The following is a 72,089-nucleotide window of genomic DNA, read 5'->3' as shown; positions in this document are numbered from 1 at the left end:
TATTTTAAGATAATTCATCTCTTACAAATACACCTCGAAATTGTTTTAGTTTTAGTTTTTTTGCTGCTTTGATCAATTGAAAATTTGTTAGGGGCTCATTTGGTAAAATTATTCCTTCAACATTGATAAGTTTATGATAATTGTTATTAACCGTTTCCATTTTTTAATTATAAAGTGTTTTTTTCTTCTACAATAACTGTTTGACTTCTTTGCCTAACTGACTTCTTTGTCCTCTTAATTATATTTTTTTCTTTCAGTTTGTAGTGCCCATATGCTAATGTATGTATACCATCTTCTAACTTTTTTTATCGTCTGCTGCGCTTAATGCTGTTTTATTGACCTTTTCTGTGTAAATTTTCTGTGAATGTAAAAGAATGAATGAATGTGATCTTATTACATTCATTTTCCTAATATGATTCCTCTTACTTAATAAATAATCTTTGTAATTTTCCTGTGTTATATTTTTTTTAACAACATTTTTTTTTACTCCCTTACATTTTTTGTTATCTTTTCCGTGTACTTTGTAAAAATACAACTTTGATCTGAGTCCTACAAATTCTTCAATTTTTGCTCTTCCAGTCTCATCTTTAAACATTCCTATTACTTTCTTATTAACACCAACTATAAATTGACATTATTAATTGCTGGGTGCTTTGGGTCAAATTCACTTGTATCAAATTTGCTTTTAATATCTTTAGAAATATCTGCGTAAAAGTCTTCTGTTTTAATTTTGTATGCTAATGAATCTGTATCTGTGAATAATAGTTTTGCTCGACCAGAATATTTTTTCTTTATGTAATCGTAGTGAAATTCATACATAAGTGTTTTGCTCAAATCTAGTATACACATTCCTAAGTAAATTGGTTTAGCGTATTTTAATTTTGTTCTTTTCATATGTATTGCTATTAAGTTTTCATCAAATATTGTTCTACTTTCAAAGTTAGGTTTTAATGCTAATTTAATAGCTTCATTTCTTTCTGTTACTAATCTAATATCAACTCTGTTTTCAACATTCTCCATTGTTTTTCCAAATACTGAATTATTCATAACTTTAAAAAAGTCTTTTTCAAAATCATTAGTTGCTTTAGTTCTTAGATTTGTATTTAGTTCAATGTATTCATTTAGCCATTCTCTTTCTTCAAACTTTTATACCTCTATGAATTTTTATAATCTTTAATCCTAATCTTTCATACAATTTAATATTTTTCATAATATAATATATAATTTTTCTTATTATTCAAGTTAGGTACTAAGTTTTCAACATTATTACCAGTTATCCTTTCAGGTGCAAGTGGATAATCATTATGTTCATCATGTAGATATTCAGGGTAATCTAAATCAACTTCTAATATACATGGAATTGATTTCCAGTTCATCAACTTATTTCCATTTATCCATTTAAAACCATGTGTTGGAAGTGGCTTACTCATTGCCCACTCATATAAATTATTAGCATCTAGATATTGGATGAATGTGCGATGGTTTGCTTTGGTCATATTTATCACCCATATACTTATTATTAGATGTTCCTAATCTATTAGATATCATACTAATACCTCCTCGTATTCCTTTCTTTATCATCAGTATCATATCGTAATCACTTAGCAATTCTAATTTTATTTTTGTTTTCTTTAGTGCTGCATCCCATGCTAATCCTGGTGATCTGTAATACCAAGCGGGGTCTAATCACTTATATCTTCATTGTTTAATTTTGAAAAGAATGATTCTTTTGGTGATAGTTGTGTCTGATTAAATTTATTAATAGAATCAACTCAGTCATATGGGTACACACCTTTTCTTAGTAACAAATCTAACTTTTTACCTGAATATAGTTTTCCGATATTTTTACATTGGTCTTTTGTTAAATTCTTAAACTTCTTCTAAGTTAGAAGGCATAAATCTGAAGCTATCAATGAAACGTAGTTCTCGCCTAATTTCTTTACTCTTGGCATTTTTAATATACTCACCAAGTTTAATTTCTCTAGAAAAACTAATATGCTTTTCTTCATTGTTTTGTATTCACTTTAATTTTCCTCCTGATAATTTTATTATAAACAAGTGAGAATCATACCCAGATAAATTGTGAAATAGTACTAGAAAGAATTTTGGAATTTTATATTGTGAATTACAATAATTATGAGCAGCACCTCTATACTTTCCAGTAATATGACAGTGGTCATGTACTTCATCATTTTCAAGATCTTTTCCACAAATGTGACAAGCTGTTGCGCATTAAAATCATCATCGATTTCAGGAGTTTTTATCATCTTCTTTTTAAATTTAATCATGTTATAAATTTTCTTAATATCTTCTTCTAAGCTGTCAACAAAAATTTGTGCAACATCATCTGTTTCACTACTCGCAGTAAATGTGACTAATTTACCTTGATAAAAACTTTCATCAAAACATTTGATATAGTCACAGAATTAAAAGATAAAACTTGGAATATGTCTTGGATATTATTTAGCATAAGATTCATTCGGATATAGTTCACAAGTGTTAATTGGCTTGATAAAATTTTTAAAGTCGGCATACACTACAAATGGAACTCTCATAGATCTATTGTGATTAATAAATTGCATTGTTGAATTTGGTGGTGGAAGTTCAATACGTACTGAATCATGTGTTTCATAGCACAATTTATGACCAGCTTCAATGCTGGTCTATAACTACTAATAATTGATCTTTTCTAAAATTCTTTTCTACTACTTTCTTCATTTCAATGCTGATTTATTACAATTAATACTTGCTCTTTCTTAACTTTTTCTCAAATTAATATCACTATTCTATTCCCATCTCTCACTATTATAAAATTGCTATTTTTTAATATTGTTATTATTATTATTGATGCTATTGTTGTTATTATTACTATTAATATTATTGTTATTATTACTATTATTATTATTATTATTGTTGTTATTATTGTTATTATTATTATTACTAATATTATTAATAGAATTGTTATCTTTATCGTTTGTATTATTATTATTTTGATTATTATTACCAATAACTGGAGTTTTTATTATTACTGCCTATTATTATTACCGATACTTATATTACATTTTATACTTGTTTTACATTTTTTGTGTGTGTGTTCTTTTTTGTATTTTTTTTTTTTAGTTTGGTGTTTTAGTTTCTTATTATGGTGTTTACTTAATATTAGTACTTGTACTATATGTAAATATTCCATGAAATGTAAAATCTATTTCAGAATACATTTAATTTGATTTGATTAATTTGATTTGATTTGATTAGATAAAAAATTTTCAGAATTAAATCCTAATAAGCAATTCCTACAATAATACACTTTATGTTGATTCTTAGATGTTTGTGAAGAAAGTAATCTGCTTAAACTTTTTATCAAACAATAATGATTAGTAACACTATTTGAGATTAATAGTAAATCTATTAAATGTTTACGATCATTATCCTTTGACGCACGTAGAATATTGAGCTTTCATAACCAAATACATTAACACAGATATCTGTATTGTTCTTCGCAAATTGTGCGATTCGGTTTAATGATACTGGAAATTCTATTTTATCCCAATTTATTTTTTCTGCTTAATTTTTAAGCTCTTTATCTACTATTTCAGAATTTTTATCTTTAGGATTTAATGCCCTAGCAACACACCACTTAAAACATTGATTGTCTTCATTTTTTATATTAATTATTGCCTTTTTATTTGTCAACTTTTTATCAAATGGTATGTATATTTAGCTTTAATAGGATTATACTCAATAATATTTATATCCATAATTTCAACAGAAACAAATCTCCAACCTGATCCCGACTGCTGATAAAATGATAATGATTCTAAAAGTTTCTGCTTTGATATTTCAAAAAGCTCATCTAAATCTGTCGATTCTAATACCACTTGATTATTCCTTCTAAATACACCAGTTATGATTATAGTTTCTCCTGTTTGAATAGAAGTACGCTCCATTTCACAATAGAGAACTATATAAAGTTTTGAATTTTTATTTTCTTTTAGTACTTTAATAGCACTATCTTTAGCAGTATTTATGAAGGATAAAGCATCGTAACCTTCTATTCCTTTTGCTGTAAATTGTTTTATCACATTTTTAACAGATGATTTCTTTAATTTAAATTCTATTTGTTTTCTAATTCCAAATACAACTCTACAACTTTAGATTTTAATGCTTCAATCTTTTCATTAGCTGTTTTTTTAATTTTATCAGGAACATAAGACATAATCCAATCTGCAATAGAATTATTACTTGATTATTTTTGAGATATTGCTGTATTAGTTGCAATAAAAGGTGTAGGATTTAAAGATGTTGAAGATGATATATCCAGAATTTGTTCGTCTAAAATATTTATCTGTTCGACTGATGTAGATTGTAACGCTCTTATGAGATCACTTTTTCTCATTCTATAATAATATTTAATTTTTCGCATTTTTGCGATTTGTTTTAATTCTCTGACATTTTTGTCATTTTTATAAATTAAGATTATTTTTTTTAATTTTCATTTTCTTTAAATGATTTTTCAAAATAAAAAAAATCTTGCCGTTTTTATTATTATATCTTTATTCTGATTTTAATTTTTAAATACATCCCCGTCCTCGTATTCTATAATATTCAATTCTTCGATATTTTGCAATCTCCTGCTCTTTTGTAATTGTCAATGTTTTATATAGAAAAGGTGTAGGAGTTAAAATTTCTGAAGATGTTATATCTGGAATAGGTTCATCGAGTATATTTTGTTGTAATTCTATGACATTTTTGCTTTCCACTTTTTTATATGAAAAAATTTTTATTTATTTTATTAAAAATATTTACAGAGCACATGTAAATATTTAATAAACATCTTTTATTTTTTTAATTTTTCAGAATTTAATATTTGCGGTATATATAATGCGGTAGTAATGTAGTGGTAAAACGCTCGCTTCATAAGCGATAGGTTCCGAGGTCGATCCCCACCACGTCCCTGGTAGTACTGCGCTCAACTTGTTTCTCCACGCAGCGGCCTTGTTCTTCAAGGTTCAAGTTCTTTGTTTGTCAAGGTTCAAGTTCTTCAAAGTTCTTCCTTGTTCGTGTTTCGGAGTTAGAGAGTTGAGAGAGGGTTATAACCACTATTAAGTAGCCTCCTCATCTGTAGTGGCCTTCTTGGCCTTGAAAAGGTGAATAACAAAACAAAACAAAAAATTCAATCCTAATTCCAATATCAACTTTTCCATCACGTAGTTCAAGATATCTCCATCCGTGCCTAATTTCACGCATAGTACTATATAATGGTTTATATATTGTAATTTCTCCTGTTTCCATGTTAGTTAATTTAACAGTGACTGATTTTTTCTTTATTGTTTTTAATCTTTCATATTTTGGATCTATTTCTTTTTCTTCTTTTTAGCTTGTTTCACAACTTTTTCTAGGTCTACCAAATGGGTTCTTCTTATTTACTTCCCTCACGGGATGTATTCTAGGTCTACCATTTGGTCTTTTCTCATTTACTTCTTTCACTTCAGTCATAGTAGATTCTTTATATAATAATCCATTATCTATAGCAATCATTAGCAATGTAGCGAGATTGTCAGATGTTTTTGAAATATGGTTTTCTTTGAATAAATTTTTTAAACTTTTCTTTGTATATTTCATTCTTTTAATATATAAAGAAAAAAAGTTTAATTAATTTTCAAAAAAATTTTATTAAACAACAGTCATTTTAATTCCATCTGATTGAAATGTTAACAATCTATCAGATATTACAACAGCAAGTGCTTCAGTATCTGTTGGAACGGCCGCATTAAATGTTACTTTAATTTGTACATCTACTACTGATGATTTTAATCTTTCTGATTGTCTACTAACGTCAAAAAGCATAAGTGGGAATAAATCTTTATAGTCAGAAGGAGTTATGTTGCTTTGTATAATCAGTTCATTCATTCCATAATACTTTTCATTAAATACAGCTGCATCTCTATAAGATCAATCCTTTCTTTATCTGATGGGATCACATGTGGCATAAACAATGATATTTTATTAAGATCGACTTTTCCTGCAGCTGCAGCAGTAAGTCTAAAAATTGCATCATCATCACTTTTTCTTACAAGAGTTAGTGTATGTTTAAATCCATAAATAACTTTGTCGTAATCATCACAGAATCCAAAAATGTGCTTTAAAGGTATACAAAAAGAAAATGTTCCCTTTGTAGTTGGTTTCTGAATTATGTATGATTGTCTTACTGTAAACCCTGAGTTAACGGCAAGTTCTGCTGTTGTTGCAGAATCTTTATACAACAATTGATTTAATCCTTGTGCTAATTGAAAGTTGTTTTGATATTTAAGCATTTCTAACATAGTTGTTGCTTGACCTGGATAATAAACAGCTTTTACTTCTTGGTTTGATAATTGATATGATATGCGATTAAATAAGTGCATAATACCATTATTTGTAAGTGACACTACATCAGCATTAGCATAAGATTGTCCATCAGTTTTAAGAAGTCTTCCTTCAATCCAGAGAAAAACTTCAGATGGAAGTGTAAACAAATCATGTTGCTCAACGGTGATTCTTATTTCTCCAACTCTATTTAGATTTGTACGAGCCGCAGACTCATATTCATGGAATTCAAATCTTTTAATTCCATTATCCACAGTTGGTTCTCCTTTAATATTTAGTACTTCAGAAGTTGGCATTTTTGTCTTTTTATATGCAATATAAAGAAAAAAATTTTATTAGACAATTCTAAAAAACTAATAACTGTATAAAAAGTTACGCAAGTCGAAGACCGCGTCCTTTTTTAACTAAACTTATTTAATACTTTTTGCACTGATCTTATTGCAGACCCCATCATTATTTTATTTATATTTTTTGTTACTTCATCTCCATTATTTTTTAGATCTTTAGATCCATTATTTATTAGGTCTTTCAATAGACCTTTAGATCCAATCAAATTTGAAATTGTTTCTTCAATTTTTTTATTAGGAGTATTTAGTTGTGAAACTACTTTTGAAGATGCTTTATCAATTAATTGTTTTCCTTTTTCAACTGCAGCATTTCTAGCAGCAGTTATTGCTGATGTTGAAAGTTCTTTTCCTGCTGATTTAGCAGCAGTAATTGCAGTTTTTCCTAAATTACTTGCAGCCAACTGCTTCAACATAGCTGATGATACTCTTGTTGCTTTTATACGATTAAATAAATTTTTCATAGTATCAAATAATCCACTACCTCCAACAACATATTTTTTCGCATATCTCTCTATTATGTACAATTAGCATTTTTTATGTGCTATATATTTTTTTTATATGCATTGAGATATAATTATAAATTATTTTGTATTGCTTTATACTGTTCACTATTTATAACACCTTGCCGTAATAGCTCATCACAAATCGCAACAGCTTCATTTCTTGCTCCAGTGTTACCTGTTTTCAATGCAGCTATACGTAATTCAAACATTTTAGCTAGTGCGTTAGGATCACTAGGAAGGATTATAGTTTGTAATCCTGTTCCTTTTGATTCATGATTCAAATTTTTCTTTATATCTCTCCAAAGATGATTTTGGTTTTTATGGGTTTTCATTAGTAATTGCATCTGTTTGTATTAATATTTTTTTATCATTTTCAAGATCATCTTCAGTATATATCGCCTTATTAGGATTAAACTTTGTTATCAACTCCCAAAGACCAGGAGTACCATAATATGTTTTACTATCTATAGTTATATCATCATCATTAATAAATTTGTTTTTTTTCCAATGTATAACTTGTCATCCTTAGAATGTATTCCAAATGTGTTATCTGTAGACTTTTTACTATTCGTATACATTCTTAGATATTCTGTTGCAATATTTCCGAGCCTCAAATCCTTAGTTTCTTCATAGGAAGGCATTAGTTCTTTATATGCTTGATCAACCATTATTTCAGGATAATCATTTGAAAAAGTGAGTGCAAATTTATTAGCTTGATCATGCAATTTAGATATGTTTTCTTTTATTATATCTTGACTATCAACTAATGGCTTGTACAATTTTGTCAAGTCTAATTGTAAATTAGTTTTACCCATCTTTTCATTTAAATTATTCTGCACCTTCACATGCAATAACTACTGGTGCTGCAATTATTATTGCTAAAAAACCAATTCCAATAGTACCAAGTGTCATAGTGCTTGCTATTAATGCATTATTACTTACTGAAATTATTTTTACAGCTCTATGATACTTTTTACTTAACATAGCTCCCTTTTCTCTCTATTCTTTATTTCTTTTTGAATCTCATTAATTTTATTTAGGCGATATATATGTCCATTAATCACCTGATTTTCAGTAGGCGCAGACGCATCTAGAAGAGTTGGGTCAGGGTTAGGGTTAGAAGGGTTCTAGAAGGGTTTGGGCAACATTTACTGCGGCATTGTATTATAAATTCAGGACCCAACTAATTTATATATAAAATAAAATAAATAAAAAGCAAAAGGACTGACAGTTACTTAGAAATAAAGAAAAACAAAATAAATTACTCTAAGTCAAAAAAATATTTTTTTTTTCTAAGTTAGATATTCATACTTTAACAAAATTCTTTTGTAAATTCTGGTCCGGATTTTATAAAAAAAACGCAAATTTAAAATGTTGAAAATTTGTTTAATGGTTATATCAGGGGTCTTAAACTGTAATCCTGCGGCTCTTTTTTTAAAATTATTTAATGAATATTTATTTTAACTATTTAATGAAAAACCTCTCAACCTTAAATAGGTTGCCGACGCCTGGGTTATATAATAGAATATTTGTAAAATAGAAAACTATCTTAATTATTTCAGATAAGTTAAATTTATCCAATAAGTTAAATTTTAATAACGATTATTAAAAACCTTTGAAATAACTGTCAAAATTTTAAATTATATAAAAGATTCCATAAAAAAAATTGCATTCAGATCTTTTTATTTATTAAGAACCACGCGAGGTAATGACTAACTCAAAAATTATTATACATTTTTATTAAAGTTTAATTTTACATGTACAAGTAGCAATAAATTAGTTTTTAAATTAACAAAAAATATCATCATATGTCTCACCGTAATAACGTTTAGACATAAAACTCTTTCTATGCTTTTTGCTTAGAATTTTTGCTAAAATATGCTTATGACGTGCTTCCTTTCCAAAAACAGTACGAGAAGCCATGGAAACAAGTTGTACAGATCTCTCAACACTCTGTGAATGTGAAGGAAGACCTGGGAGGTCAATTTTTTCTCCAGATAATAACTTTTCTACTATCTCTTCATCAGTAATATCTTGAGTTGTTGCTGGTTCATCTATGTCTTCATCAAAAATGTTTATGAGCTCATACCATATATGAGCATCAATGTTAATTTCTGGAATTTTATTAATTCTGTTTATAACTTGGCCATCTTTTTTACGATTTCTAATATCAAGTAATCTCTGCATTGCTATTGATCTTATATATATTTCCTCTGACTTTAACATTGAGTACAAAATATTCTCAGGAAGTAGGCAAAAAGTATTGAACCTTAAGTTTGCTAAGCAAATATCTTGCACCTCTTTTCCTTGGAGCTTGATTTGGTTAATCATAAAATATATAATTGATGGAGCTTCGTGTAACTTATTGCTCTTTTTATGGAGGAACCATGTAGGAACATAGACTTGGACAATATAGGTTACCAAAATAGTTAATTTAGAATCAGGAACTAGTACTCGGACATATAAAGACATCAACCGTATTGCCAATGTTAACCAACGAGAATGATTAAGGGGACCAATTTTCCAACTTGAATATTTAACACCCATATTTCCAGTGGCAATTGCAATGCAATATTCATATAAAAGCCTCTGGTCACTACTTAAATCATCTAAAATTTCTTTTTCTAAAACAATAATTGGAGGCTTAATAACACCAAAATTAACAACTAAATTAAGCTCATTATTGATATTTGCCATTTTACCTAAAGGTCCAGCAAAATGGTTTGGTGAATTAGTTACTCCATCAATTTTTTTAGACAAAGATCTAAAGGAGGTAAAACTTTGTGAGTAAGATACTCCCCATTGTAAAGGTTAGGGAGAAGTTCTTTAGTCACAGTCATGTGATGTTCTTTCTCTGTTGATCTCTTTAACACAACCTCACCATCTTCTCTTTTTATTTCTCTTATAACTAAAGTTTCATTATCAATTTTACCATCAACACCAACGCAAACAAACTCTCTGTTATTTTCAAAGAATTTTAAGTCTGACAATATTTTAACTGACTTTTTTTGTCTGTCTATTTTGGATTTGTCTAAAACTAAACTTGATATAATTGCTGGATCATTAAACAGTCCTGATAGATCGAGCAAAAGAGCATTCCCTAATGCAGCTCCAATCGAACTTCCTATATCGTTTCTGATCAACTCAATAGCAAACTTTGGAAACTTCCAAAGATTGTAAATTCCTGATGGACTTCTTGCAGGCTCCCATATCTAAAAGAAAAGTTATAAAGTTAATTAACAAAAAAATTTTATATAAAAAAGTGATATGTTAAAAAAAAGAAAGTAAATTTAAAAAATGTAACAATGAACTAAATTTCGATTTATTAGTTAATTACCTCACTTGAGCTAGAAATAACAGATTCTGAATCAGATTCTGATAATACTATTTCTGGAAGTAAATTAAATGTTTCTTGCTTTAATGATTGTTCCATATTTTTATGTTCAGTTTTATGTTTCTTTAAAGATCCTTTTCTAGACCTTTCACAATCAACTGAGCCAAGTTGAAATGATCCTTTAGGACCTGACCTTTAGGAGGTTTTTTAAATATAACCTTTCTTCTACAGGAACCTAAATATTATTTGATAATATTTAGAAATTGCATACGAATTTCATAGTATTAAACTTTATCACTCTAGTAATATACTTGTGTTCATTTTATTTAAAAAAAACTTTTATTTTATTTATCTATTATTAAAAAATAACATAGTACTTTTTTATCTGGACTACATGTGCATAAAATATGAGTATTAGGACAATTATCTTTACTACGTTTGATATTTTTATCATTACAAAGTACAACTTTAAGGTCACATGTGCAGGAACTGATATCAAAAAGCCTATCCAATTTTTTAGAAGTGTTTTTTTCTGTTAATACTTTGCATTTTCTTCGGTTAATTAACCTGGATATGTTTAGAAGTACTCCAACTTTTTTTTCGACACAATATGTGGACATTAATGGTAGCCGAGTGTTAACTTTTTTCCAAATCATGATTACTTTTTCAGCTATCAGTTTTACAATTACGCTAAAGCAATAACTTGGATAAGTATTGTTAAGAAAATAAAAATCTTGAATAATCTGTCTGTTTGTGGGTGGTTCTGTATTTGCAAGAGGGTTAGGACTTCCACCAAACTTGCTTTTTGTGCAATTTCGTGTTTTACGCTTGTTTGAAAACATTATTTTTCGTCCACAAAACTTTCTTTTTCCCACACAATTATAACATTTGTTTATTTTGCGTAAGTGTGGCAATCTTTAATTTGTATAAAAATGTAAGTGATAAAGATGGCGTTGCAAAAAAATTTTTAATTAAATATACCAATATTTAAAATCATTTTAGCTCAACTTAAACTTCATTAAAACAAAAAAAATTTTACCTAGCACATTTTTTTCACCTATTAATCAAATCTCTTTATTACCAAACCCCTGATTCCAAAATCGACCTGCCCTAATATACAAACATACTTACACACATACATATATAAACATACTTACATATGTATCAGAAGTTAAAGCCATGCAATTTCATTTGTCGTTTAAAACAGGAAGTTATTTTCAAATCTTTTATATTGTTATTTTTAATTGATTCCATAATGACGGACCTTAGTTAATAATTGAGAATTTTGCGATTTTACTCTGCTTAATTGATAGTTATGGTTGCTATTTGACCGAAGATTGTATTTTTGTGAAAACGCCGATGTAAAAATATCAGAAAATACTTTTGGCAGCAAGTTATTTTTATATTTATACATAAATATTAATATTTGAAGCGAATTAAGTTTTGATATATTTAACACATTCATGTATTTCATTACAGTGTAAGAGTTTTCTAATCTTTTTAAATAGTTAACTGCTTTACATGCGTGGTTTTGTAGGCTCTGTAATCTTATTAATTTAGTTTTGTGTGTGTTAGCCCAAACAATATTAGCGTAGGAGAGATGACAATGAACAAGACTGAAGTAAAGCATTTTGCCTAATTTATAATCAAGAATTTATATAATACACTTATAGCAGAAGATATTTTTGCTTCAATAAGACTAATATGTTTTTTCCATGATAGGTTCTCATCAAATATTACTCCCGAAAACCTTGTATAATTTACTCAATTTATTTCATTTTCATTAATTGACAGTTTTGGCATCTTTAACGGAAGATTAGTTGATTCTCTTATTTTATGGAAAAGAGTAAAACTTGTTTTTTCACAATTTAATGATAACTTTTTTTTTTTACCTATAAAAAATAAATTACATTTTGATGTAAATATTTTACATAATTATAACCAAAATTACTTTTCAAAATAATTTCCTTTACACGATTTACCATTAAAAGTAAGTTACATTTACAAGTAAAAGTAAAAATGCAAATTACTTCACTTGTAAAATATGTTTCTTTTTCAAGTAACAGTTACTCATTTAAAAAACTAAACTTAAGTAATTAAGTTTTACATGTTATATAAATTATGTAAATAAAATTGAATTCCTTTTATATGTAAATTATATTTTATGAGCTATGTAGAAAAATTTACGTTAAAAAATAATTCGCGTTTTTACGTCAAAATAAGTAAAAAAGCCATCCCTAGTGTGTATATCTTCTGGTGTCCTTTTAGGTGTAATTAGGTTGTTAAACCCTGTCCAACTTGGAACGTATTCAGAAAAATAAAATTGCAACGTCCAAAAAAAGTACAACCTCACTGACACTACCAGTAACATTGTGTCTCTTGATATTATATTTGAGTGACGTAGGTGATATGGCTCTTCCCGATCATGCTTGACATACAGCGGCAACTGTTTTTTAATTGCTATAAATGATCTTTTTCTGTTTCTTGTAATTCTTTCATTTACACGATTTTTTTGTACTTAGTCAACTTGGTTTTGTAACTGAATAACAATGTTATTGGTACGTGCATAGAGGTTCCGTTTGATGTTTCGGGATTTATATCGTTGTTGTCTTAAACAAAGGTCACAAACCTTGAATCCTAGAGAACAGAAGGGTAAAAACTTTTTAAATTTTAATTTTGTATTGCATTTTGTGCAAGAGTTATCTCTAAATAGTTTACTTTATTATAAAAAATTCCATGTCCTTATTTATTTAACCATTTAACCAAATTTTTGATCCAGTTTTTTGTTCGGGACTTAAGCCGAGTAACACTAGTTTATAGCATCGATGATAGCTGTTTGTTATGAGATAAATTACATCTTCACAAAAAGAAGTCATTTTGACAAGTACTTTGTTGCTAACTTTAACAAAAAATAGAACTTTCGCAAAAGTTGACTCAAAAGAACCGTAATTTTAGTCCTGACACTTAGCAATTCGTCTTTTTTCGGAGAGCTTTCAAAGTATATTTTTTCCATAGATAAAACCTTATTGCGAAGCACTTGAGCAACTTGATCTATAAGCTGTTCAATTGGTTTTGGATTATTTTTTTCTTCTAAGTTTCCATTTTTCTTCAAAAAAAACTTTGATGATCTTTCCCTTTTCAACGGTATCGTTGTATAAAAATGATTAGCCGTATTTTAATGACCACGACTGAACAAACTCTTAAAATTCTGCAAAACAAAAAGGAAAAATCGGAGAAAGGAAAAGTCCTAGTAAGGAAAAATCCCCGAGCGTCCTTTTTTAGTGTCTGTGCAGTTTTCGACATAAAGTTCAATAAGTTTGCTTGTTTCTATAATTTCTAAATTATTTAAAATCTCACATAGTCAAAAGCATATTGCATAATACACGATTGCATATTCTGTAATAAAAAAAGAATTTCTTTGGATCTCGAGTAGTTAACGTAACAAGACCAATGGTAGTGTAACTCTATTAAGTTTTATATCTAAGTTAGGCTTTGTCATTCTGTGTCCCATACACTAGCCATGAGTCTTGGGGAATCAGATTTATTTATAGCGTTTACTTTTAACTTTTTTTGCAGCGCTTTCTGTTACGCATTTTGTTAGCGCTTCATATCCATTCCAGTATTTATTTCTCTTCTTGCGGTGGCAAATGCAGAATTCTTCATCTGCAAATATTTTTCCTAAAACTAGAGAGTTTTACCCTTAAAATAAGATAATACATATATCAATCTAAAACATGAAAATTGAGGGTAGCTTGTTTTGCTTTGTATTTCCCACAGAGGTTTTTAATTTACCTGATCTATCTTATTTCCAAGGTGAGGCGGATGTATCAACCACGCATACAATATCGTTGGCTGTTTCTGCCTTATCTTATATTTCGTTTATGTTGTATATTGTAGTTTTTTTTGTACGTATTTATCGTAACATCTTTGATGAAAAAAGAGAGTTGTTTGGCACGTATGATGAAACAAGAGAGTTGTTGAGCACGTATCAGCTAGGATAATTATGATTTTCAAGTCTTTTCGAATCTGACTATAATAAAAAAATGCTCAGTTATTACTTTCCGAACAATTATTTTTAATGACAGGTACAGGAATTTTTTATGCGAAGGGAGCGTGCAATATTGATAAAAAAAAAAGGATTTTTGCCTACTTAAAGTAAAAAAAAAAAAAATGGTTTCAAATTCTCTTACATTCAAAAACTTCCATATTCTAGTGAAGGTTGGAAAATACATACTATTTCATCTCCCCTACCAATACCTCACTAATTGCTTTAAAAATTTTATGAAGAGATTAATTAAGTTGCGCATTTAATAAAAGCGCAGCTTAATTAATCTTGCATTCTTCCCGCATTAATCACCTTGCGTTCTTCCCGCTCGAAATTTTCAGTAAATTCAAGTCAGGGGTGTGTCTAGGGGATGTCTGCTACGTCGTTGGATGTACTCAAAATAATTAAATGAAAGTTTTTCAACTTGATTGTATTGTTTATAAAAATTTCACTACGTATAACTATTAACACCAAACTACTGCAAAAACTAAACAGATTATGCACGGTCAAATATCTGAAACGGTTGGAAAGAAATTAAAAACAAGAAAATATAATAGTATTTCGGTTTCATAATTTAGCGATTATTAAAAAATAATAATTACAATATTTTGATGAAGGCTAAACTAGCTTTTGAGTTGTATAACTTAAATAGAAACTTGAATTGACATACCTTATTTTATTTCGTTTTAAAGAACTTTGATTTTAAATATTATCTTTCATTAGTTTAAAAAAAATCAAAATTATTATTTCAGTTGGAACAAATTTTGGACTTCCTTTTCTACATACTCCATAAGTAAAATTTTTACCAAGTTTTATTGCTTAACTATCATCTGGAAGCAAAATTAGTAGTAATGGAGGCAAAATTAGTAGTAATGGAGGCAAAATTAGTAGAAACAACAAGTATAAATCAAAATATTTCAATGGACATCCCCAGTTTTATTACACTAGACTGCGTATCATTTTAATAGCTTGAACTTTGAATGATAAATAAGGAGAGAAAGTTTATATAGCACTTCAAAGAAAAAGTTAGTCCGTTGGAAAAAAACATCATTTTCTTTAAATTTAGGCAAACAAATATTAGGATAATCAAGCATTTGTGGCAAAAAATTAAAATGTCTATATCCAGATTTTGAAATTATTAGGTAAAAATTATTATTTAGCCAAATTGTTTATCTTTGATGAAAATTGTTATGCCCTTCGTTTTCAAAAAGTCTTATTTCTTAAGTTATGTAAAAATTGTAATGGTTTTTCTGCCCTTTTTTGCACAATCATTACGTTTTTTTTAGAGCTAAAAATTCTAATATAGACACAAAGGAAAACTTGTTTATTTAGTGTTTTAATAAAAACTATTACTGACTTTTCTGGGGATGTTATGAATTGTGAAATCATGGCATGAATACTTTATAAAAAATTTTTTATTCCAGAGATTTTCTGTCGCAGATAGTGTCTTTAAATATCAATAGAACATTTAATTATACAACCTCTGCTACTGCTTCTTCTGAAGGTAATAACAAACTTTGATTTTATTGTTGCACAGTGTATTACAAGAAATGTGTTTAATATAACTTTTTTATTTACGCAATTGTATAAGCAAGTAGTAAATATATTTTATATAGTTTGAATCTTATACAAGCTTTTTAAGATTTTAACTCTATATTTAGAAATATTGTTTATCAACAGCATCAAATATGCTTTGAACAAGCCTAAAAATTGCATTTCAAATTATTTTAAATTGGTTACCACTGTTCCTTTGCTAGACCATCTGAGTACTGAGTTTAACACAATGTTTGATGATACAACTTTAAAGTGTTATGAAGCACATGTCTTTTAGTTTCTTCGTTCCACAATGGGCCAGTAGGTGGACAAAATGGGAAAAGTTTTAGTTGCCTAATCTTGAAAACTTATTTAATTATAGTATCTATATATATTAAGAGAAATTTATTAATAATTTATTTATATTAAATACCTTAGTTACCAGGACTCAGGAAAAATTTATAAATAAATAATTTCGGTGATATCAACGTTGTGTGATATTTCAATTACATCTACGTTTTTAAAACAAAAAATTAGTACATGTTAGTTTAGAGTATTTAGAGATAAGAAAAACCATTGTATGAAATTAATTTGTCATAGCACGTTATCTCAGTTATACTTTGAAAATCACAGATTAAAAAAAAAAATCTTTAAGAAATTTTTTTTTTGCCGCACTATAACTAATAATTCCCACAATTTGCTGTCTTATATTTATTTAAGCTGTATGATGCTTCAATCGAGTTTCCATTTATTGCTTGTCCCCTTAAAACCCCTTTTAGATTTTATATATGTTTTACTATGGTACTTAATTTTGCAACATCCTATTTTTATATTAACGTTGTTTTATTTGCGCTAACAGTATTTTATTTGCGCTAAGTACACATTATTTGGCTTATGTATTAAAATGAAATTCACAATTCTTATAAGGTTAATTTTTTTGGTTGCTATGGATATAATATTAAACTTTTAAATACAAAATATTTGTTATCATTTAAATATGATTTTATTAAACTTAGGAATTCATAATTTTCTCCAAAAGAACAATCTTAGTATTTCAAAGCAAAATATTACTGAAGAATTATTAAAATTTATTCAGCCAAAAAAATGCTGAATTTAAAGACTTTGATTTTAGGCATGCTGTTCAACGATTTGTTTACTTGTATAAAAAAAATGGAAATCTGCAAACTATACTGTCAAAAATTTTGAAAAGAAGTTTGTGAATTGGCTTAATGAATATTTAATTGTCAGAAAAAAAGACAATAAACCAACTGCAAGTAGACGTGGTCGAAACCAATTACATTTGATAGCTAAAATGAGCTATTCAGCTAAAGATAGCTGAAAAGATAACTTTTTTTATTAGCGAAAATCATATTTTCAGCTTTAGTAATCATTTTAGCGATGTTATAAGTCATTTAAAGAATTATTAAAACATTTTTATAATACACTCAATCCAGTCAAAACTGAAAAAAAAGGGAGGAGGGGGGGAATTTTTTTTCGGACTTACCCAAAAAATTTCCTCTACACGCCCCTGCGAGTAGCTTGTCAGCATTAATAAGATCTTGTCCTTAATGATGTATGCAAGTATTTTTAATATTTTTTTTAGCAACTAAACTAAGACTTTTATTTTCACTCGACGTTATTTATTTAGATAATATTACAATTTTTTACTTTTAACTTGTTATTTTGAAAAAAATTATGAATAAAAGTTTATTTAAAATAAGCTTTAGGAAGTATTAACTTCATCGGTTCAAATAATATATTTAAAACATTCTATTTTAACTCCCTGCGATTATATTGTAAAAACTGGAATAAATGCTTTGCGGCATTCGATTTTTAAATAACATGGCGGAGGTTTTCAGATGAAATCTCTTCGCTTAGTTTCTACAATTTTTGTCATTATATAAAGTTATTAGCAGTTTACAAGTAGCCCGTAAAGATTTTTGAACTTCCTAAAACATATATAAAACATACACAACTCTGACACGTCTCTACAAAAATTAGAATGTTAAGACAAATGTTTACTTTTCCTTTTTTTTTTTTTTTACATGTAGCTGACTAAACGACTCAAGGAGGAAAAACTTTTTATCTCCTTTCAAAATCTTTTTTGTTTGGTTTTTTAGTGAAGTTTAGTGTTGCGTAAATTATGGACGACTCGGTTTAGTTAAGGCGATTTACAAACTATTCGAATTCTTTTATTTGAAATTAGCATGATTTTATCAGCGTATTATGTCCAAACAAAAGCTTTAAATGTTATAACTTTTTTTTGCTTCAGGTTTTTTTAATATTTAACGAAACTTTTCTTTTTTATATACAACTTTTAAAACCTTTTTACTACCCTTAATTGTAAATCTAAAGAACTCCAAGTCTTTAGATCACTTTCGCTCATTGGCGTTAACATGAACTTAGTTAAAACCTTTCAAAAAAGTGCCTTAACCCATTATAGATCCTAGTTCTAATCGGTTCTGACGTATATTAGCTATATATAGTTGTCAAAATACAATATTTCTATCAATTTTCACAAAAAAATAGTAGAACTCTAACCAAGAAAGAACTTAGAATTAAGAAAAATTGATCAGAACAGATTATTAAACTATGATGCTCATTTTATCTAAAAAACGTATTTATTTAAAATCTTATTCAAATTTAGATGAGCGATTGTAATTTTAAGAAGATTTTTATTTAAAAAAAAAAATCTTCGGTCTGGGTTTTTTCGCTATAAACAATAATATCTTATGATATCGCAAAATTTATCATTTTAGTTTTTTTAGCCTCATTCCTTTAATTTCGTTTATTTACAGTGCCGTGGCTAGAGCTTAAAATCACTAGCCGCGGCACTACAAATACTATAATATGCGCAAATACTATAATATAATACTGTAATATACTGTTAATGTGTGTGGGTAAAAAGTATTATTCCGTCAACTGCTCGACTCGTTTGTATTGAATTTATCTTTATATCGACAAAAAACATCAAACAGATAAAAAGAGTTTTTGATCGTAAGTTTTCGAGTCAGATAAAAAGAGGTTTTGATCGTAAGTTTTTGATGTATTCAACAAAATAGAGTGCTCAATGTTCTGAAAATAACAGAGCTATAATAAATTAGTATAAAAAACACTTATCAAAACTTTATCATTTAACACTGTGTTTCATCAATAATTCCTGACGAGTCTTTATTGATGAAACACAGTGTTAAATGAAAAATTTTTGATAACTTTCATGTTAAATGAAAAAATTTTTATAAGATTTTATACTAACTCATATATATATATATATATATATATATATATATATATATATATATATATATATATATATATATATATATATATATATATATGTGTATATATATATATATATATATATATATATATATATATATATATATATATATATATATATATATATATATATATATATATATATATATATATATAGTATTATTTCATTATTTATAAATCCGTATTTATACAGCATACTTTATGTTTATAAATAAACGTATATGTAACTAAAAGTTCGTTTGTGCTTAAAAGTTCACGACAAAGCAGTCACCACAGCACCAAAAGTAAATTTGCAGGTAGCTATCCTCCTAGACAATATGACAAAACAACTAGAGGCAATCACCACACGAGTCATATCCGCTGAACGTCAAATAAACACCTAAAAGACCGAATTCATTTTTAATTTAATTTTTTAATTTGGTGCCCCAAGAAGACCTAACGATCTTGTCACTGAGCACTGCGGAAGTGCATTTAACTAGGAAGTTCACGCCTCCTTCCTTAGCGTGACGCGAAAATATGTCCAGAGTTCGTTTCGAACCTGGATCTCCTGCTTCTAAAGCAAGCGTTTTAACCACTGCACCACGGTCACCACATTAGCTAACATGAACTCTATTATAAACACCCAAGGCACAATAATCGCAAACTTGATAGCCAATATTGCACAATACGGCACTAACAGACAAGCTGGGGCAATATCAACAACCTCCCCGTGGAACTAGATTGTCAGCAAGGACTCAACTGCACCACATTCTTTCTTAACCCTGACCTGATGGCAATCGAAACGATCTTAGCATGGAAACTACGCATAGAATGCAAAAAACAAAAAGCATTTTTACATGCTGCATCAACGACAGTGTTTGTAATACGAAGCAAAAATATCAAAAGAATTACCTAGGGCACAAGTAAGAAAATAAATTAGAAAATAAGTAACATTTCAGCATAAGATTATATTTAAAAAATTTTTTACTTATAGAAATTTTTTCCGTTTTCTTGACAAAGTTTGTTGATTAGAGAATTCATATTTGATCTCAAAAAAATTTCGATCAATTTAAGTTTTGAAAAACTTCTTTTACCGCAACAATTTGTTATAATAAAGCATAAATAGATTCTCAACTGTCTCAAGATTTGGAAATGCAGTTTCTAAATTTTTTTATTTTATCAGCTTATTAAATAAATGAATGAGCTGTTTCTTGATATTTAGTTTTGATAAAGTTATGAAATTGCAAAATTTCACCAAAGACATATCACTATGTTCATGATCTTGCTCAACAATTTCTTCAACATTTTTCTTCAGCTTTGCTTTATCGATGTTTGCATTAATCAAAAATCCACAGGTTGTGTTAGATTATTGATATGCAGTCATCCTTTTGTTCAAATTTGAGTGAACTGCATTGACGACTTTGATAAAAATATCTTTCTAAAACCATTCTTTTGGACTTAATATTACACATTTTTCATGGTTTAAATCATCAAAGATTTTTTTTTGTTCAATGTTTTCTATATGAGTATTCTGTATTAGGAAGTAAAATTTTAGTTTCAGCTTCAAAATCGTCATAGTTATCTTTAAAATTCTGAATGAAACCTGCCAGCAAAAACAGAAGTAAACAACAGGTATCCAATGACAACAAGAAGTAAACAACATGTATCTAATGACAACAAGAAGTAAATAACATGTATCTAATGTTATTTTTAATGTTATCTTGTCAAACTTTTGACACTGAGTTTATTCTTTTTTTTAAATTGCATCCCAGAAAACTGTTTGTACTGCAAATTCAAATTTTGCATTTTTGATACAATATTCTTAGCTTTAGTTCTAGCAATTAAATCAAAATTTTAACCTTCCAAAATATCCGTGAATGAACTCAAAATACTTTCAAAACAGAGCTTGATTACATTCACTGAATCTGATCTTGCATTCCATCTTGTTCTTGAAAGTGGTTTGACCATATGGGGTGATTTTTTTTCAAGAAGACTCCATCTTTTTGTTGACGATAAAAAAAAATTGTAAATATGTTGACATCAGCTCCAGAAGATTCAACCAATGTTTAAAGAACGTCCAGCGCAAGGAAAATATTTTGCAAAATTTTTTTTTTTCTAAACTTTTTGCTTGCATTCCTTTATATTTTCCCGACATATTAGAAGTTTATCGTTCGGCTGAGATCTACAGTCTGAAAAGTTTTTTACTCTATTCTTTTTTTCTAATAACTCCCAACTTAATAGTGGTTGTTTGCAGCTTTGTTGGGAGTGAATCAGAATAATAAGAAAAGAAGTTTCATGTGGGCCACATGTAAAAAGCATATGTAAGCTGTATGCTTACCACTTTCCTTTATGCGATGACGCATTACATTTGTGGCTATAATGCTTAAATCACACTAAACACGAAAGAACACCGCACAATATTTTTGCGTGAAAATTTTATGGGGCACATGTGAGAAGCATATGTCAGCCATATATTTATCACTCTTTTTTGGTGCGGTCCGTGCTTAGCTATAATGGTTATACAACTCAAATTTGCACCCGCATAAGAATAATTATTTATTAATAATCTGAGTTGTCTGATAAATAACTATGAGTTGTCTAATAAATAACTATTCTTACACTAGTGCAGATGTATAACCACATATCAGTTAAAAAATTTAAAGAGAAAAGTATTATACTTTATCCATTTCTTTTTAATTTTATTTACAAGTACTTAAAAAAGTTATTCATAAAATTTCCAACTAATTTGTTCTTTAGTTGTTTTATACTCCACCATAACCTGACGAATTACGTAATAAAACGGCAATAATCTTTTTAACCTCTTTATTTAGTATTTTTACATTAACTAAAAACAGTAGCTAAAATTCATATAAAATCTAAGTATAAATAAAATAGAAGAGAAAAATCGACAACAATGAAAGTTTGCTTACATTGTCGGCCATTATAGAATCTTCTACCCGCTCTTTTTTATGTTGCTTTCTTATTCGGTGTATTAAAGGCATTTATAAAATATTTTAGCGCCTGTATGATATTTTGTTTATTGCGACATACATGCCTGTATGTAGTGTTCGGCACAAATTCAAATAGTTTGATCAAATATGCGTCAAATGTTTGAAATGGCCAAATTCAAATCTTCCTATTTTGAATTTAGATCAAATTCAAATCTTTCCAAGATTTGATGTATATTTGAACGTTATTTAACTTATTTCATTTATTAATTTTAGTTATCTGAATCTATAAATTTTATTCATATTGCAGCATTTGTTACTATTTCTCACACATTACAGCTTCTTTTATTCTTTTTAATCCAACCAAGACTTCAAGCACTGGCAAGCTTGAATGGTATCTGCAGAGAGAAGATTTCTTTTGTCAGTAATAAGATTTTTTCCTAATGAGAAGAGCCTTTCTGATGATACAGATGTAGCAGGAATGGCCAGGTAATCTCTGGCCATTCTGGATAGGTTTGGATATTTGTCAGATCGAGATTTCCACCAAAGTAATATGTTGCTATTATTGCCGCCATCTATCTTACTTGTATCATTACAATAGTTTTCAAACTCATTACATGGGTTTGATGAAACACGCGATTTGAACGGGGTATATTTTGAAACGTTTTGAATGCTTGTAGCAGTTGTACCATTGCTTGGGGCATAATTGATTTGATACTCACAATTGACTGTGTCCATAATCTTTGTATACGACTCGCTGTTTGCGCCCTTATCATTTTTGTAATATTCAATACCAAATCTTGGGTCCAGGACAGTGCAGATAGTAAAGCAGTCACTAGTCAAATTATAATATTTTGAAATTTTTGCGAGCGCTGCAACTGTAGAGCGGTGTAGATTATCTTCAGGGTTGGTTTTTGTGGTCATCCATTCAGTAATGTGATCCTAAAGAATATTGAAGAGAGGAACCACCAAATACAATGTGGAATATGAATCACCACTAATGAGCTGGGTAAATTCCTTGAATGGTTCAAGATACAAAACAATTGTTTCAAACCTGTTCCAAACATCTGCTGAAATTGATAGACAACAGTCTGGATTGTTTGCAGTTGAGTCAAAATCGCAAAAATACGCAATGAAACCAACTTTTAATTCCATTGCTCGTTTAAGCATATCAGCTGTTGAGTTCCATCTTGTAGGGACATCAAGTATTGGTTTTAAGGTGCAATTTGATTAATGGAAACCTTTGAACCTAGAATATGATTGAGGACTAGATCGGATTTTTTTAATTCCTGTTCTAAGTTTTACAAGATCATCTTTCAAAACATCCAAACCTGCTTGCGCGCCCAAATTCAGCTCATGAGCAAAACACCGGATATGCTCAAAGGTGGTTTTAATTTCGTACTTGGAATTTAAAATATCCATAAATGAATTATTATTGGAAGCATTATCTAAGGTAATGCCCATTCCTTTGCTTGTAAGACCGAATTCAATCAAAACTGACAAGAATGCATTAGATAAATTTGAACCTGAATGGGAATCAGGCAAGGATTTGAAATCAAGAGTTTTGGCATGTAGGTTCCAGTCTTTGTCAATGTAATGAGCCGTTATGCCCATAAAAGCAATGTTGTTGGGTGATGTCCAGCAGTCAGTGGTGAATGAAACTTTGAGTCAAGATTCAAAAAAAGGGTCTTTAGCAATTGTTTTTTGGTGTTGTAAGTGTCCATTATCTGGCGTTTTAATTGGCGCGCACTCATGATTGACAAATTTGGTTTCAGTAGAGTGAGTAGTTTACGAAAGTGGCTGGACTCTACCTCATTAAATGATTGATCATTCTTGACAATCCAGCTAACTAAGTATTCATTGAATAGATCTGGAGAATAAACGATTGTTGTCATTATCATGTCATCTAAACGTCGTTGCTTTGGTTCTCTGTCCCCAAGTAATTTGCTTTTGTGTTGAGAATTTAAATGGTTCATTAGATTTGTTGTCCCACCTTTATTGTAAGCATACTTGTTCTTGTGCTTTGGACAATGCTGGCATATGGCCTTGGTTTTGTCATGCTCATCAACTGTGAAATGATCCCATACAATTGATTGTGAACGTTTGGTGGTTTTTGTAACAGAAAAAGATTCGGGTTCTGGATTATCCGACATAATTAGGAATGTAATATATATTTCTGAAATAGATACATTTCAAGGTTGTTTACAAATAGTAAATATACTAATATTAAGTAAACACCTAATGAAAATGATTAAAATAATAATGGTTTAAATAATAAAAATAATATTAATAATAATGATAACAATAATAATAATTATATATAAGTCACTTATCTTTATAAATACAATAGCTACATAAACAAAGTTAGACAGTTACAAACAGTTAAAACTGATAAAACGTAAAAGTAAACAATGACATATAGCAACTATTATAATGAAAAACAAGGAAAAATAATTAATGAAAATAAGAATAACGAATATTAAAATAAATTTGAATTTGAATACACGACGGAAAATACAAACAATAGACAAACATACAAGACAATATACAAAAACGCACAGAAAATTAATAAAATTAAAAAAAAAAATTCTTTGCTTTCAAGCAAGCCATTATTATATTTTTTTATTATTTTCTTTTTTCGAATGATTGTTTCTTTCAATGAATGTTTTTCGATTCGTTATTGTTTTACTTTTTCCATTTTTATTGTGGTTAAATTGTATTTGCAATTTTTTCTTTTGATTTTTACATATATTTTTTTCTACGTTTTTTATAATAAACGATTGTTGTCATTATCATGTCATCTAAACGTCGTTGCTTTGGTTCTCTGTCCCCAAGTAATTTGCTTTTGTGTTGAGAATTTAAATGGTTCATTAGATTTGTTGTCCCACCTTTATTGTAAGCATACTTGTTCTTGTGCTTTGGACAATGCTGGCATATGGCCTTGGTTTTGTCATGCTCATCAACTGTGAAATGATCCCATACAATTGATTGTGAACGTTTGGTGGTTTTTGTAACAGAAAAAGATTCGGGTTCTGGATTTTTTCGAATGATTGTTTCTTTCAATGAATGTTTTTCGATTCGTTATTGTTTTACTTTTTCCATTTTTATTGTGGTTAAATTGTATTTGCAATTTTTTCTTTTGATTTTTACATATATTTTTTTCTACGTTTTTTATAATAAACGATTGTTGTCATTATCATGTCATCTAAACGTCGTTGCTTTGGTTCTCTGTCCCCAAGTAATTTGCTTTTGTGTTGAGAATTTAAATGGTTCATTAGATTTGTTGTCCCACCTTTATTGTAAGCATACTTGTTCTTGTGCTTTGGACAATGCTGGCATATGGCCTTGGTTTTGTCATGCTCATCAACTGTGAAATGATCCCATACAATTGATTGTGAACGTTTGGTGGTTTTTGTAACAGAAAAAGATTCGGGTTCTGGATTATCCGACATAATTAGGAATGTAATATATATTTCTGAAATAGATACATTTCAAGGTTGTTTACAAATAGTAAATATACTAATATTAAGTAAACACCTAATGAAAATGATTAAAATAATAATGGTTTAAATAATAAAAATAATATTAATAATAATGATAACAATAATAATAATTATATATAAGTCACTTATCTTTATAAATACAATAGCTACATAAACAAAGTTAGACAGTTACAAACAGTTAAAACTGATAAAACGTAAAAGTAAACAATGACATATAGCAACTATTATAATGAAAAACAAGGAAAAATAATTAATGAAAATAAGAATAACGAATATTAAAATAAATTTGAATTTGAATACACGACGGAAAATACAAACAATAGACAAACATACAAGACAATATACAAAAACGCACAGAAAATTAATAAAATTAAAAAAAAAAATTCTTTGCTTTCAAGCAAGCCATTATTATATTTTTTTATTATTTTCTTTTTTCGAATGATTGTTTCTTTCAATGAATGTTTTTCGATTCGTTATTGTTTTACTTTTTCCATTTTTATTGTGGTTAAATTGTATTTGCAATTTTTTCTTTTGATTTTTACATATATTTTTTTCTACGTTTTTTCTTTTAATCTTGTACTTTGTTTACATTTCTTTTCTTTTTTTTCTTTCTCTATGCTCTTTACTTTCTCTTTAATATTAACAAACTTTAATTAAAAACTCTTTTTTTTTTTTTTTTTTTTCCGTTATTGAAAGGCGACCGCCATTCCGGAAACCACTGCAAAGACCCCGGAATAAAGTGATATATATGTTTGCGGGCCTGTAAAATTTGGCGTTTTTTTTTTCAAACGCAAAAATTGAGAACAAAGTGAATATTTGAAAATCAAATCCAAATCCTCCAGATATTTGTCAAATCAAATTCAAATCTATCCCCTCAAAGAACAGTTCAAATTCAAATCTTTAAAGGTTTGACGTATATTTGATTTTGCCGAACACTACCTGTATGATATTTTGTTTATTGCGACATACATGTCTGTATGATATTTATTTTTATTACAACTTTTTTCCGCTAAATGATAAGGTCTGCGAATTATGAAAAAACGAAAAAAAATTTAAATGATAAAATTGCGGTATTATAAAATATAAATACTTGTAGCGACCAAAGATTTTTTTTTAAATAAAATCAAAATTGCTTGTCCAAATTTGAATAAGATTTTGAATAAACACGTTGTTTAGGTAAAATGAACGTCATTGTTTAATAATATGATTTGTTCTGATCGTTTATTGGCAATTTTTCTTAATTATTAGCTCTTTTTTGGTCAGAACTCTTGTATTTTTTGTGAAAATTAATAGAAATTTGTATTTTGACAACTATATTTAACTAAGATACGTCAGAACCGATTAAAACTTGGATCTATAGTAAATTAAGGCACTTTTTCAAAAGGTTTTAACTAAATTCATATTAACGCCAATGAGCGAAATTGATCTAAAGACTCCAAATTAGTGTTTTTTAGATTCACTATTAGGCGTAGTAAAAAGGATTTGAAAATTATATAAAAAAAGAAAAGTTTCTTTAAATATCAAAAAAACCTGAAGCAAAAAAAAATTATACTATCTAAAGCTCTTATTTGGACATAATACGTTGATAAAATCATGCTAATTTCAAATAAAAGAATTCGAATAATTTGTAAATCGCCTTAACTACACCGAGTAGTAGCAAACTCAATGTGTTAAAAATTTTTTTTCTCCGTTAAATAAAACTTTGATATTTACAAATTTTATCAAAAACTTATCCTGGACAACAACTCCAAAAAATATTCATTGCATAATCCGCTTCAACAGATTAAAAATAAATAATAAAAACTAATAAAATTGTTAACTGCGTGATCTATGATAACCAAATTTAGTTTTTTCACCTATTTAATTAAATACTATACCACATTGAGTGCCATAGTTATGTGAACCGCATTATGTGTTCAGAAACCAATCATTAAATTATAGATCAATCATATACTAGTTTAAAATTTCATTATTTTATTTCACTTATAAACACTATGTGTGCCACATATATTTTTCTTACCGATATGTGTACAGATTGAAATTAAAAGAGATTCTGTAACTAAATACCTGGGGGTTTTCATTGACGAGAACATCACACGGAAACATCATGCTAACTATGTCTGCTCGAAAGTTTTAAAAGTATCGGAATTTTAATAAGGCGCGTACTCATTTAGTTATAAATAATTTAACTAAACTTTATTACTCTTTTATTCATAGTTATATAAATTATGGAGTAATTGCCTGGGGTAGCACTGATCAAAGCAAGTTACAATGTCTCTATTGCCATCATAAACATGCGATTCGTTTAAATAATTCTGCGGATCGGTTCACACATTCCTCAATTTTCTTTAATCAAATGAAAATCCTCGATATATATAAACTAAACGTATATAAAAATTTATCTTTTGTTTATATGCGGAAGAATGACTTATCTCCTTTAAGTTTTTAGGACCTTTTTATTTTGAAACCATTAAGCAAGTTTAACATGAGGAATAATAATTATTTAAATTAACCATTCTGGAACAAAATTATTTTGCCTAACTTCGGCTTACCCCTAACTTATCCTTTAAAAATAAGTTAAAAGATTTAATTCTCTCTATTGAAAATATCTTAGAATATTTTTAATTTATCTTGTGATAAAAAATAACTTTTATTGTCATGTATGTTCAAGTTTTGTTTTATACTTGTCTACAATTTATTTTCATTTATCTAAGTACGATTTAATCTTTTTATATTATGATATATAATCAATATTTAAATGTAGATATCGATCTTTTTTATTTTATTTTATTTTAATTCTTTTGATTGCATTTAAAATTCTTGAGTAAGTTTTCGGCGTCACATCTATTTGAAAAATAATTAACAATAGCTGCAGAAATGCAAGAAAAAATTCTCTCATTTGCTTATTAACCCAGCAGGCACAGCAAAAATATTTCTTTATTCCAATAATTATGCTTTAAAGTTGCGAGCTTTTGAATTTATTTAAAGAAGAAAAATTCAAAATATGTCGATAGAAAATGTGGGACATACCTGGAATCATCTTATGATAAATTCTGATTAGACTATTTGTTTCCTTTGTTTTCCATCTTCTTATATTTGCACATGTTTAATACATTAACTCACTAGGTGCAAAGGTGACTTTAAATAGTTGGCCTACAAAGATGCCCATTAAGTTGCTCTAAACGACTAACTTACAAAGTTTTGAACTACATTAACTGTCATTTTAGAATGCTCACAAAAATTTTGAAAGAAAAATAAAGCAATTTGCAAATAATGTAATCGTTAACACATAACCACACAACATTTTAGCTGATATTTTATACAGGGTGCGTAAAAAGTTCGAGGCCGTTTTTCTATAACGTTTTAAATAAGGTAGACGAACTTTTTACGCACCCTATGCAGTTTTTCAGATTTTACAAAATGTAACCCATTTGTAAACAATGTTTGTATTGTTTTTTAGGAAAAATGTCTGAACTCAGACCCGCTATTATTCGTCTATTTGAGCAAGGAAAAGAGTGAAAGAAATTGTCCAACTTCTAAACATCACCAAACTGTATCCAGATTCATTAAGCGATATCAAGAAACTGGCTGCTATAAAGGCAGACGGAGAAGTGGACATCCTCGGACTGCCAACACTCCAGCTAACCGGAATAAGATCTTAGGTCGAATCAAAAGAAACCCACGAACACAGAAGAACTCAACAAGAAAAATGGCTAAAGCTGTTGGAATTTCTGAAGGATCAGTCCAAAATGTTCTGGAAGGAGCCGGATAAAAAGCCAGCAAACATGTTACAGCTCAATTACTTACAGAAGAGATGAAACAAAAACGTTTGAACCAATGCAGGAAGCTTCTGAAACTTGCTGAATATCGAGGGATACTTGAAGAAAATTTTTTGCCTTGGACCCAGCAGCATTTTGGAGATGAAGAATGGACGCTTCAACAGGACGGTGCTCCCTCTCACAAAGCTATACATACTCAAACTTGGCTAGAAAAGAACTTTCCCGATTTTATCCAAGTTGACATCAGCTCTTATCAGATTGGAGAATGGCCATCAAACTCACCAGATCTGAACCCGTTGAACTACTCGCTTTGGAGTATTCTAGAGACCAAAGCTTGCATGAAACCCTATCGATCGATTAAAGAAAAAAGACCTGATTAAAACCTGGAAAGAAATCCCAATGGAAACAATTGCTAAAGCTGTGGATGATATGTCTGACGAACTGTGTACATACATTCATAACCTGTTTCGCAAATGAAATATACTGTGTTTTTTAAATGAAATACTGTGTTTTGCGAAATGGCCCCGAACTTTTTACACCCCCTGTATCATAGAATTTCCTTCTCCTTGGTGATATTTTTACCTTGAGGCTCGTTTTGCTGCAGAAACCTTCACCTACCCCAAACTATATATAATTTATTAGGTATAGAACTAAAAGTATGTATAATAAAGTATTGTCAAATTAGGTCACTAATAAATACGTGTTCTGAAAATTCAACTCAGAATCTAGTTGCATACTCCAACAAGATATGGAGTAAATAAAATTCTTTTAACAGAGTGCTTTAGTATTTCTGCAAAGCCCAACAAAACAAAGTTCAAACTCTAAATCAGGTGTTGCAATTGACCAAAATTGAGTGAAACTTGGTTTAAACACTGAGAGATCATCTACATTAAAAGATAAATAAAATGCAGTTTGAATAGGAATAAAGAAAAAAAACAGATGTTCTGTGCGCTCACCATGCAAAAGATAAACTAAAATATTATTACTAGTTAAAATAATACATGCATACATAAATATGTTTACTCTGTTAATCGACTTTTAAATTTTTCTATAAAAATTACACATTAGGCATTTTTATGCTTAGTTTAAATAAAAGACCAGAATAGAGCTTAAAAATTTAATTTAATTTATTTAGCTTATTAGGCTACTGCCCCTACTAAAACCACAGTGGATGTATATTCCTTGCCTTTCCCTAATTAGTCAATGTATACTTTGCTGCATCTATCTCTAACCCTACCATCAGTAGATGTAAGTACACTTCCTGCATGCTCTCCCTAATCAGTTTAGTCTTCACCGTTTAGCTAGTGCTTTGGTGCAAGTCTTTTTGCTCTTGCCCACACGCCCGCAAAAACTTTGGCAAGCGCATAAAAAAGCGCCTGCCAAAAAATAAAAGTGTTTTGTTTTAAATTGCAACAAAAATTTTATTTGTTTATTTGTTCAACTTGCTGATTTTTACTAGTTTTTTTTTTTTTTTTAATAATTTTATCTAGTATTTATTCAAAGCATTCTTTTCGCTATTTTTATTTTAATTTAAATAGCAGAAAAAAATAAATTTGTTAAATCGGCCAGGCTAACTTAAAAAAGACCATCCTCTCAGCGCTTTTTCAAGCACTGCCATTAAATTTCAAATGGAGAAGACTGTCAGTCTATGTATGTACATTCATCTGCGCTGAAACACAAACAATAAAAATATAATATGAAATAAATAAAAATTAAATTTAACAAACAAGATTAAATTAAAAAAAATAATAAAAAAATAATAAAAAAAGTGTAAAAAAGTAAAAAAACATTCTGAATAGAAAAAACAAAAAAATTTTATGATTTTTGGCAAGTTTTATAAGAGTACATTTTGATTATATTTTTAAAAATTATTGAAATTTTTTAGTATTATAAAAAGACTTAACTTGGATCAACTTATGTGGCAAAGTTTCATCAAACAATCTTTTCACTTTGTTTTCCATCACCAAAAACAGTAATACTTTTATCTCGTTCACCTACTTTCTTTCATACATAAATCTATAAAATCTCTTGTCAATTCATCATACTTCTTCTTATTGAACAATTAACTTGAATCTGAAACGCTGCTTGTTTTGTTTTTCTTTTTTAATTTTACCTTTTATTGTTAATAAAACATTTTCAGTTTTAAACTGTTGAGCGTGATGTGAGTTTTAAATGAGTTTATCAATTTTAAAAAAGTTTTTAATGTCTTTACTTTCCAACTCTGACACTCTACTAAATAATGGAGTGTACTAAGTAGTAATAACGTTGTACTAAATGATTATTTTTTAGGCTGCTTAATAGAAACATATTTTTGTCTTCTAGAAACATATTTGGTGCCATACCAATGTATTGATTAGTTAAAAAAGATTTAATTATTAAACTTCTTTAAATGTTAAACTCCAGGTTTTTGAAACAAAAAAATGTCTGATATCTTTAATTGCTAGCGTGCTTCTATACCGTACAGTAATTTGTTTTTAAATTATTATAAAACTAAAATAAAAAATAATTACTAAAACAAATATAAAAAATATTTTAGCACATTACTAATCATAGGTTTTTATTGCGAATAAAGATAGTTCCAAATGTAGCTAAAAAATAATAAATCAAATCTTTAATAAGTATTATTTTCAATTATTGATTAGTTATCTTAAATAATTTTTTTTTCTACAAACCCTAAAGCTGATTAATCAGCTTCAAGAATTTATTGACAACGAAACATACTTTAAAAATTATTGAAATTTGTTATATTTTTTTGCATTAACTTGTTCATACATTAACTTACTAGGTACAAAGTTCACTGCCCACCAAGCGGCTTTAAATAGTTGATCTAGAAAATTGAATTACATTAACGGGTGATGCGGAAGTTATCGGACAAATCCTAATTTCATTATTTGAGCATAATAATTAGTTTTTGTGGTTTTATGCGTAGGCATAAACGTTCTATAAAACATAAACTTTATTATTTAAAACACAATTATTTAAAATGAGGTTAAATGCAGCTGAACGAGAATCTTTTCGAAAGCGACTAAAAATGTTTTTTGTAAATAAACCTAATATAAAAAAAAAAAAAAATCGTAAATCATTTAGAAAAGGAAGGATTTGCTCGAAGTACAATATATGATAACCTAAAAAGACTAGAAACTGTTCAATCGTTTTCTGATAGAAAGCACCCTGGTCGTCCGACATCCTGGACTAGAGAAAAGAAAGCCGAATTAACGAGACTTGTCAACAATCGAAAAGGGGTCAGTCAGAGAAAAATAGGTATTAAATTCGGTGTAAATCAATCGACAATTGGTCGTCAGTTAAAAAAAATGAATATTAAATGTAGAAAACGTGAAAAGACTCCAAAATACACTATAGAACAACAAATAAAGGCAAAGAAAAGAAGCAGGAAACTAGTTAACCAACTCTATAACACAAACTCGTTTCTAGTCATCGATGACGAAAAATACTTTTGTTTTGCAGGGGACAACATGCCTGGAAATTCTAGATACTACACAAGCAACAAAAAGACATGCCGAGAAAGTGTTCGTTTTATAGGAAAAGAGAAATTTCCAAAAAAATTATTAATGCGGGTAGCCATATCTGACCGTGGTATGTCCGAGCCATTGTTTCGCACTTCCAAGGCTGTAGCGATCAATTCATCAATCTATATTAATGAATGTGTAGAAAAACGACTTCTTTCATTTATTCACAAGTATCATGGAGACTTTAACTATTTATTTTGGCCAGATTTAGCAAGTTCTCATTATTCTAAAGATTCTCTAAATTGGATGGACCAATATGTCTGTTACGTTGATAAAGAATCCAATCCCCCAAATGTGCCTCAAGCACGACCAATTGAAAATTTTTGGGGACATTTGGCACAGAAGGTTTACGAGGGAGATTGGCAAGCTTCAACAGAGCAAGTTTTGATTGATCGCATTAAACTAAAACTACAAGAAATTGATTTAAACTTTTTACAGTCGCATATGAAAGGCGTCAGAGCAAAATTGAGATCAATTGCAGATGGTGGTGTTTTTTCATATAAAAAATAATATATTTTTATTAAAAGATTAATGTTTTATTTTAAAAAAATATAGTTTGTTTTTTTATTTATAAATAAGTTATTGACGTTTTTATTTTGTCCGATAACTTCCGCATCACCCGTTAGCTGTCATTTTTTTCAAATGCACACAAAAATATTGAAAGAAAAAAAAGTATATTTGCAAATTATGTAATCGCTATCGCGTACCCATAACAGATTTATTTGGCTGAGGAGCCTCAGTGTGATTCCTTAGTAGTGATAAAAGCATCTCACCTAGGAAAAGCAAAACTGATATAAAATCACCACTTTAATGTTGAAACTTGAAATTGTTTTTCTTAGATGTTGTGGGAATACTAAACCACCATTTGGCAAGAATTTCATTTTGTTCATATCTTGTTGGATTATGCAACTGGATTCTGAGTTATCTTACAGTAATTTATAAGATAACTACAGGAACGAGTAACCCTTCTTTAGTTGCTATATCGTACGCACTAAAAATCCATTGATCTTTTACAATTCTACCTCGGTTGTATTTCCTTCTTGAAAAAAGTGATTCATCTATTTCCACTATTGAACCTGGCCCTCCTAATTGCACACGGTTGTTAAGAAAATAAGTAACGGCAATGTCTCTACAAAATTGATTCCAATCAACTACAGTTTTATTGCTACCAATTTCTAAATCCTTTTGTATGTCTTCTACTGAAAGGTCACGACTTTTTCCAGCGCTACGAGTCCAATATAGGTAATACCTATTATTTGCCAAAGTTTCAGTTTAGATTTTTCAAAAAAACCTTCAACACGAATACTTATTTTCTTTTTGCATTGTTTTTGCATGCATCTCCAAATCTTTCCGTCGACATTATGACTATTTTGTTCGTTGCACTGGATGTTACATCGAGGACATATCATATTTATAGCAAGTAAACCAAACTCCCTGCACCACCGGATGCACTCGTTATTATTGTTTTAAACCTGCGACCGGTAAATTAAGGCTATCAATCTCGGTAAATTAAGGCTATCAATCTCGATAATAATCGGTCGTCTAACATTTGCCATTTTAATTTTAAAACAGAAACATTTCTTATAAAGTCTTTTATAACTACATTTTATTTTTTGCAAATTTTTTGTATCGGAATTTTCATGAGTATTTTAATTACTTTCAAATTACGGATACCAGGCGGCGTAATTAATTAGTGAAATTTTAAAGTGTTATAAAAAAAGATGGTGAATATTAGCGTTTTTGGTATATTTTTTTGACACTTTAACATCAAATTAGAAAACTTTCCTTTGGTTTTCAGGTCTATATTTTTATACGATTCTTAATCAGGATAAAATTCTCTAACATAATCAATAATAAAAATAAGGGGGTAGAGATGTAAATTAGCGCCTATAATATAATAATTATAAAATTAAAAGTATGTATAACAAAGGATCTATATCTGTTCAAGCCTAATACACTTATATACTAAAGTGATATATATAACATATGATATAACATAAAAATTAATCAAATTGTATAACATAAACAAACATATAAAGAAATCAATAAGCTCCTAAGAATTACTTACTTACTAATATTAAATTAAGTATATTACATAGACAAGTTTGAAAGTCTAAAATGATATATCATCAAGTAGAAAAAAAGCACACCTTGTATTACTGGTTTGACCTTTTTCGTGTGACAATTCGAGAATCATCAGCAACAACAGAATCCAGTTGGATCTACAATTTTGAAGAGTTTTACTGTATTTGTTTTAACTGTTTCTTTAAACTTGGATATTGAGTTTTAAAATATTTACGCGACTTTTTTATAAGGTCTAAATTGCATTGCGACATTATAAGGTATACTTGTATTTACAAGTATATTTCCACAAACGTGAAAAAATATTTTTTGTTGTATTTATTACTTTTTATGTTATAGTTTTTATATTAATATTATTAATTTTTATTTATTTTATTTCTATCATAATAATAATTTATATTGCAGTTTTAAAATAATCTAAAACAAATTACAATTTAGAATACGTATACTGTAACATAAAAAGTAATAAATACAACAAAAAATATTTTTCCACGTTTGTAATCACAAACGCTTCAAAAGTAATTCGTTTTCACTGCTAATAAAAAACGTTCCGAAAGTCACGTTTTATTCACGTAAAATAGTCACCTGGACGAGGTCACCTAAAATAAATGTGATTGAAACGTGAATTAAACGTTGCGTGCCTACTGGGAAGGTGCTCCCAGAAGTTATAATTGTCTTGTCACAGAGCACTGTGGAAGAGCATTTAACTAGAAAGTTCACCATAATATTTCGCCAGCATAAAACTGTTTGAAACAAAAAAGCAAAGAATAGAGTTTTTTTTTTTAAATAGTTAAAATTAAAATTGTTTTGTGTGTTTTAGAGAAGTTATGAATAAAAGAAAAATAAATTGTATATATTTTTTTGATCATACTATTAACGTAGTTGTCTTTTTATTACTTACGTAAACTTTTTATTTTATTTTATCAGAAAGCACTACATCCTTATCAGTTCATTCATAAGTTAAAAAATATAGATTTTTATTGATTTCCAAGGGTCAGCACTACTTTTAATTTTTTTTTTTTTTTCAAAAAGCTAAATGTTGTAAAGGAACATGTTCTAATAAGAGTCTATGTGCTTATGCTAATGTATTTTTAAAAATAAGCGAATAAAAAATTTAATGAAAATTTTGGTTTATTGTTTCTTTTACTTCTACATAGTTTTTTACTCAGGCCGAAAAATTTTCCGATATACCTTTTTTTCCAATACACAGTAAATAACTCAAAACAATGGCAAATGGAACAAAAAAAAACTGGTTTAGTAAATAATGCATAAAATAATATGCATGAACAGTGGCGGATTTACCATATGCGAGGCCATAGGCAAGTTTTCTATTATATTAGTTGAGTTTTTAATTCTTGTGTTCTATTGTGTTTTGGATATTTATTAGAACGTAACGAAGCAAAAAACGCACATAGGTTTTAAATGTACATTAAGTATTTTTTTTATTTTGGATGAAGATGCACTAATAAGACTACTCAAAATGCGATACCTATTATTTTTTTCGCAGATTTTAGGAGGATCGATTACATTGACTTAAAACTTAACCTTTCTGACTTTTAAAGACGCAAACTCATCAATTAAATCAGAACAGTCCAAGGACCGACTTATTTTATTTTCAATGGAAATTAAAGCTAATGCAGATAAGCGGTCTTGACCCATAGTGGAACGTAAATAGTTTTTTAAGAGTTTTAATTTGAAAATTTTTATGAGTTTTTAATTTGGTTTTTTACATCATTCATTACTTACATTATACCAAAAAATTGTAACTCGCACACAATCATAACACAACATTTTTTATACCAACAACAATCATACTGTAGCTATAGCAATATAACAAACTATAACAAACGAGAAACTAAAAACAAAATTGTTGTCAGGAAAAATAAAAAGATCGTTAATGAAGACATTAAAGTGCTCACAAAAACAAAAATGGCATAGCGACGTCAAACAAATATAATTCTACAGAAACCACAAATCTTTTCAATATAAAACCAAAAACGTACCAGGATTTTGTATATTAAAATGTACATAAAGAACTCAACTCATAAAATGCATAAAGACTCAAAGTCAGAAGGAAGGAACAAGCGTCCTCATGAAAACATTAATGTAAAATAATAAAAATAGTATGTAAATGTGATAAATTAGTAAAAGAAAAATCAGTCTTTGTTGTAAGTTCTGTAACATCGAGTCTAATCAAAAGCCAGCGTAAGGAGTGAATATAAAAGCCACAACAATAATAAGGGAAGTGCCAGTCGTAAATCAAAGAACCCAAGATGGCTTTAACAGCAATGCAAGGAGAGTCTCCAACTTTAGACTTCACCAACTCACCAAGGATATTCCCAGGGAGGGGGCAGCCCCGCTTATGGGACTATTGTCAATAACTGTTAGCAAATGTAGCCATACTTCATCGAATCCACAATGGATAAAACACCTATACATAGAATAAACACTGATCTATGGCTCAAAGAGAAACCGCTACAACAAATACCCGGAACCAGCATAACATCCCATCACTGCTCAGATTATGTCTTGTGCAACAGTAAAAATGTAAAGACAATATTATATAAAATAAATAAACAAACAAACAAAAAGTCATTCAGTTAGGAGGATGGAAAAACAGGAAAAGCCTTTGAGACGTGTAGGTGTATATGGGCAGAGATATATTTGTCACAGTCATTGTCAATGTATATGAGACTAGAAACCGCATACCCTTTCATATGGTTGCCAGGCATTATGTATAACGCAAAAAAAAATTGCTACATACATAATAATAGATGTATATGTAAAGTTGAATATTTTATAAAAATACTGTTTATAAAAATACTGTACGCATACATTATATTGAATTTTAACAAATGAGTTTTTACTAAGAAAATTTTTTTTTATTACTTGTACTAAGAAAAAAAAATGCGAGGCCACCTGAGCGCGAGGCCACCGGCAAATGCCTGCTTTGCCTGTGCTTAAAACCGCCGCTGTGCATGAATTCATCAACTACTACTGATTTTTTTTATTTAAAAAAGTCTTTATATCTAATATGTCTAATATTTTTAGCTGATAGATTTTAGATTTTGGAGAACGCCTTAAATCTGAAAGTTACCTTTCTAATTTTTGCTCCGATCGTGTAATTTTAGTAGGCCATGCACAACGTGGAACAAGAAAAGTGTTTGTCTGCTGATTGTAGACAGCTGATTTTTATGCGTGATTTAAGAAATGCTATGGGAAACTTTTATTTACCTGTTTTTATATTTCAAGGTTTCATGACACCATGATAAAAGGATGATCACCTTGTTGTATTGGTTTTGCAAACAGCCCAACGAGCTGGGTAATAGGGCCATTTTTTAAAAATGTTTTAGAACATATAAAAAAGTATTCTAAAAAAGGATCTAGTTTTACTCTTAATAAACAATCACAAAAACCATTATACATCGGATGTAAAATAGTTGTACATTGATGAATATCAGATATTACTGCATTGTTGTTTGATAGATAAACATCAGATGTTATTGTAATTTTAAATTTTAAATTTATTTATTCGCTTGCACGGAATCCGGGGAAAACAATAGCAATACACAGTTTAGTTTGTTTAGTGATACCAGCATATTTGGTTAGGAAGATTCCTGTGGATTTTTCCACTTCTGAAAGGCATCCTTTTTAATGAATATTTTTTGTAATGGCAACTTTCAACGTACTGAAGTAACTAATTGTTCTGTGACAGAAACATTCAGAACAGCTAGTTTTTGATGATTCTTATCAAGTTGTTTTTATACCAAGTTCTTTTTACATTTGAAGGCATGGTTATGCAAAAACAATATAAAATGATAATTAGTAAAATCTAAAAGTTATTTGTCCTACAATCAAAGTATAGCACCTGAATCTATAAGACAGCTTCAAAATGCTCTGCCTCGTAATTCTACCTTTTAAAACAAAAAAAAGGTAGAAAAAGTAAAAAGTCTAAGATTCCCTTTGAAACTCTAAAAAAAAAGAAAAAGTTCTTATCTTTTACGCAAGAAAAGACTTTAAAATGTCTTTAAGAATTTCAAAGCTAGAACTTTTTGAAATTTTACTTAAATCCTTGAAAACCTAAATAAAAACGAAAAGTACTTTAGTTTATGTGGTTTAACACATTTTTTTGTGTAAAAACTCAAGCTTTATTGGTTGGAAAGATTTTTTTTAACCTACAAACACACACACGCACACACTATCGATAGTTTGTGTGTTTGTATGTTAAAAAAAAAATAATCTATTTTATTCATCTATTTAAAAATTTATCTATTTTTGGATAACTTGGACTAAACAACAATCGTTGTTTAATCCTAATTATCCAAAAATAGAAATGTAATTAAAATAATCAAGTATTTTTTATATATAAAAATTTTTTTAATGTTTAAAATTGCTTTCGTCTCCTCCACCATGTGTGTGTGTGTGTGTGTGTGTGTGTGTGTGTGTGTGTGTGTGTGTGTGTGTGTGTGTGTGTGTGTGTGTGTGTGTGTGTGTGTGTGTGTGATTATAAATAAATAAATTTTTACATATTACAATAAATTTTAAACTTTTAAGATTAAAAGTTATTTTCTTATATTTATTAAACACTGAAAGTTATCTTTAACAATATTTATGTTTTTAACTTTTACTTTTGAAACGACGTATAAAACAGTTTTATTTATAAGCTGTTTTATATAAGGATTATCTTATTTGTTAAAAACCTTTGAGTTAAGTGTTGTTTGTTTTTTGTAATCTGTTTGTTTCTTCTTGTATTCGAATTGGATTTGAATTTACCTTAAGTATGATAAATTTTTTAATATTGACATTTTTATTTTACAATATTTTTTCTTTCTTTATCTTAATTTCAGCCACTCTCAAAATATAACGTTATATTTCAAGATCAGTGATTTTAACACAAATTTTTTAAAACAATTTTTATAGCAAGTGGGAAATAATTTGGTTATTTTTATATTCATTTTTGAAGGCCACATTATACTTTTTTTTACGAGTCAAAAGAATTCTACAACATTAATTTTTACAACCGTATGACATTATTGTCCATACCTTCCATTTTATTGCACCATTATTTCAATGCATTTTATAAAACAATAATATTTATATGTTTATCATTATTTGTATTTACATCAGTTTTGACATTATTTTTGTGTTATAGGAAGAAATCACTTGAATAAAAATTAAAACTCTCCTTTTTTTTAAATGGTTGTTTTTAGTGTTAGCAATGAAACGAAATTGTAGTGATGTGCACATAAAACTTGAGTGTATTTTACGCAGTTCTAAACTTTTGAAAATTGTTTCAGGCTAAGAGGTGAATCAATTATTGAGACAACGAATCAAGGATTGCCAGTTTAGAAGGACCAACAAAGTATTATATACATTTTCTTTATTTTATTTTATACTTTACAATTTATTTTTAAAATTTAAAAAAAGTATAGGTGGCGGGAGAAGTAGGATCCGCGTTACCACAATCCCTGTGCGCATAATGTTCCTCACCCAATGTAAGCTCCCATGTTTTATATTTTTGTCTCGTTTAGTCTCAGTAACCACTAACAACAATATTTCTGGTCTGCAACATCTGTTTATCCACGTAACACTTTTAACAACCTGTTTGTTTACACAACTTTTTTTTGCGTCACACTATTATCAGAGTTCTGAGAAAGCGACTTCAATAAAAGCCAGGTTATAATTGTAAGATAGGTAGATAATTGTAAAGCTATTTGTTTAAGATGTATCTTTCAAATTAGTTCTGAAGTTTTTAGTCCATAGTATTATCAACAATTTTAACTTTTGAAAAATGAAAGTTTAATATTTCAGTATAAGATATTTTATAACTTTCCGATTCACTAAACATTTTTTTTACTTATGTATAAGCGTATGCAATTTAGACAACAGATTCAAAACAAATTTTTATCAAAGTTACGGTTAAAATATAAACTTAGAATAGGAAATAAACCAAAATAGGTTTAAGTTTTTAGATCTAACTGGTAGTTTATTAAACTTTGTGCTCTTTACTAAATGCATGTGTCTTGAATCAGAAAAACAGATTTTGAAGTTTAATCTATTTGCTATTTTTCACTTTCAACTTTTAGACGTACAACTAATTTAATTTTTTTTTTTTATAACTTATTTAAAATATTTGCTTCCATTATTTGATTTTTATTGTACGATGTCTTTTATAAATATGATACATCAACTTTGATGTGAAAACATAATAGCTAAACCTATATTATTATTATGCCTAAGTAATTTTTTAAAAATTTTAATTGCGCTGAATTGTAGATAAATGAAAAATCTCAACAACAACAACAGCAACAACAGCAACAACAGCAACAACAACAACAACAAAATATTTTATTTGTTCTTTAGAAATTGAGTTAAACGTATGGATGTTATTAATTTGGTTTTATTTATTAAACCGCCAAATTATGTATTTTCCCGAACACTCTCTGTAATGTGCTGTTTAAAATATTTTATCAAAATGTTTAACTTATTTTGTTAAAGTTACTATAGTAACTTTAAATATATGTTACATAATATTATAGAAGTACGTATTTAGCCTTCGTGTAATTGCTTCAGAACTGGAGGTCCTTAGTTCGAAGCTGGCTCTGGCAGTATATGCAATATTGGTAAGGAAGGAGGCGTTCTGGTTAAATGCTATTTCGCGGTCTATGAGAACTTCTTGGAGCGAATAAACTATATATATATATATATATACATATATAGTAATATAACTTTATATATATAACATCTTGGAGCTAAACAACAATATGTGTGTGTGTGTGTGTGTGTGTGTGTGTGTGTGTGTGTGTGTGTGTGTGTGTGTGTGTGTGTATGTGCGTTACACTAAAACTTTGCTGGGATTGATGTCGAAAATCAAATGTCTCAAAAAGAGTGTCTATTGAAAGTCTGTTTTTGGTAATGTTACGCTTGTAGAGTTGATCGTTTCTTTTTTTTTTACAACTGATATCTTGTGATTTGATAAAGGAATTTATTTCTTCGAAATTTCGAACACCTGAATTACATTTTTTTCATCATTAAACAGTAGTTGGTAAAAATCTCCTTGCCGATAAAAAGGAAAATACCTTTTTTAAAAAAAAAAAAGAATCTCAAAAAAAATTACATTACGGAATGTTTTGGTAATATAGATTTACAAACAACTTAGGTTTACTAATGTTTTCTATGCATTACTAAGAAATCTGAGTACATTTCTAGGTATTCGATTCTAATAAAATATGTTGTCGAACTTTGATCTGCATTGTTAATAGCGTACAATGTTCGTCACGTTTACACACTCAGTCATACGATTTGGTTTCTAATCAGATATCTAAATAACAAACAATAACTTGATAACAAACAGAAACAAGTTTTTAATACAAAGTAAACTAATAGTAAACTAACAATTTTAAGCCGTACCTTTCGTAACAACGAAATTTATCAAACTCATGAAAGACTTAAAGTAGAGGAAATTTATGACTTTTTTAGAATAATCTTAAATTAGATATTTTGTATTCTATCAGCTATTTTTTTACTTTGAAATGAATTAAAATGAAAATCGCATGAGATTTAAGAACAATTTTGCTGTGACAAAAGTACTTTATCGTAAGTATTTAAAATATTTGCTAAGCTGTTTATGAATTAAAAATTTTGTTCAAGAACAAATTTTACAATTCCTTAGATTTCGCGTCTAGTAAAAAGTATTTGTTCGCGGCGCCATACAATTTTGCTTAAGTAATAAATATGTAACTTTATAATAAGTATTTATTAACTTGTGTAATGAAGTTTGAAAATTGTCTCGTAAATTTATACGTTCGATAAATTTAAATATATATTTTCTAAAGGGACGTTTTTATTCCTATTTATTTTTGCGTCACCATTATTTTTTAATTCATATCATTTTAAAAATATTATTATATGAAATTTTTCGAGAAGAAAAAATAAAAAAAAGAAGGAATGCTGGTATGGTAGATTTTTACTTCCGATTTCATTAATATATTGGACTTTAAATATAAAAACGATTAACAAATCAAGAATTTTTGTTAGAAATTATATAAATCATCTAATTTAATTGAGTTTTAATTGTATGGGAAAAAATTTTATTGAAATTCACAAAGGTTCATAACATAATTTTAAAATCTTTTAATATGCAAACTAAATTAAAAGTGCAGCTTTGGACCGCGAGAGCATCTTCCATTTTTAAAACCTATGGACTTTAAAGCTGTGTAGCGATGTTTTCATTGTTAATAGCTTTAGTTAAAATTATTTTTTGGAATTAGTAATAGTAGCAGTCGTGTTTAAATCGAGCAAAAAAATTGCAATTAAGAATTAGGGCTTCTAAAAAAAGTTAAACATTAAAATATTATTGATTTCCTAAAGTATTTTATGTATTTCTTTTGAAATTCGTTAATTTAACAATTTATCTTTTTACTTAATTGTACAGAATAACGCCGCAAGAATTTCCTTAAACGTTTAAAAAAGAATTTATAAAAACGCTGTTAATATTTTTTACGCTAAGGTAAGATTTTTTTTTATATATATTGCAAAGTGGAACTATAGTAAACTATATATATTGCAAAGTGGAACTATAGTAAACTATATATATTGCAAAGTGGAACTATAGTAAAAATGAAACTATAATAAAAACAATCAAGTAATTCCTGTATTTTCATTCATAACTGTTTCAGATATTTGTCAAAAAAACTTTGACTAAAAAAGTTAAAAGATTTAAAAAAAAAGTAAAAGATTCAAAACTTTCCTAAATATAACTAGAAGCTTTTTTTATATTTTTAAAATACGACGTTTCGTTCAGACAGACGCAAACTATCTGTAAGCAGTTTGTATTTTGTTTGAATTTTTCTCTTCATTTTTTGACAGTTCCGCTTTAAATTAATTAAATTAATAGCAAGTTTTACAATTACGCACGATTCTATGGAATGCAAATTTACTAAAATATATTTTACAATGACCTCAAAGATTGAAAAATTTTTTTGCGATGATCTTATGGCTATTGTTATTATCTATTAAAAATTTTCTTTTGCTGAGCCTTTAAAATTTTGAAGTTTACTGTAAGTTAAGAGCAAATTACTATTTAAATATATAAACACTTAAAATCTTCTGTAAACTGTTGCTTAATTACTTTTTGTTTACAAAAAAAACATTTTCTTTTTATATTTTAACGTGAGTTAGTAGCATATACACGAATTTTACGGGAGATGACTTAAAACTTGTCATACATATATATATATATATATATATATATATATATATATATATATATATATATATATATATATATATATATATATATATATATACATATATACATATATATATATATATATATATATATATATATATACATACATATATATATATATATATATGTATATATATACATATATATATATATGTATATATACATATATATTTATGTATATATATACATATATATCTTTATCTATATATATCTATATAAATATATATATATACATATATATATACATATACATATATTTATATATACATATATATCTATATCAATATATATATATATATATATATATATATATATATATATATATATATACGATATATATTTATATATATACAATATATATATATATGTATTATTTATATAATGTATATATATAATATATATAATGCATATATATATATATATATATATATATATATATATATTTATATATACATATAATGTATATGTATGTATATATTTAAATATATATATACATATATATGTACATATATATATACATGCATATATATGTATATATACAATATATATATATATATATATATATATGTATATATATACAATATATATATGTATATGTATATATATATATGTATATGTATATATATACAATATATATGTAGTATATGTATATATATACAATATATATATGTATATGTATATATATACAATATATATGTACTATATATAATGTTTATATATATATAAATGCATATATATATATTTATATATGTATATATATAAATATATACATGTATATGTATGTATATATATGTATATATATATATAAATAAATATATATATATATATATATATATATATATATATATATATATATATATATATATATATATATATATATATATATATATATATATATATATATATATATATATATATATAGTTTTACTTATAGTATTATATATTTAATTTTTAACCTTCTCTAAAACGGCACTAATTAATATTTTGATATATTATCGTATTTTTACCGCTATTAATTTTATTGATATTTAATAAATAAAAGTTGTTCTATTTTTAAATTGACGTTTATAAAATGACGTTTTATAAAACCTCGTTTTCAAACGATTTCTAAATTTTAATCTTTATTGAAAATCCAATCAGAATGGTTTAAAAACTTGAAACGATCAACGAATATTAAACGCCAATCAATAACTTTACTCTTAAATAGAAAGCACACGAGGTGCAAATGAATACAGAATGTTTCCGGATTTAGCGGTGACGTTAAGTTTGAACGCAGCGTAGAAAGCGTAAAATATAAGTGAAAGCGAATTTTTATACAAACAGAAAAACTTATACCGAATGAGTGTTACATTACTAACGATCATTTTAGCTTATTTCAAATGTGAGTTGATATATTGTCAGTTTATGTTTTAAAATTCTTTTTAAATATAAAAACTATAAATTCAATAATATAAAATATAATAATGAAATGCGTCATATTTTAATGTGGGCGTATATATATATAATATATATATATATATATATATATATATATATATATATATATATATATATATATATATATATATATATATATATATATATATATATATATATATATATATATATATTATATATATATATGTATGTATATATATAATTTTGTGTATGTCTTTTAAATATTTATTTTTTTGTAATATTTGTTAATGTTCAAGAATTTTGAAAATCATTCAGAAAATTATTTTTAAACTTAGTGTTTATTAAATTTTATAAGATTCGATATTAAATAATAATTTTGTATTATTTATTTAAAAAAGTAATAAAAGTTTCTTTTTTTAAAAGGGTTTGTCTAATTCTTTATTTTTGAAGGGTTTGTTTCCATAGATGAAATTCGATCACTTTTAATGACATTCACTTTTTGTGTTTACATGTACTTGTTTTATTATTTGTATTTAATCATTTTTAAGTTGTCATATATTTGAGGAAAATAAAAACATATCATTAAAAAAAAAAAAAAGCATATCATTTAAAAAAATTTCATAAAAAATTTCTTTAGGCATTTATATTTTTCATTTATATGCATTTATTTCTTTTATAAACAATACATTGTTTAGATTTCTTAAAGAAGGAGGGTAAACATTTTTTTTTCATAAAATTATTATCCTATCCCACTTCTTTAAAACTTGATTAAAATATCCCATTGCATTTTTAATTCTTTCATTATTCTTTAGTTTACTTATGATACTCACAATATTTTTTTAGTTATAAAAATGTTAAGGTGAGTCACCAATCAGCTTTGTTTTTGCACCTGTCTTGTTCTTTTTATTTTATTATGTATAGTTACTCAAGAATTTGTAAAGATTATTTACAACACAAATTCAATTATTGATATAGAAATTACAAATATATTGATACTACATACTAAGTATTAAATATGATCAAACTATTTCCTAATAATATACATTTATGGATTTTGAAATTTATAATTTTATTTTTTGATATAAAATATTTTTTGCTGTTTTGTTACAATTAACAATAGTATAAGCCTAAACAGAAAAAATAAATTATTGTGCAATAAAATGCATTTAAAATAAGTTTTTGCTAGAAAAAAATGAATTTATTATATTTACTTAAATTTGTATAAATATTATATATAAATGTGTGTATATATATATATATATATATATATATATATATATATATAATATATATATATATATATATATATATATATATATATATATATATATATATATATATACATACATATATATGTATGTATATATATATATATACATACATATATATATATACATACATACATATATATATATATATATATATGTATATATATATATATATATATATATGTATATATATATATATATATATATATATATATATATATATGTATATATATATATATATATATATGTAGTATATATAATAAATATAATATATATAATATATACATATAGTATATATAATAAATATAATATATATACGTATATATATATATAGTATATATAATAAATATAATATATATATATATATATATATATATATATATATATATATATATATATATATATATATATATATAGTATATATAATAAATATAATATATATATATAATATATATAATAAATATTATATATATATAATATTTATTATATATATTATATATATATTATATTTATTATATATACTATATATATATATATATATATATATATATATATATATATATATATATATATATATATATATATATATATATATATAATATATATATATTTGTATTATTTTATACTACTTATATTTATTATTTATTTACTACTTATATAAACTTATTTAAAAAAAAGCTATATATACTTCTCTAGTAATTTGACAATGATTTGGTATTTTAGTAAAGAATAAAAAAATTGATTAGCTTTAGTTCGATAGAATGCCAATACAGGCACCTCAATGGACAGACTTCAAGTTGTGTCCTGTATGTCAAAATGAGTTTAAATCCGGACTGAAGCCACCTATAAGTTTAGGTTGTGGTCATAGCATATGCAAATCATGTTTGTTAAGACTATCAAAACAGCAGTGTCCCTTTGATCAAGCAGAAATCAAAAATGATATTACAAAACTTCCTGTAAATTATGCATTACTTAGTTTGTGTGGTGGGACTATTCCAGATTATTTTGAAGTTGAAATTCCTGAATTAATTATAAATCGTAAAGAATTTGATGCAGCTAGAATAGCTATTGAAACCCTAGCTGAATGCTTGCAAAATATTGTCATAACTAGTTCTAATTGTAATTATACAAGTAGTAATGGGATCCTTACAAGGCCCATGCAGCGAAAAATTGTTTCAATTTTACATTGTCAGCTTGCAGAGGTGGAAGGTCAGTCTCGTGCTATGAGAGCTGCACGAAGTATTGGTGAAAGAGCAGTGAAAGAACTAATTTTAATGCATCAAAGCCCACAGACATTATCTACAGCCCTTTGGGCAGCTGTAAGACAAAGAGGATGTCAGTTTTTAGGTCCTGCTATGCAAGAAGCAGTTCTTAGGTAAAAAATAAAGTCTTTGTATTTTTCATTAATTTTTCATACTCTATTATAATTATAATTAATTATGTTATATAAATATATAACATAATTATGTTATGTTATAAATATAATATGAATAGTAATTATTTTTGCTGTTATATATTTAGATTGATACTTTTATCATTAGAGGATGGGATTTCTCTATCAAGAAAAGTTTTAGTTTTGTTTGTAGTTCAGCGTTTAGAGAAACAATTTACACAGGCATCAAAAACAAGTATTGGACATGTTGTGCAGTTGCTTTACAGAGCTTCTTGTTTTAAGGTGGAAATTTTTATTTTTTCTTTGCTCACCGTAACTATATAAGCTGTTTAACTGCAAAAGCAAAATAATTCCTATTAGATTTATATATTTATTTCATTCTTTAAATTGTATTTCACACTATAATAATGACATTGTATTTCACGCTATAATAATGACAGGTAACAAAGAGAGATGGTGATTCATCATTACTACAACTTCATGAAAAGGTGTTTTTATTTTTTTTTATTAAAATTTTCTTGAAATGTCTTTTTAGCTTTAATTGAAAACACTTATCGTTAATTAATTGTTTTTTATATTCAGTATCGAACATATTCAGCACTTAGAAAAGAACACGATGCACAAATTGTGCAAATTGCTATGGAAGCTGGACTTCATATATCACCAGAGCAATGGTCAGCTCTTTTATATGGCGATGATGATCATAAATCACATATGCAGTCAATCATTGACAAGGTGTGTGATAAACAGATAACCTTTTTTTTTTTTAAAAAAAAAAGTATTTTAATAAAAAAGATATACTTTATTTATAATTATAGCTTCAAACTCCTGCTTCATTTTCATCAAGTATACAAGAACTTATTATTGCGTTACAACGGACTGATGATCCGCATAACTTACAAGACCTACAAATTCACCTTGAGAAGTTAGCCAGCATTGATCCTAATCCTGAAGCTGAACCACCATTATGGAAAGATATAGAAGAATGCATGACATCTCTTCTTGTTGTTGTGTCAGGATTAAGAATTTTTGCTAAAGTATGTTCTTTTAATTAATAATAATTTGTTAATAAGTATTATAAATTTTTACAATTATTAGTTATTTTTTAACCATTTCATAGATCACATGTTTTGTATTATAGGATTATGCTAGTAAAAATAAAGGAAATATAGAAGGGACTCAAGTAAGTAAAATCAAATTAAATAACTTATCTGGATTTTTATTTTTTTTAAGTTAATTAAAATTTAGTTTGATTTTGTGTGTAGATGATCAATACAAAATACCGCACAAGTATGTGTAGAGATATTATTCAAAAAAATGCATGTCCGCGTGGAGCTAATTGTAATTTTGCTCACTCAGAAGAGGAACTTGAAAGGTAGGAAATTTAAAAAAAAATGTATATAAGAAAATTTTTGAGCTTAGTACAAAGTTATACTTTTGTTTGTTGTAAATAGAGTTGCAAAAAAAACACATTTTTTTCCTCATGCACTTTTTTTGTGGACAAAAATGCATATTTGTTGAAATAAGATTGAATATTAGCCTGCAGTCCTAAAATCCTTATCACCATTACACACAATCACTCCAGGTTTAAAAATTTGTTGTTTCTCTAACCTAAAAGTCCTATTGTTTTCCCTTAGAGTAGTCAATAAGTTTCTTTACATTTTTGGAGCTTCTGCATGCCAAAAATCAGGAAGAGATAACTATTTTGTGACTTTCAAATCCAGAGTTCTTTTCAGAACTTCGCATCCCTGCTGCAGACTCTGATCAAGTTTAATTACTAGGAATATTTGCTACACTCCAGTTATCAGTTTGATTTAGCATCTGCAGGAGAGCTGTCTTTGTCTTTAGACCAATTTTTTTTTTGCATTATCTTTTATTATTTTTTTTACATATAGGCATTTTTTTAATTGTATTTATTATCTACTATTCAATGTTATTAATCATTATATTACTCCTGAATTAATTTTTAATAATATTTCAAGTAGAGTTTTTTAATTAATTTTTTTGTAGCCTTATCAAGTAATAGTTTTTTGTGATATTTTTGTATTTAAAAATGGTAATAAAATAAAGATAAATTAGAGAATGTCTGACATCATTTGTGACATCCTTAAATTCACAGAGTTTGTTTTAAAATGGCTTTTAGTAATTGGAGGTTGATTTTAACTCTGACTTTATTTTATCAAACATTACCCCAGGAATGGGGGTATGTTTGATCAAATAAGGTCAGAGTCAAGTTTATAGCCGAGGCTGATTAATGTGATAAATTGTAATTTTTTGGAATAATTATTATAATCATTAATCATAAATATTGCTTCAACACCTATTTCTCCACACTCTGTTTCTTCAATACTCTAAACCATTTTTAACAATTTTTATACCTGTGCTGATTCTTCTTCTTCTTCTTATTATTATTATCATTATTATAATTATTATTATTATTATTATTATTATTATTATTATTATTATTATTATTAATACTATTTTTATTATTATTATTATCCTTATTGAGTTTTTAATATATAATACCCAAAATATCTAAAAAAAACTTATACCTAATTTTCTTTATGGTTATGCTCTACATTTACAAACCACCTTGACCTAATTTAATTTCTCTTTTGCCCCACCTAATCTCTCCATATATTCTAAATAATAAAAACATGCTAACACATCTTATTACTTTAATCACAATTTTTCCTTTCATTACTCATAATTTGAGCAGCCGTTAGAATTCTGGCTCAGAACCCAGAAGTCCTGGGTTTGAACCCAGAAGTCCTGGGTTTGGCTCCAGCTCAATAAGCGACATTGGTAAGGAAGGAGGCGTGAACTTCTAGTTAAATGCTCTCCTGCGGTGCTCCGTGATAAGACCGTAAGGACTTCTGGGAGCCCCTAAAAAATGTAAAAAAAAAAAAAAATTAATAAAAATAATCCCAAAATTGTCTTGTTCAACAAGAATTTTTAAGGGTTATAGTTATGAAAACATTTTTAGTTTTATCTGAACTTTTCTAAAAAAATTTAAGATATCGAAAACGCAGAAATGTTCCAGCTGGACGTGTTTCTACTGGAGTAAATGGATATCACCAGGGTTCTAGAGCTAATTCAAACAGCTCACCAGATTCTTGTGAAAATGATCTTGAAGACGAGTTTGATGAGATTAATTTAAATCAAAGTTCTCCAAATTTATCAAAATCTCAGCAAGGTAAAGTTTTTTTTTTTTAATATATTTTAATGGTATTAATAGTTTTTCATTGCTAAGTAAATCTTTTGATTTTTGTTTCAATTCAGTTCAATATAGAGCACAAGTAACTAGTATTGATGCATCAAATGGGTCACCATTTAGTCCAATTTGTTCAATTTCAAAGATTGATGAAGGTAGCTTTATTTTTATTATTATTATTTTTAAGTAACACTTTTTTGATAATTGTTTAACCAAAACATTTCTTATTGTTGCTACCTTAAGGTAAAAATTTGACTAAATCTTTTTTTGCCAAAAACCATCAAAAAAATACTTGTTATGTAAGTTCATTGATTCACAATGTATATTTATGTTTGGTAATTATGTAAAGAATATTATAATAAATAATAAATTTTTTCTTTATAAATTTAAACTTAATTATTTAAATTGTTAGAAACTGTTTTTCCAAAGAAAAAACAGTTTGTAGAAATTGTTGTTTCCAACGGTGTTTGGCTCAAATGCGCTAATTGTATTCTGAAGCAAACCTGTGTACCAGGGCTTATTAAAAAGAAATTATATGCTTCTTTTTTTTTTTGGGAGGGGGGGGGAGGGGTGAAAGGGTGGTTGTAAAGCCTTATTTAAATGTGCAACTTTTACACACCTAAAAACTTACTTTGTGTGTACCACACCTAAAAACTTTTGCATGTAGGATTTTTAAACTACATTTTAAAAACAGTATCAATAAGTTGTCAAATAAAATTAAAAAATAAAATTATGTAAATAATTTACAACAAAATTCATGCTAGTTAAATAACAAACACATTTAATAAAATTTTTTAAAGATTTCCTTGTTTCTTTGTTTCCAAAAGTTGAGCTACTTATATACTTTAAAATAAAATACAACAACAATTAAATCAGGCAAAGAATGGTTTCAAAAGACAGTAGTAGTAATTAAATTATTTCATTGAAGTGAAAAAAGTTAATTACTATTTTCAATTCACTGGTAGTCAAATCACTGAATCAATATATACTATTTAAAACATATTTAACTAAAATTTAAATCACATGGGTTTTTTATTTTATTATATATAATAATGTAAAGCGATTTATATTTTAAGTGAAATAAAATTTTATATTTGTTTTTTAAATTAAAAGTTTTTTGTTACATCAAATATAACATCATGGTAAAAATATCCTACAAAGAAGCAAAACTACTCCACTGCTTAATGTCTATTGTGTGCATTTTTTAACTTTTCCAACTATACTTTTTTTGAACAATGTCGCTATTTAAATTTCTCTGAGGTCTGAGTCTATAAAAACATTTTCTAATTTAAACTGAGTGTTGTAGAGTCTAAGCTTTTATACCAGATGTAATATTATATAGTATATTTTTTTAAAACAATTTGCATAATTCACTGTTTAACTAAACAAGTTCTTTCAAAAAAATTTTATCAAAATTATTTTATACGAAATTAAGTAAAGAACTTATGGTTTTCTCCCTCTTCTCAATTCTTGAGACAAATGTAATATTTTACTCTTGTTAAAAACCTTAAGAACATTGTGTGTTTTTATATGGGCTTGGAGTGATCACTCTTGCTTTATTATAAACTTTGGTGTAAACTATATAGTGTATACCATGTACACCAGCTGGTATAGTGTACACCAAGGCTTCACCATACACAGATCATAAGTCTTGATTCATAAATATTGGGCTTTGTCTTTGATGTTGACTCCAATATCAATACATTGTTTTTCTTTGTTTGTATTGGTTACTGGTTTGAAAATTGACTAATAAAGTTTGATTTTTGATTTTTATAAAATTATCTGTTAAACTTATTTAGGAAGAGATTTAGTAAATATGTCAGCATCTTTTGAATCTCAACCAGTCTCTATTCGATCAAGTCCTTCTTTATACCATTCAGTTGCTTACGTCAGCCAACAACAGCCACAACAGCAACATTTTTATGATGTGAGAGAACATCAGATACATCCAACAATTTACTTACAAAATAATCAAACTTCATTTTTGTCCAATCCTACTATGTTTCAGCAACAGACTGCAATTCCACAAATCCAAGCTTGCAATCCTATTTATCAGTATCAACAAGATTACATGCAGTATCCGGGTATGTTTGGTCAACCTTTTGCTGCTCATAATTTTACAACAAGGACTGCACTAGCAAGAGGAGGAGTTTCTGGAAGCTCTAGCACTTTATTAAATACTGATTCTGAATTAAGTGTGAGTTGTGTTTTAAATTGTTTATAAATACTAACACAAAGTTTTTGATTTATACAATTGGTATACAGTGTTAATTTTATTTTAGTTAAATATTTCATCATTGAAAGATTCCAAAGAAGAATGGAAACTTGGCGGGAAATCTCGAATAGATTCATTTATTGATTCTGGCAGAGGTTCCTCTTTGGGTTACTCTTCTGACACATGTTCTCCTCGATCAAGTGGATCAAGCAGTATGTCACAAACATCACCACAATCAAATGAAAAAATATGGGGGGATTCTTTGATATGGGCTGCTCCATCAATTGATTCAATAAAAAAATCTGTATGAATACAAGTTTTTTCACAAAACATTATTTAATGGTTAAAATTAAAAAGTTAATGGTATGCTTTAAAAAAGTGACTAAAGTTTTAAGATTGTTTTAGAACACATCATGGTCATGGAAAGAATTAAAAGATTGCAGGTGAAAAATATTTGATTTTTTTTATAAAGACAATTAGAATTTTTTGTAGTAAAACTGACTTTAATTATAATCACATGAAAATGTTTCATATGATCTTCATTAAAGTCAGTTTTACTACATGATAATCATATAAAAATGTTGCATAATTTTTTTCCTACTGTATTATAATAACTTTATTTAATTAGGCCTTATTTCCTATTTAAAATTATTTGTTAAATCTAATTATATTGGTATATGTTAGAGTTGAAAAAAACTCTATGTGGGGTCAGAGCTTGGGTCTCAGTCACTTAACTTACTTGGAGGTCTTTCTAGTAGGAAAGGTTAAGCCTTGGCTACCCTTGCCTTGTTCTGATTATTGAAACAAATAACTTCACAAATGAGCTCAAGGGATTTTATTTTGTTATCGTTGTAAGAATAAATAAAAGTGCAAGGTAGATCAGTGTTTGTTTTCTCTTTATTTTCTTTATCTTAAGAAGAACTTGTCTATATCTATATGAGTTGAATGAGCTATTTCCAAGTTCTTACAAGTATTGAGTCTCTTTTAGCTCATACCAAATCCAAATCTTTTTGTAAGCATCACAAACTTATTTTAGCAAAATTCTCTGAATATGATAGAGCCTTGTTAACTATTGTGATAACAGACTTTGATACCTTTATTTCCATTTCCATTTTGGTGTTGGTTAGTTACAAAAAATGTTTTTTTTTTAAACTTTTGTTTAATTCTTTATAAACTTTAGTGAAATGTATATGTAAAGAGTATATTCTTAAAGCAACATTTCTAAATCATGTCAATTATTGGTTTATTTAAATTTGATACTTTCCTAAAAAAAAAAAAAAAAAAAAAAAATATATATATATATATATATATATATAGACAATTTCACGGCAGAAAATAAAAAAGTAGTCCAATTTTATTTTATTTTTCGTCAACTTTTAGCAAATGAATATTGATGTAGACACATGAAAGTTTATTTAAAATGTACCTTTAGTACTAAAATTAATTAATTTAAGTCATTTTTATGCCTCCGAAAGTTAAGGTTTATCATTGTAAAATGTTATTTTAACCATGAATTATTTTATTAATTGGAATTAATTTAGCCTGAAAATGGAAACGTAAGTTAACAAAAACATGATGAAGTTTTATTTTTTCCAAAATTTAGTTTAAAAGCTTAAGTTTCTTAATAATATATGCGAAAGAATATATAATAAGTTTTGAATAACAATGCTTAGTTAAAGTACATTTTTGTTTTAAATTTGTGTAACTTAAGTTAAAACTACATGCATTTACTCAAGTTCTGGCACTTTTTCGTTAACAAAACGAATTACGTCAGTAAGTATTTCTTATTTTGTCCTGTTGGTTTGACAAGGTTCTAACTGAAACTTTTTACATTAAGAGAATTTAGAACAATAATCTTTTATTATTTTTTGTATGTTAATTAAAATTATTTATATTGTTTTTTTCTATTTGTTTATGTATTATTATTTTGGTTAACATATAAATATACATAAATAAAAGTAAGAATTAAATAAATATTTTTAGAATTTTAGACATCGAAAAAAGATAAAAAAAGATTTATTTGCTACTCTCCTAATATAAAAAAGTCAGTTAGAACCTTAATTATATAAGGAGAATAGTAATATATATATATATATATATATATATATATATATATATATATATATATATATATATATATATATATATATATATATATATATATATATATAAGCTTAAGCAGCCATTGGTTAAATAATTGGCCTCAGAATCAGGTGTGAGGCTCCAAGGCTACTCTAGCCAAATAAGTCATATCAGTAAGGAAGGTTTTTTGAACTTCCTTGTTAGATGGTTTTCCACAATTCTGTGTAAATGTTTTCTAATAAATTAACAATGCTATCAAGTTGGGGTACAGAGTGGAATGCTGTCAAAACAAAAGTAAAAGTTGTCTTAATAGAAATTAAGGGGTAAACAGATTCTATCTGTTTACCAGCCTCGCACCCCTTCATCAATTAGGATGGTACAGATGTACTTTTAATACATTGTTTCCAGTTTAGGATGTTGAATGTTGGATCTTCTTGACTCAATGCATGGGTTTTGCTTGTGTCTCTGTTTTTATGACTAGGCAACTCATTCTATTATCTCCTAATGAGGGTACAGCTCTAAATCTCAGTTTTATGGTTCTGAGGCCAGCTGGTAGTCAGGTTTCCCTAACCCTGTGGTAGCTCTCAGAGAGGCTGATTCCATCAACAGCTGAAAAATATCAAAGTATTAATAGTGCCATGTTGTACAGGGATAGTGTCCCTGTTTGTACTTTTGGTGTGCATTTCCAAGACCACATTTGGAGCCCTTTGTTACGGCTTAGGGTTTATTAATAGTAATGTGGCAATTGCTTGAGCTATTAAATAGTGTTCTGAGTACTATCTATACTTTGAGCCAAGTTCTTCAACAATTTTAAAAATAAATAAAGTACTAAAAACTACAAAACACAAAAAACCATCATCATCATGTTCTCTAAATCATTCACTAATATTTGTGGTCTTCGAAGTAACTTTTTCTGTTGAGTCTTATCTTTTGCAAAGTTCACCAGACCTATTTGCTCTTTGTGAGACTAATTTGAGTTCAGCTGTCTCATCTTGCGATCTTAGTGTTGATGGTTATCTTCCTTTAATTCGTAAAGACTCCAATAGTCACAGACTATTCTTTAATGTGCTTTTGTTTAGCACCACTTCATTTTATCACCTTTCTCTTTGTTCTATATTGCTCTCCTTCATCTTAAGACTGCACTCTTTTTGATGTTATTTCTGATCATATTGACCATGCCCTCTCTCTTTATCCATCAGCTAATATAGTTGTTGTCGGTGACTTTAATGCTCACCAAACTGAATGGCTTGGCTCTAGTGGCAGTGATTCTGCAGGCATTAAAGCCCACAACTTTTGCCTTTCTTAATCCCTAACTCAAATAGTCAACTTTTCAACTCGCTTTCCAGACAACCCGAATCATTTACCTTCTCTACTCAACTTGTGTCTTGTTTCTGATCCTAGTCAGTGCTCAGTTTTTCCACATTCACCCTTAGGTGCTTCTGATCACAGTTTGATCTCTCTAAAACTAATATCTCATTCTTCTTCATCACCTGAATCACCCTATCATCCTACCTCCTACAACTACCTTAAAGCTGACTGGGATTCTTTCTGTGATTTTCTTCGTGATAGCCCTTGGGTAGAAATCTTTTGTCTTCCTGTCGACAAATGTGCTTCTTACATAACTTCGTGGATTCAGGCTGGCATGGAATCTTTTGTTCCCTCTCGACAATTTCAGGTCAAGCCTCACTCTCCTCCATGGTTTTCATCGCACTTTGTTGCTGCAATTGCCAATCGAAATCGTTACTTCCATATCTATCAGCAAAATAATTCTCCAGAAAATAGATGTTTTTTATTACTGCAAGAAAGCATTTAAAAAAAAATTTGTCTAACGCCAAAGCCCTCTATTCTTAGGTCATAAAACTCGTATTTCATCTCAAAAATTAGGCTCTCGTGACTGGAGAATCTTTAATAGTATTAATAATAAGGGCAAATCTTTAATTCCACTTCTCTTGTATGGTTCAGACTTTGTCACCTCACCTAAAGACAAAGCTGAATTGTTTGCTAAAAACTTTTCATCAATATCATCTCTTGATTCCATTTGTTGCGTTCTACCTGATATTGGCAACAAACAGGTTGATCGATTGCTTGACATTCGTATCACTCCAGCTTCTGTATCTAAAGTGATTTCCTGCCTAGACTACAGCTTGTGGCCCAGACAACATACCTGGTATTGTCTTGCAGAAGTGTTCTCCAGAGCTGTTGTCTATACTCTCAAAACTATTCAACAAGTGCTTATCAGAGTCTTATTTTCCAGCCTGCTGGAAAGCGGCATCTGTTATCACTATCTTCAAAAATTCTGGAGAGTGATCTGATTCGTCTAACTACCGTCCCATTAATCTTCTTCCTATCATAAGCAAGATTTTTGAATCTTAATTAACAAACACTTAACTTCTCATCTAAAATCTAATAACTTACTTTCTGACCATCAATATGGATTTCTATCTTCTTGTTCTACAGCTGATTTGCTAACAGTAATAACCGATAGGTTTTATCGTGCATTAGATAAAGGTGGAAAGATTAAGGCCATTGCTCTTGACATTTCAAAAGTTTTTGATAAAGTTTGGCATGCTGGTCTTCTCCATAAGCTTTCTTATGGTGTATCTGGCAACATCTTTAAGATCATTGAATCCTTCCTTTCTAATCGTAGTATAAAAGTTGTCCCTGATGGACAGCACTTTTCTTCATATTCTGTATCTTCAGAGGGTTCCTTAAGGTTCTATCCTTGGCCCTAGACATTATTTAATTTACATTAACGACTTGTATGGAACACTGTTGCCTTATCTGGGGCAGATCTTCTAATGATGCGATTCTCTTTAAGACAAGGTGAAAAAACGCATTGTAAACATAGTTAGACCTGCTCTTGCAGCCAACCTCCAACCATTATTACATCGCCGTAATGTTTTTTCTCTTTCTCTTTTGTACAAATACTATAATGGGCACTGCTCTAAAGAGCTAGGGTCTCTTGTGCCATCTACTAAAATTCATTCTCGTGTTACTCGTCATTCAATTAAGTCTCATCTTTTTTCTGTGACTGTTCCTAAGTGCTCCAAAAACTCTTAATCGTCTAGTTTTTTTCCTCGAACATTAGTTACTTGGAATTCGCTTCCTTCATCTGGCTTTCCTGATTCATATAATTTGCAATCCTTTAAGTCATCTGTCAATCGTTATCTTGCTCTACAATCTTCATCTTTTCTCTTCCAGTATCTTCCAACTTTAATTAGTGGTTGCATGCAGTCTTTTTAAAGCGACAATGCTTTTAAAAAAAAAAGGAATTTATTTTTATTAATAAGTGAAATTTTTCCATGAATTATTCAGGTAAAATGATTAATGTTTAAATACAAAATAATATTTTTATTTCTTTTTAACATAAACTTTGTCTGTTGTCAACTGTTGTTTTTGTTTTAATATTTTTTGCATATTTGATAATTCAATTAAATTATATTTAGGGGCTCAGATAGCGAAGATAGAAATCTATCAAGCGAATCTCTTGGCAAAAAATATGATGTATGTATTTTTATTATTTTATGAAAGTAAATATATAAATAATATATATAAATTTATATAATAAATATAAAAACACAGTAGTATTGTTATAGCACTTGGTTTGTAAGCAAGAAGTTCTTAGTTTTATACCCTGTTCCAGGTAGTTAGCAACTCTTTCTCCACTTAGCGGCTTTTTAGTGTCAGTGATTTTGTTTGTCAAGAATCATGTTTTGGAGTTTAGAGAGAGTTGTAACAACAATTAAAAAATATGTTCATGAGTAGCGTCCTTGACTTTACTGGAACCTTCAGTCTTGGGGAAATAAATACAGTAAAAAAGACAGCATTGCACAAAGAGCAAATATTTGGGCAGGTTAGGCTCTATAGCCATGGTGATGGCAACTTAAGTTTTAGAACTTGGTTTCTCTTAAGTTACAGTTAAGCTATTTTTTAGTAAAGCAAATTAGTTAATAGTTTTTTATAAAATTTCTTTTTTGGTTTTGTATTTAATGCTTTCATTTGATTAGTTGTTTTTTAATCTAATTATTGTAATTTAGCTAGTATGAATAGGTCATACTAATAACACTAGCTTAAAAAGAATTTTAATCATGTTGATCGTAATACTTTTTGTTCTAATAAAGGATCTATTAAATTATTATTTTTTCTTTTTCTTTTGAATAATATAAAATTTATTAGAACAATTATACATGTTCTTTAGAACACACTGTTAGGCATACATGTTCTATAGAACACACTGTTAGTTATACATGTTCTTTAAAACACACTGTTAGTTAGTAAACACACTTTAGAACACACTGTTAGTAAATACGCTTTAGAACACACTGTTAGTTAGTAAACACACTTTAGAACACACTGTTAGTTAGTAAACACACTTTAGAACACATTGTTAGTTAGTAAACACACTTTAGAGCACACTGTTAGTTAGTAAACACACTTTAGAACACACTGTTAGTAAAAGTAATAAAACAATCTACATAATAAACAAACTTATATAACATATAACAGATTTTGTTTAAATCAAAAAAAGTTTATTGAAATAAGATGATTAGATTTCATGCTTAGGTTTTTACAGCTTCTTATATCAGGTTATTTCCAGATATTAACAACTTGTTGAGAAAATATGTTTGTGAGTATTGAGTTGGCATCGTTGCTTGCTTAACTTATAAAAATGATCACACATATAGTTATTATTGCCAATTTCAAAAAACAATCTTGTATTTGTGCAAACTAAATTATGCATGGTTTTAAAACGTTTAGCAAAATCAGGTTTTATACCTCTGAGCTCATGAGAATTCAAATTTCAATGATTTCAATAAAAAATCAAGGATTTATTAAATTAATTTTTCATTACTTTTTAAATCAATTTTTCATTACTTTTAAACAAGTTGACACCCTAAAGTAAAAGTTGCCTAAGTCATTATTTTACATTTTGAAATAATTTCTTTCTTTATGTCGTATTTTAACAAGTAAACTTGTTAAATATGGCATAATATATGGCGTGTTGTGTTATCATATAATATGTGATAGCAGAACATACGTCAATCCATTTTCCTGCTACAACAAGTCAAATTACAACTTTTTTTGGATTTAAGTATTTTTTTGTTTTTTTAATTATAATTCACCTCCCCAAGGCCCAGAAGGCCACTACAGATGAGGAGGCTACTTGTGATTATAACCCTCTCTCAACTCTATAACTCCGAAACACGAACCTTGATGAACAAGGCCGCTGCGCGGAGAAACAAGTTGAGCGCGGTACTACCAGGGGCGGGGTAAAAATCGTTTGGCATTATGGAGATATTTTCTAAACAATCCAAAAACACATCCTGGAAAATTTTATGAAATTAAAATAGTTTCTTTATGAGCAATTTTAACTTTAAAGTGGTGTTCTTAGACTTTCTGCACAGCATTTACTGTGGCGTTTCCAGCATTGTATTATAAATTCAAGACATAAATAATTCATATATAAAATAAATAAAAAGCAAAAAGACTGACAGTTAAGTGAAGAAAAACAAAATAAAATACTCAAAATCAAAAATAATTTTGTTTCTTAGATGTTATTACTTTAACAAAATGCTTTTGTAATTTCTGGTCCAGATTTTATTAAAAAACACAAATTTAAAATATTGAAAATTTATCTAACGGTTATATTGCATGACTCATGCTACTCTGTTATCAATATTCCGTGGCTCTCCAGTCTGTTCAAATTACATAGTATATTGATTTAAAACTTTCTTTCAAAGATATAAAAACTGTAATTCTGCAGCTCTTTTTTATTATTATTTAAGGAAGATTTATTTTAATTATTTAAGGAAAAATCTCTACCTAAAATAAGTTGCCGAGGCCTGGGTTATAAATAGAATATTTTTAAAATAGAAAATTGTTCTAATTATTTCAGATAAGTTGAATTTACCCAATAAGTTAAGTTCTAATACTGCTAATTAAAAACCTTTCAAATGATGAAGTTATATAAATACAAGATTCCATTTAAAAAAATTGATCTTATTATTTGGTTAGAAATTGTTTTAATTATGTTCAACCATGCGAGGTAATGACAAATTCAAAAATTAATATACATTTTTATTCAATTTTATTTTTACATGTACAAGTAGCAATAAATTAGTTTTTCAATTAACATAAATATGATCATGTCACTCTGTAATAACATTTACACATAAAACTCTTTCTATGCTTTCAGCTTAGAATTTTTGCTACAATATGCTTATGACGTGCTTCCTTTCCAAAAACAGTATGAGAAGCCATGGAAACAAGTTGTACAGATCTCTCAACACTCTGCGAATGTTAAGGGAGATTTGGGAGGTCAATTTTTTCTCCAGACTAACTTTTCTACAATCTCTTTTTCATTAAAATTTTGAGTTGTTGCTGGTTCATCATTTTGAGTTGTTGCTGGTTCATCATTTTGAGTTGTTGCTGTCTTCATCAAAAATATTTATCCATACCATATATAAGCATAAATGTTAATTTCTGGAATTTTATTGATTCTGTTTATAGTATGTCGATCTTTTTTACGATTTCTAATATCAAATAATCTCTGCATTGCTATTGATCTTATATATATTTCTTCTGACTTTAACATTGAGTACAAAATATTCTCAGAAAGTAGGCAAAAAGTATTGAACCATACGTTTGCTAAGCAAATATCTTGCTTAGCAAACTTAAATATCATAAAATATATAATTGAGTGAGCTTTGTGTCACATATTGCTCTTTTTATGGAGGAACCATGTAGGAACATAGACTTGGACATTCTAGGTTACCAAAAAAACTAAATCAGAATCAGGAACTAGTACTCAGACATATAAAGACACCAGCCATATTGCCGATGTTAACCAACCAGAATGATTAAGGGGACCAAATTTTCCAACTTAAATATTAAACACTCATATTTCCAGTGGCAATTCTAAAATTTCTTTTTTTAAAACAATAATTGGAGACGTAATAACACCAAAATTAACAACTAAATGAAGCTCATTATTGATATTTGCCATTTTTCCTTTTAGTACAGCAAAATAGTTAGGTGACATTTGCTCCATCAATTGTTTTAAACAAAGATCTAAAGGGAAGCTCATTCTGATGAAGATTACAGCCTGTAGTATGAAGTTTTCATCCAAGTTTTTTCTCTAACTCCACAACCAATCCTGGTTTATGACCTGTGCTTGTTGAAGTATTGTCTACCAATACTGCTTTTAGAGTGTTTAAAGAATCATACTCTTTAAGAACTTCGTACAGGCACTGAACTTGCTTTTTTCCTGTTGCTCCGACAAGAGGAAAAACTTTGTAAGATACTCCCCACTGTAAAGGTTAGGGAGAACTTCTTTATTCACAGTCAAGTGATGTTCTTACTTTGTTGATCTCTTTAATACAATCTCACCATCTTTTTTTTATTTCTCGTATAACTAAAGTTTCATTATCAATTTTACCATCAACATCCCAGTAAACAAACTCTCTGTTCTCAATGGATTTTAAGTCTGACAATACTTTAACCAACTTCTTTTGTCTGTCTTTTGGATTTGTCGAAAACTAAAGTTGATATAATTGTTGGATCATTAAACAGTCCTGATAGATCGAGCATAAGAGCATTTCCTAATGCAGCTCCAATTGAACTTCCTATATTGTTTCTGATACTCAATAGCAAACTTTGGAAACTTCCAAATATTGTAAATTCCTGATGGATTTCTTTCAGACATAAGTAAATTACCTCACTAGAGCTAGAGATGACAGATTCTGAATCAGATTCTGATAATGCTATTTCTAGAAGTAATTTAGATGTTTCTTGTTGTAATGATTGTTCCACATTTTTATATTCAGTTTTATGTTTCTTTAAAGATTCTTTTCTAGACCATTCAAGATCAACTGAGCCAAGTTGAAATAATCCTTTTGGACCTGATTTCTCTATCTGGTCTTTTAAGTATAACCTTTCTTCTACAGGAATCTAAATATTTGATAATATTGAGCAGTTGCATGTGAAATTCATAGTAATACTGTCATTAAACTTTATTATACTAGTAATAGACTAATGTTCATTTTATTTAAAAATACTTATTTATTTATTAATATAAAATAACATTGTACTTTTTTATTGAGTATCAGAACAATTATCTTGACTGCATTTGATGTTTTTATCATCACAAAGACCAACTTTGAGATCACAGGAGCAGGAACTGATATCGAAATGCCTATCTAATTTTGTAGAAATTTACTTCAGTTAATTAACCTGAGTATGTTTAGAAGTACTCCGACTTTTTTTTCTACACAATAAATGGATATTAATGGTAACCAAGTGTTAACTTTTTTCCGTCTTTTTTTCAGCTTTTAAGTTATTTATTTTTTCAGCTATAAGTTTTACAACTATGCTAAACTTACATGTTTTACGCTTGTTTGAAAACATTATTTTTCGTCCTTCAAAAACTTTATTTTTCCCACATAATTGTAACATTTATTTATTTTGGGTAAATGCGGTAATCTTTAACAATATATTCTTAACAATAACTTGGATAACTATTGTTAAGAAAATAAAAATCTTGAATAATCTGTCTGTTTGCAGGTGGTTCTGTATTTGTAAGAGGGTCAGGACTTCCACCAAACTTGATTTTTGTACAATTTCGTGTTTTATGCTTGTTTGAAAACATTATTTTTCATCCTTCAAAAACTTTCTTTTTTCCACATAATTATAACACTCATTTATTTTGTGTAAATGCGGCAATCTTGTATGAAAATGTTATTGGTAAAGATGGGTTGCAAAATTTCAATGAAATATATCAATATTTAAAATCATTTTAGCTCAACTTAAACTTCATTAAAACAAAAAAGATTTGCCAAGCACATTTTTTTCACCTAGTAATCAAATCTCTTTATTACCAAACCTCTGATTCCAAAATCAACCTGCCCTAACCTACAGTAAAGCTTTACAGAGTTGTCTTGTTGTCCGTGACAGTTGCTGCAATATATGACAGTTAACGCAATCTTATGAAATGCTTTAAGCATTGTTAAAAAAAAAAAAGTTTAAAAAGAGAGTTAAAGATATTTAAAAAAAATCAGTGTTTAAAGTAAAATAACATTAGAATGCAAATATAAAATGGTCACTGAAATTTGTAAATGCAAGCGTTCTGTTTCAATTATCTCCAAGTGTGAAAAAAAAACATGAGCTAATAATTTTTGAATTTTAAAAGAATGCTGATATTGGTAAAAATAAAAGTGTTGACATAAAAAAAGCAAAACAAATTATACAAAGAAGCGGTAGGAAGTTTGCTGAACAGATATGAACTTAAATGCTTAAACTAATAAGATAAATTTCTAACCTGTCATTGTACTTAGTTTTTTATTTTTTCATCTTTTAAATTTTTTCTCTTTATAAAAATAGATACTGGATTTCAAAAACTAAGTTGTAAACAATTTCTAATTTGCAATAAAAAATAGTTTAACTTTTTCTTAATAAGTAACAATTATTTCTAATCTTTTAAATTCTTAATCTAATATTACTTTATTGAGACTGAATTCTACTAATTCAATTCATTTAAGGATTAAGTGCATGTCTGTTTGTTTTATTGATTATTATAATATGCACATTATTTAATTTTTAGATAGATGATAAAAAGTATTCTATGATGAAGGAATGGAGTGGTGACTTGAACAACAATCGCTCAAATCCACAAGGATTGTTGGGATTGTTATCAGGTCCTACAACACCCGCTGTTCGCCCTCCACCTGGTTTTAAATTACTCTCAGATGATTGAAATTTTTATTCTTTGTAAGTAATTTTTTTTTTACATTTTTATCAATGACTCATAATTGTATCTTTGTATTTAAATAATCGATCCAATATGCAATTGATCAATTTTTAATTAATTTAAATTTTCAATAAATTTACCTAATTATCTATCTGCCAAAATGTCTTGACTGAACATTGTATGCTATTAAAAGTTTAGTATTAGTTAAAAAATTTTAGTTGCTATGTTAAAAGATATAAACTTTAAAATAGTAAACTTTTGATATAAGCAAATCAACCTAGTTAAAACACTGATTGGGTCAGGTTTACAGTGAGTAAACCCAAGTTTTTGATATATTTTTTTGAAGTATTTTATCTGAAGTTATTCCAAACAAAAATTTTAACATATACAAAAAGTGAGGCATTACAGAGACAAATTTAAAACAATATTTTATCTTTTTATTTCAGTGAAGTTGGTTGAATGGAAAATCGAAAAGTATGAAATATTTAATATGGCCTGTTTGAGGGTTCACACGTTTTAAAAGTTATTTTTATTATATTTTGCTTCATTTGGGTAGCTGACCATTTTTTTGGTTCAATTATGTACCTCAGGTTTAATATTTTGTAGTAAATATATACATATCATCTTATATCATGTCATATATATAATATTATCTAAGTAGGACGTCATATTATGTCATACTTCAATATAATATCAGATAAAATAAACAATATATGGTTTTACGTCATAAAATAATTTGTTACGTTGCTGAAATTGTTTTGTTTCTTATGTTTTACTGTTTAATAAAAAATAACAACTTAATGTTTAAAAAGGTTTTTTTAGTATTTAAAGGTGTCTTTATTAGGGTATAAATAATGTTTTTTTTTTGTAACCAGTATAAAGTTTTAATTTTTTTTTTATTTTTTAGTTTTTTCTCCCGATGTTTTATTTTTAATTTTTTGTTTCATTTTTATATAACTTTTTTTTTTCTGTGTACAGTTTATTTTTCGAGATAATTATTAGTTACTTAGCAACTTTTATATTGTTTATGACATGATAAACACCATGTGCTAAAACATAATTTCATTGGAAGCAGGGTTTACTTCTTTTTCAGAATTTTAATATGTAGTTGTAATATGTATTGTTGGGTTTTTAACCATTTTTCCGTTTTTTATGGAGATTTTTTAAGTGAAAAATCTGTCAAAAGTTTTTCACTTTTTAGTTTACAAATAGAATTATAAAAAAAGTTTTGTAAAGTTCTTTTTTGCAATATTTTGTTTGCTTTATAAAGAATTTAAAGTCTTTTAAACTTATATCTAAGTGGAAGTTAAGTCTTAGCACGAACTTTATATTTGTGTTTTTTCGTATAATTGTTTTACGTTAGTGAATTTGTCAGAAAAAATTTGCCTTTCTCCATTTTATCTGTAATACGAAATTGTTAATGTTTTCGTAATATCTTATAATCTTAATTTTATAATCTAAACGAGCATTATATGTGATTTTGTGTTTTAATGGAGTTTTGGTCGTGTCTTGTTTACATAAATATATGTTATAAAAAGTTTGTTGTTGTTGTGTGTATCCTTGTCAGTTTTTTAGATTAGGTTACACAACCACGATATAACGATATATATTATTTTTGATCTATGTTTATTTAAAAAACATGAATGTACATTATCACTGCTGGTAAGATTTTTTAACTCCGTTTTGAGCAGTTTGAAAAAGATTTCTGCTTTTGTTTTTGCAAAAATAGAAAAGTTTAAATTTTAGTCATGTTAGTTGTATGTTTTGTCGTCATGTTGTTGTCGTCATCATTGCTGTCGAAATGTGTGTTTTTGCATTATTTTTGCAAATTTGGTTATACAGCGTGCATAGCGAAAAACAACGATATATATCTACATTATTATTACATTGTATGTAAGTCCTAAATTTTGATTTGAATATCGTGATTTTTCCGAAGCTTTCGTAATTTTTTTTTTAATTTTTATGAACACGCAAAATCTAATTACAAAGGTTCGCTGTTTTGATAAATGAAAGTTTGTCTGCATTTTTTTAAAGAGTACGTGTTGCTAAGTTACATAAGTGTTTTAACTTATAGTCTCATTTTAATCCATGTATTATTACGATATATATGCATAACCCACATTGGGTTACGAATATTTTTGTAGAAATCTTATAAACGATAGTTTTGTTATACTGTGGAAAACATGCTACAAAAATCTGTTATCTTTTTTTCTCCCTGTGAATTACCTTTAACATATCCTTATTTTGACATGACAGATTATCTAATAGCGTACAATATCCAGATTTTTATTACTCTCCGAGACTTTTAGACCTTTCAGAGGTGTACATTGTTAAAAAGAAATCTTCAATAGTTAACTCTTAGCTTTTTTTTTCTAGAGGCATAGGAATTTTTTATTGGTTTTCGAAGATATGCCCAAATTGAGTTTTTCCTGTTGTGTAAGGTTTTTTTTAATTAAAATTATACTCTAATGTTGAAGTTGACTGCTTTTTTTGTCATTTGCTCAAAAACCGCGCGAATTAAATTAACTGTGCGATTTAGAATTAGGCATAATTTATTGCGGGATAAAGTTGCAATAACGTGTTTTTAAGACTGCTGTAACACTGCTAATTTATGCTTAATATATATAAATAATATATGCAGTACATTTAGATGTACTGCTAGAATAACGTCATACAGACCCTATAAAACAAGTAAGTTTTTTAAAGTTAAAAAAAATATTTAAAAACTGAATGTAAAATTTTGACAGTAGTAAGTTTCTGTTAGTCATCTGTTTATCATAAATTGAAGCTGTCTTGGCAATTAAGAAATGGCCTTTAATTTTTTTACGTTACGATTAGTAAAATTGATATAAAGCTGAAATCTAAAAACACATACCGAAACATATATGTTAAGTTGCAAAAATTACATTGCAAAAATAGTTACATGTAGAAAAGAAATAGTGAACGCCTGAGTGTTTTTTGAAGTCGATTTATGACTCAAATCTTTACACCCATCTCAAAGCTTGACCATTTTTTTGTTGTTTATCTACCAAACTTGGTTACATATCAGGGAGTATTGTTGAATATTTTGTACTTGGTCTTTAATGTTGTTTGTCAAAAGTAGATAAACTATGTCAAATAAACTGTCAGCCAAAGTAACTAAACTTAAACAGATTTAACTGTTTTAATGAAATTAATACATCATAACTTCAATGCAAATATTTTTATCCAAATGCAGTTAAAATTTGATGACAATTATTTGAACGTTGTCCATATAAATATAAGGAGTTAAAAAAAGAATTTGAAAATTTTTTTAATGGCATTTGCGAAACTGATAATTCTTTTAATTTAATATGCGTAACTGAAACGTGGTCTTCTAATGAAGATTTCGAGAATAATTCAAATCTCCAACTCCTAGGTTTTAATCCGATTATCTTAGAGCGAAGTTTAAATTAGCGTGGAGGAGGAGGATTACTTTTTTTTGTGCAGTATTGGACGCGATATAAGTGTTTTTGATAAAAACGAAGAGATTTTAACGATTAAAGTTTTCAAGAAACATGCTTTCTAAGCTGTTGTGTTAGGCCTGCAAATGGAAGAACTGAAGACTTCGGCAATTTTTTACAAAAAAAAAGCTCGAAAATAAAATCTCGCCTATACGAGAGCCTTTACTTCCCGAAACATTCAAACGTTTTTAAAGCAACTGCCATTTCCCATACGATCCATATATTTTCAGTAATGAAGACTTTTTATGTTCTTATGTATCTAATCGGCCAATTCCAGCAAATGTCTTTACCTTATCAGCCAGTTTGTCCAGCTGTATTTCTGGACAAATACTGCTGGACAAACAGTTTATCCAGTCAGACACACCCTGCGCATGAGTTTTACAATTTAAGTAATATATCTGATGTAACGTTGTTACAACGTTAATAATCAATAAAAATTACGTTTTAACAAATTAGGATTTATTGACTATAGTTAAAAAACCAGACTTTTCTATAGTTAATTAATGTTAATATTTCAAGTTATTAAATAAGACAAGTTTTTATTCCACACTATTGTTGTGTAAAATAATCGTGTCAAAACTTAAGTTTCCACAGTACTATTAAAGAAGACAATTGTTTCCACAATATAAGTTAAATAAGTCAGTAGTCTTATTTAATTTACTAATTTGATTTAAACTAAAACATTTTTTTAAAAATACGAAAACAAAGAGGGTGGGATCGGATATTTTTATCCAACGAATAGACGGAAATCAAGACAAAAATTACTACAAAATAACTTATGTATATATGTATAAGTTTGAAAACAGTATTTACACTATTAGTATTAAAAGTGTAACTTTTCTACACTAGCCTCATCACTCTTACTGGTCGAATATTCTTCGTCATCTAAATCATTGCATCCACCAGCAATAGGTGATTCACAAGTAAACTTCTCTCTTTCCTTGCTCTGCAAAGTATTTTTCTAAATAAAGAACACCGTTTTTTCAGTTCTTTCTTTTATGCTTTTAATTTGAATTTCAAATTTTCTATAAAATTGCAAATCCAATGATTTTACTGTGACAAAATCGTCTCTAGACTTACCCTTTAAATCTTGAACTTTCAAATGTACAATATAAAAAATTACCTTCAAATAGTTTACTCCTCCGGGTTTGTTGGGTGCATGTTTCAGAACATCGCCAACTGTTTCAGCTACCTGAGATTCTGTAGCTTTATGAAAGTTTTTTAAAGCTTCCTCTAAGTTAAAACCTATTTATTAAAATAATTCAATTAGTCCAAATCAAAAATATTTATACTTTAGTGCAAACATGGTTCTTTTACTAAACAAGAAATTCAAGTATTACTAATAATAATCCTGTAAACTGATTGCTTGTTAAATGAGCACTTTTTCTAGCTCCAAACAAACTAAACTTGGATCACAAATAGTTGTCGCCAACTTTTTTCATATTTGATCTAACACAATCCTTTAAATCCTTACCACCAAGACTGACAAAGTAAGAAAACTAAAAAAAAAATTATTATACAACAAATACAACCAACAAAGTTTATACATATATATATAGGGTAGACCGGGGTTGAATGTATCAATTTAACTTTGAGCCGAAATTACCAAGAGACTATTCAACATACACAAAAAGCATCATCAGTGTATCTGTATAGCTAATATATTCAGTTATTAAATGAATGTAATATGACGGATTTCAAAACAATAATTACTGAGAAATAGAACAAAATTCACAAAATGGGAAAGTGATACAACCGTCCCGTACCCCGGGGCTTTTGAATCACCTCTAAGGGATTGTATCACGGCAGGCTGTTAAGGAATTACTGGTCCTTTCATAGGGACATTCATTTAAAGACACATTTTCAACAAATCTTTTTTAATAATAAAACAATAAAGCAAACGAGGTCCAATATATTATGTTTTTATACCCACAAGACAATACAACAAATGAAAAAAATCTATAAATTCCCAAAAAATATATATAAATGTGACTTATTTCACTTAACAATTAACAAAAATATTTCGAAGTGTAAAAATATTATGTAGAAAATTAAAAAAAAAAACGAGACACTTAACCTATTTAAGTATTTTTGTATCCAAAAAATAAACTGTGACTCTCTCTTATGACATTTACAAATGAAAAACAATTTCTCAAAAAGTATCAAAAAAGGTAATAAAGAAAATATACAGTCAATCACAAAAACAAAAAACGACATCGAAACCTATAATTTAAGAATAAAGATTAACATTTAAATTGGCTCTACTGCATTGCTTCCTAAAAAAACAAAAATAAATCACAATGATCCCGTAACATAAAAAATAATTAAGAACTTCTCATCAAAATTACATAAAGTAACAAACTTTTATTCAGATTCACAATTTTTAGAAAACATAATAATCGGTTTGATGTGCACAATCCTCATGTACCCAATTTTTGCAGTCTATACACTGAACCCACTTTTCGTTAGGTTTACTTTTATAGAAAGGCGTCAAACAAATTAAGCATAAAATTTCGTCGCTATCGTCATCGCTGTCTATATTTTTTCTTACTTTTTTTTTTTTAGCTATATGTTTTGTTTTTATCCATTTTCATGACCTTTTCACGGTTTCCCATTCTGATTTTTTCCTTTTCGGGTGTATCTATGTACACAGCCGACTTTCTTTCCTTTTTTCCTCGTGTGCTTTCCTTTCTATGTGGAGCTTTCAAAATAGGTGAACGCTTTGAGGATTAAAAACTGTTGACGTGGACGGTATTGGATCATCTGCAAAATCTTGTAGTCTGTTTTCTGACAATGGTGTCACTTCTGACATTTGTC

At 27.8% G+C, this 72,089-nt stretch overlaps 1 protein-coding gene and 1 long non-coding RNA gene across 8 annotated transcripts; one reads left to right on the top strand and one right to left on the bottom strand.

The window, feature by feature from the left end:
- The first annotated feature begins 39,862 nt into the window (after positions 1-39,862).
- On the top strand, positions 39,863-67,985 carry LOC100214183 (roquin-1). 7 transcript variants are annotated; one of them, XM_065791708.1, is made up of 18 exons: positions 39,863-40,003; positions 40,523-40,587; positions 43,660-43,734; positions 47,888-48,516; positions 48,663-48,816; positions 48,975-49,022; positions 49,117-49,269; positions 49,353-49,571; positions 49,676-49,717; positions 49,800-49,909; positions 51,552-51,730; positions 51,817-51,903; positions 53,548-53,945; positions 54,031-54,267; positions 54,369-54,406; positions 59,492-59,549; positions 65,644-65,810; positions 66,237-67,985. In XM_065791708.1, the coding sequence occupies exons 4-17, from the start codon at positions 47,903-47,905 to the stop codon at positions 65,794-65,796; spliced, it is 2,490 nt and encodes an 829-aa protein (XP_065647780.1). In that variant the 5' UTR covers positions 39,863-40,003; positions 40,523-40,587; positions 43,660-43,734; positions 47,888-47,902; the 3' UTR covers positions 65,797-65,810; positions 66,237-67,985. The 7 variants fall into 7 exon arrangements, with proteins under 7 accessions (XP_065647780.1, XP_065647782.1, XP_065647785.1 ...); XM_065791710.1 differs by having other exon boundaries at positions 39,919-40,003; positions 40,436-40,587; XM_065791713.1 differs by lacking the exon at positions 43,660-43,734 and having other exon boundaries at positions 39,965-40,003.
- LOC136077111 (uncharacterized) lies at positions 42,329-42,768 on the bottom strand. Its single transcript, XR_010636840.1, has 2 exons — positions 42,636-42,768; positions 42,329-42,546 (listed from the first exon to the last, which is right to left on the bottom strand). It is a non-coding gene; the product is annotated as an uncharacterized LOC136077111 (long non-coding RNA).
- Positions 67,986-72,089: the final 4,104 nt, after the last annotated feature.

Source organism: Hydra vulgaris, chromosome 02 (genome assembly GCF_038396675.1).
Source record: "Hydra vulgaris chromosome 02, alternate assembly HydraT2T_AEP".
Classification (NCBI taxonomy): Eukaryota; Metazoa; Cnidaria; class Hydrozoa; order Anthoathecata; family Hydridae; genus Hydra; species Hydra vulgaris.
Note: the sequence above shows the minus strand (reverse complement) of the source record. Positions and strands in the feature narration are given on the sequence as shown.

Coding starts and splice junctions, on each gene's coding strand:
- LOC100214183 (XM_065791708.1), top strand. CDS start 47,903: ATGCCAATACAGGCACCTCAATGGACAGACTTCAAGTTGTGTCCTGTA. Junction 49,572..49,675: donor GATTAAGAATTTTTGCTAAA/GTATGTTCTTTT, acceptor TTTGTATTATAG/GATTATGCTAGTAAAAATAA. Junction 49,910..51,551: donor TCAGAAGAGGAACTTGAAAG/GTAGGAAATTTA, acceptor AAAAAATTTAAG/ATATCGAAAACGCAGAAATG.